The sequence below is a fragment of the Ranitomeya variabilis genome, chromosome 7 (assembly GCF_051348905.1).
Source record: "Ranitomeya variabilis isolate aRanVar5 chromosome 7, aRanVar5.hap1, whole genome shotgun sequence".
Taxonomy (NCBI): domain Eukaryota; kingdom Metazoa; phylum Chordata; class Amphibia; order Anura; family Dendrobatidae; genus Ranitomeya; species Ranitomeya variabilis.
Genome location: NC_135238.1, coordinates 206400409 through 206454107, shown reverse-complemented (window position 1 = coordinate 206454107; position 53699 = coordinate 206400409). Strand labels below are relative to the sequence as shown.

General features: G+C 44.5%; 1 protein-coding gene across 1 annotated transcript; it reads left to right on the top strand.

Moving 5' to 3' along the window:
* Window positions 1-212: 212 nt before the first annotated feature.
* BBS5 (Bardet-Biedl syndrome 5) lies at window positions 213-47242 on the top strand. The gene is made up of 12 exons (XM_077272767.1): window positions 213-369; window positions 13930-14012; window positions 14122-14187; window positions 18121-18170; window positions 18424-18551; window positions 20339-20474; window positions 23545-23640; window positions 31502-31564; window positions 32146-32280; window positions 37449-37532; window positions 46624-46647; window positions 46727-47242. The coding sequence occupies exons 1-12, from the start codon at window positions 308-310 to the stop codon at window positions 46826-46828; spliced, it is 1029 nt and encodes a 342-aa protein (XP_077128882.1). The 5' UTR covers window positions 213-307; the 3' UTR covers window positions 46829-47242.
* Window positions 47243-53699: the final 6457 nt, after the last annotated feature.

Genomic DNA, 53699 nt, shown 5'->3' with positions numbered 1-53699 from the left:
CCTTTTTAACTATCTTCAAAATATGTTGAATTCAATGCACTGTATCTACGGCCAGCTTTGGCATCTGATTTTTTTTGTAAGAAACCTAAATTTTGAGCCGCTACAAAACTCCCACATTTGTTGGAACTTGGAAGCAGACAACCTTCACTACGCATGCGCTTGAAAACTTCTATTCCGCATGCGTCAGACGCTATTAGGCTGAGCGCATGCGCTGTACGGAACTCGTCCCCTTTGCTCACGACTGTCTGGTTGCCTTGGTAACCGGAGGTGCTACACTGTGTTCAGTCCGTACAGGCCGGAGCGCAGCATGTTGTCCGTTCTGGACGCCCTGTGGGAGGACCGGGATGTCCGCTTTGATATATCACCGCAGTAAGTGGAGACCATGAAGTGATGTCATCCAGTGGAAAAGCCTTGGTTGTGTAGCACTAGAAGTCGCAGCATGCCTTAGGACAGAGGTCACGTGACTTGCCTGCATTCCTCATGTGATTATTTGTAGTACTCCTTGTCATGTTTACAGGGCCTGGCCCCCGGGGCCCCTCTCCTCGGCCTATAGAGCTGTATGGGGGCCATATGACTTTCTGGTTAATTTTTATTCCACTTTTTCGAAGAAGGAATAACGAAGCAAAACCAAACCCGAGGCCGCCATTATTATTTATTTTATTGCTTTACACACAGTGTGTGGGATAATTATTACACTGTTGTATTAGTTCTGAGCGTTACGCACACGCCGATACCAAATCCGCTACTTGTTTACGTTTTCATAGTGTTCCGCAGAAAGTGGGGTGATATTACTTTTAGAATAAATATGTTATTTGTATATAATATAATGCTCTAGTTTTTCTTACATTTTTTATTAGTCCTCCAAGGGGACTTGTATAATACGCTGCCATATTGTAGCGGTGCATGGTCATCTGATCTGGAGTTGGTAAGGCTGTTTGGGTTTTTTTCTGTGATTTTTTTTTTTTTTTTTTTTTTAATGTTCTGTCCTATGTGAGCCATATTGTAATGGTGTGCGAACATGGCAGACTCGGTGGCTTCAGCAGTAGGGCACTGGCTGGATGACAATATCATCAATACCCCATTTCCAACCTCTTAAAGAAATCTTGTCACCTGGTCAGAAGTTTCCAACTTCTCTTTTTTTGTTCCTTCTGCTCCCCTGAATATACTAGATTTTTTTTGTTCAGGAGAGCAGCAGGAATAAAATAAAAGAAAAACTCAGCCAGTTTTGACCAGGTGACAGGCCCTTTTTGGGTATGAGCAAACAACTTCTTTTTAGGCCTCCTTCACACTTACTGGAAAAACCAGGACTGGTGAGATCCGTGTACATCTGTGACATCAGTGTGCCGACCATGTGTTACATCCGTGTGACACGTACCAGCAGCTGGGAACAGCAGTACAGTTCACGCTGTTTCCAGGCATCGGCCGGCTTCTGAGGCAGCTCTCATGATTGTCTCGTGCTCGCGCTGAGATCAGCACGACCAGGAGATAATGATGGGAGTTGTATTCATCAGCATCTGTGTCCCTACAAAAATGGCATGGGCTGCCACGCAATTTTCATAACCAGCAGAGGGAAAGCCCACAGCTGTGGGCTGATGTTAATAACCTGGGACAAGTGGCAATACCCCATATGGTTCCAGGCTATTAATAACTGGTCACAGCTGTTTGATTAGCCTTTCCTGGTGAATTTATGTGGGACCCCAGAAAAAAAAATGATGTAGGGTCCCCCCAGAAATGAAAACCAGCAAAGGCTAAACGGACAACTGTGTGGTGATATTAGTAGTCTGGGAAGGAGTCAGAGATATTGCATCCCCCGTACTCCCACACTCCCAACATCAACCCTCAGCCACCTCAGAAATGGCGCATCCATAAGAGGGGCCAAATTTGGCTCTTAGCCTCGCCCTTCCCACTTGCCCTGGTGAGGTAACAAATGGGGTAATAGGGTTGGGGATGATGTCAGCTTTGTCTTATCAGGTGACATCAAGCCCAGGGGTTAGTGATGGAGAAGTGTCTATAAGACGCCCCCATTACTAACCCCATTGTCATATTGCAAAAAAAGACACAGCCAGAATGTAGTCCTTTTTATTTGCAATGAAAATCAACCCCTTGTTTTAGACATTTATTTAAAAATAAAAAGCACAGTTATATTCACCTTACGCCTAAGGATACTTTCACACTGGCGTTAACTGCATTACGTCGCAATGCGTCGTTTTGCCGAAAAAACGCATCCTGCAAAAGTGCTTGCAGGATGCGTTTTTTCTGCATTGACTAACATTAGCGACGCATTTGCGACGCAATGACACACGTCGCAACTGTCGTGCGACGGTTGCGCCGTGCTGTGGCAGACCGTCGGGAGCAAAAAATGTTACATGTAACGTTTTTTGCTCCCGACGGTCCGCTTTTTCCGACCGCGCATGTGCGGCCGGAACTCCGCCCCCACCTCCCCGCACTTCCCTGCACCTCACAATGGGGCAGCGGATGCGCTGGAAAAATGCATCCGCTGCCCCCGTTGTGCGGCGGAGACAACGCTAGCTTCGGGAACCTCGGCCTGACGCACCGCGATGGGCCAAGCCCGACGCTAGTGTGAAAGTAGCCTTATCCACCGATGCCCATGTCCCCTGTAAAAATAAAAAAATAAATAACCATATATTTCACCTGTCCGAAGTGCAGATAAGACATACTGTCCCACACCGTAATCCATCTGTGCGATATGTGGTTTTCAGCCTGGATGGTGCCATGATGCCACCTTCCACGCTGAAAACCAAGGGAGAATGAGCAGCGTCAGTGATGTCATCCATGTGTCTTCAGTGCATGTATGCAGCACTCATTTTGTCAGTGCCACGCAAAAAACTGACACACGGCCCGTGTGAAAAACCTGACATGTGCACCACCATTGAATACAATGGGTGTGTGCATGTCCGTATTTGTGACCCTTAAAAAAAACAAACAAAAACGGACCGCAGACAGACATAAAGAACAGACGTGTGAAGAAGAAGGCCTCAGGCAGATTATGTCTGGAGCGTTCCTGAGAAAGCAGTGAGAAATAGGAACATTGTGCATGGCAGTGTAAAAAACCACTTGCCTTGCACGTGTTCCGTCTTTTATCTCTTCTTTTAACCGCTTCGGGCTTTTGAAAGCTGTGAAGTGCTAAAAGAATTGACCGGTCCATTCTTCCGGCACCCAATTGGCAGCTGCCACTATGTTATATATGAAATATAAAAAGAAAATGCACCACAACAGACGTTAAAAAAATCCCTCATTTTCTTGAAGCGTCTGCTTATTGCAAAAACGACACAGTTTAAAAGACATTGTGTGCACATGTCCTTTAAGTGGGGTCATCACAGCTGACAGCAGCAATGCTAGCTTCAGCCGCAGCAGTTACATTTGGGAGGCAGCTGTATAACACAGCGAGCAGCACAAGAGTCAGGCGGCCGTACAACTCGGATGAGGATCGCAATTCAATGCTTGGACTGACCGGCGGCTCTCCTGACTTGAGTGTGACAGCTGCATAGAAACACATGCTGCCACATGCTGGGTGAGGAGAGCTGACAGCCAGTCCGATCTTTGTGTTGCGATCCTCATCTGAGTTATGCGGCCGTCTGATTCTGCCTTCATGTATACAACAAGCTTTCCATATACATGGAGGGTGCTCCATCAGAGGCCATATAATTGGGCTATTGCTGCAATATAAGCGAGAGTGTTTTCATTCACTGACAGCAAATATCTTGAAAGTGGTGAAGAATTAAAGGAGTTTTCCAGTTTTGGAAAACCTATTGCCCCCGGCTGCATTTCTTTAAAAAAAGCAAACATCTCACGCTTTCCGCACCCTTCCTCGATCATCGCTGAGTCTCCGCTCCTGCTCTGTGTCTGTTATTGTCTACAGCGCTGATGTCACGTCAACAGGGCTACAATCAGTGAGTCTGAGCAGCTCGCGGCGTCAACTTGGGCAGAGCCGCTGAGATCCGTTATTTCCTGTTGATGTGACATCAGTGCTGCGTGAAATAACGCACATCAGGAGTAGCGGTGTCAGTGCTGGACCCGGGGAGGGCAAGGCAACCACAGCTTATTTAAATCACACTGCAGCCGCTTGCAGCTATCTATAAAGACATCCTGGCCGCATCGGGAATGGCGTCTTGGTTAGCATATACTAGGAGGAGAAAGCGCATCATTTCTGGGCATAGCTGCAATGTTATAATACATTGGTATTTCCAAACCAGCAGCCACTGTCCTTGTAGATAATCTTATTAGGAGTCTAGGAAATAAGAAGCTTCAAATAGCCGGTGAAATCCGCTGACGTGGAGATAAGTGCTTGTACACTAATATGATAAACCAGTGCAGTGTCAGACAATAAGTTTATGCTTTTTTCGTTAAACAGTACCTGTCTGGTTGGTTTTGGACCAGAAACCACCCCATGCCTTATTGCATGAACTTCAAAATTCACCGCACTCTCTGTTGATTAATTACGCCAAAATTGTATCATTTTATTAGTATAAACTAGGAGCGTAACAGAATATTGCAGTATATGCTATTAACGTTTCGGCTCAGCCAGAGCCTTTGTCACGTATTCGCTGTGAAAAAAAGAAAATACGTGAAAAAACAAAATAAAGTAAATAACATAAATAAAATAACATAATAAATTGTGAAAACAAATTTGGGTCGTCCTAAAAGTCAAAAAGAAGGAAAAAAACATGTCGACCAACAGAAACATACAAGGACGTCTGTAGAAGTGACGAATCGGGGATCGAGTGTCAGAGTAGAGCACAAAAGATCCAGCGTATCCTGCGGATAGGGATGGTATAGTGAGTACCAATAAAATATAGGGTATGGACATTGCCAGAGAGAAAGGAGGTGATCAAAACAAATTGCAGGTACCATACATGCAGATCATTATACATTAGCATTAACATAATAATCATCAAGACCTATTGTCTGAGACAGTCGCATAAGTAGTTACCTTGTTCCAGTTAGGAAATAGTGTGCAGAGAGGGAAAAGTCCCAGCGGTGAGAAATAAGCTCTGCAGAAGATAGTGAACAAGGGTTAGCTAGTATAACCAAGTGGAAATGTGCCCATAGAAGCTGATAAAATACCTTCTGTGACCTTCTGATTATTATGTTAATGCTAATGTATAATGATCTGCATGTATGGTACCTGCAATTTGTTTTGATCACCTCCTTTCTCTCCGGCAATGTCCATACCCTATATTTTATTGGTACTCACTATACCATCCCTATCCGCAGGATACGCTGGATCTTTTGTGCTCTGCTCTGACACTCGATCCCTGATTCGTCAGTTCTACAGACGTCCTTGTATGTTTCTGTTGGTCGACATGTTTTTTTCCTTCTTTTTGACTTTTAGGACGACCCAATTTTGTTTTCACAATTTATTATGTTATTTTATTTATGTTATTTACTTTATTTAGTTTTTTTGCGTATTTTCTTTTTTTCACAGCAAATACGTGACAAAGGCTCTGGTTGAGCCGAAACGTTGTTAATCGCATATACTGCAATATTCTGTTACGCTCCTAGTTTATACTAATAAAATGATACAATTTTGGCATAATTAATCAACAGAGAGTGCGGTGAATTTTGAAGTTCTATTGTATCAGGGCCATAGATCCATTACACCTGCACCTCACCTTATTATAGGCTGAGTGCACGCCAAATAACCCTTTCCTTATTGCATGAACTGACAGTGTTTCTTATTGGCCCAGTATGCCAAATCTGATACAATCAAGACACCAAAATCAAGTTTTAAAATGATCAAGTCTGTATGCAGATGAACATTGAGGAGGCATATGGGCGGTGACAATATCCAGAAGAGTCACATAGTCCAAGCTCCAACCCCTCCCTTCCTGGTCTGATCATCATCTGCTCTGCCTCACTACCTGCCTCCTCTCGCTTCTGCTATTGCCTTGTATCCCCTGAGCATGCACAGATTGTCTTTAGAAGGGGCGTCCCATAAACAACATTCATCAGCTAGTCTCAATTCTTGAGGAAATCTGTAATGTAGCCGAAACGTTGCTTCTTGGATTATAATATCACATTGGAAAATATGTAGTGCTGCATCCCTTCTCTTCCCTTATCCTGTAAATTTTTTTTATTATGAGACACCTTTTAAGGAAATACACTGCTCAAAAAAATAAAGCGAACACTTAAACAACAGAATCTAACTCCAAGTAAATCAAACTTCTGTGAAATCAAACTGTCCATTTAGGAAGCAACACTGTTTGACAATCAATTTCACATGCTGATGTGCAAATGGAATAGACAACAGATGGAAATTGTTGGCAATTATCAAGACACCCTCAATAAAGGAGTGATTCTGCAGGTGGGGACCCCAGACCACATCTCAGTACCAATGCTTTCTGGCTGATGTTTTGGTCACTTTTGAATGTTGGTTGTGCTTTCACACTCGTGGTAGCATGAGACGGACTCTACAACCCACACAAGTGGCTCAGGTAGTGCAGCTCATCCAGGATGGCACATCAATGCGAGCTGTGGCAAAAAGGTTTGCTGTGTCTGTCAGCCTAGTGTCCAGAGGCTGGAGGCTCTACCAGGAGACAGGTCAGTACACTAGGAGACGTGGAGGGGGCCGTAGGAGGGCAACACCCCAACAGCAGGACCACTACCTCCACCTTTGTGCAAGGAGAAACAGGAGGAGCACTGCCAGAGTCCTGCAAAATGACCTCCAGCAGGCCACAAATGGGCATGTGTCTGCACAAACAGTTAGAACCCGACTCCATGAGGATGGTCTGAATGCCCGACGACCACAGATGGGGGTTGTGCTCACAGCCCAACACCATGCAGGATGCTTGGCATTTGCCACAGAACACCAGGACAGGCGCCCTGTGCTCTTCACAGATGAAAGCAGGTTCACACTGAGCACATTTGACAGACGTGACAGAGTCTGGAGATGCCATGGAGAGCGATTTGCTGCCTGCAACATCCTTCAGCTTGACCGGTTTGGCAGTGGGTCAGTAATGGTGTGGGGTGGCATTTCTTTGGAGGACCGCACAGCCCTCCATGTGCTTGCCAGAGGTAGCCTGACTGCCATTAGGTACCGAGATGAGATCCTCAGACCCCTTGTGAGACCATATGCTGGTGCGGTTGGCCCTGGGTTCCTCCTAATGCAGGACAATGCCAGACCTCATGTGGCTGGAGTGTGTCAGCAGTTCCTTTAAGATGAAAGCATTGAAGCTATGGACTGGTCCGCCCGTTCACAGACCTGAATCCGATTGAGCACATCTGGTTCATTATGTCTCTTTCCATCCACCAACGTCACATTGCACCACAGAATGTCCAGGAGTTGGCGGATGCTTTAGTCCAGGCAAGGGAGGGGATCTCTCAGGAGACCATCTGCTGCCTGTTATGATCTGGTGGCCTAGGAGCAGCATGGACGAGCTCTGGAGTAGGTGGCCTCTATACTGACCGCAGACCCTGAACTTAACACCGCAACTATAAGTAGCCGTGGGATGTTCTTGTCACTCCCTCGACACCTCGTCACAGCCGGACTAGTTACCCGTAAAGAAAGAAACAGGAAAACTATCTTGCCTCAGAGAAAATCCCCAAAGGAAAGACAGCCCCCCACAAATATTGACTGTGAGAGGAGAGGGAAATTACAAACGCAGACTGAAAACAGAATTTAGCAAAGGAGGCCACGCTACCTAGAAAGAAAAGACAGGACAGAGTACTGTGCGGTCAGTATTAAAATACTACAAAAATCCTCCACAGAGAATACAAAAATCTCCACACCTAACTAAAGGCATGGAGGGTAACTCTGCGACTCCAGAGCTTCCAGCTTGGCTGAATAAATCCTTACACAGACAAAGCTGGACAAGAAAAAACATAGCAATTCACTGAACTATAAAGTCCACCGCATGTAGACTGCAAAAACAAAGCCAGGACTTATCTTTGATGATTTGGACAATCCAGCAGGAGAAACCAAGCAGAGATGTGAATCCTCCATAAAAACAGTGGACAACTGGCACTCACTAAAGGGTGAAGCCAGACTAAATAGCCCCGTCCAAAGTGGAAGCACCTGATGACTGCTGTGAAGGACAAACAGCAGCACTACCACTTATAACCACCGGAGGGAGCCCAAGAGCAGAACCCACAACAGAATTCACAACAGTACCCCCCCTTGAGGAGGGGTCACCGAACCCTCACCAGAGCCCCCAGGCCGATCCGGACGAGCCAAATGGAAGGCACGAACCAAATCGTCAGCATGAACATCGGAGGCAACAACCCAAGAATTATCCTCCTGGCCATAACCCTTCCACTTGACAAGATACTGAAGCCTCCGTCTTGAAAAACGAGAATCCAAGATCTTCTCCACAACATACTCCAACTCCTCATCAATCAACACCGGGGCAGGAGGATCAACAGAGGGAACCACGGGCACCACATATTTCCGCAACAAAGATCTATGAAAAACATTATGGATGGAAAAAGAGGCTGGAAGGGCCAAACGAAAAGACACTGGATTGATAATCTCAGAAATCCTATAAGGACCAATAAACCGAGGCTTGAACTTCGGGGAAGAAACCTTCATAGGAACATGACGAGAAGACAACCAGACCAAATCCCCAACCCGAAGCCGGGAACCCACACGCCGACGACGGTTGGAAAAACGCTGAGCCTCCTCCTGAGACAACACCAAATTGTCCACAACATGAGCCCAAATCTGCTGCAACCTGTCAACCACAGAGTCCACCCCAGGACAATCAGAAGACTCAACCTGCCCTGAAGAAAAACGAGGATGAAACCCAGAATTACAAAAGAATGGTGAAACCAAGGTAGCCGAACTAGCCCGATTACTAAGGGCAAACTCGGCCAATGGCAAGAAAGCCACCCAATCATCCTGATCGGCAGACACAAAGCATCTCAAATAACTTTCCAAAGTCTGGTTAGTTCGCTCGGTTTGGCCATTTGTCTGAGGATGAAATGTGGAAGAAAAAGACAAATCAATGCCCAGCTTAGCACAAAAGGACCGCCAAAACCTAGAAACAAACTGGGAACCTCTATCGGACACAATATTCTCCGGAATGCCATGCAAACGAACCACATGCTGAAAAAACAACGGAACCAACTCAGAAGAGGAAGGCAATTTAGGCAAAGGTACCAAATGAACCATCTTAGAAAACCGGTCACAGACCACCCAGATAACAGACATCCTCTGGGAAACAGGAAGATCCGAAATAAAATCCATAGAAATATGCGTCCAAGGCCTCTCAGGGACCGGCAAAGGCAAAAGCAACTCACTGGCGCGGGAGCAGCAAGGTTTGGCCCGCGCACAAGTCCCACAGGACTGCACAAAAGAACGCACATCCCGTGACAAAGAAGGCCACCAAAAGGACCTACTAACCAAATCTCTGGTACCAAAAATCCCAGGATGGCCAGCCAACACAGAACAGTGAACCTCAGAAATCACTTTACTAGTCCACCTGTCAAGAACAAACAGTTTCCCTGCTGGACAGCGATCAGGTTTATCAGCCTGAAACTCCTGAAGAACCCGTCGCAAATCAGGGGAGATGGCAGAAAGAATCACCCCCTCCTTCAAAGAAGGCACACGGTTTCATCAAGGAACCATCAGAATTCCTCTGAGACAAAACGGCCCCTGCCCCAATCTCAGAAGCGTCAACCTCAACCTGAAAAGGAAGAGAAACATCCGGCTGACGCAACACAGGGGCAGAAGTAAATCGGCGCTTAAGCTCCTGAAAGGCAGAAACAGCCTCAGAGGACCAATTAGCTACATCAGCGCCCTTCCTCGTCAAATCGGTCAGGGGTTTAACCACACTGGAGAAGTTGGCAATGAAACGGCGATAAAAATTAGCAAAGACCAAAAATTTCTGAAGGCTCTTCACGGATGTGGGCTGGATCCAATCATGAATGGCCTGAACCTTAACTGGATCCATTTCTATAGATGATGGAGAAAAAATGAAGCCCAAAAAAGAAACCTTCTGTACTCCAAAGAGGCACTTAGACCTCTTCACAAACAAGGCATTATCATGAAGGACCTGAAATACCATCCTGACTTGTTTCACATGAGACTTCCAATCATCTGAAAAAATCAAAATATCATCCAAATATACAATCATGAATTTATCAAGATAATTCCGAAAAATATCATGCATGAAGGACTGAAACACAGATGGGGCATTAGAGAGTCCGAATGGCATCACAAGATATTCAAAATGGCCCTCGGGCGTATTAAACGCAGTTTTCCATTCGTCACCCTGCTTAATACGAACAAGATTATATGCCCCTCGAAGGTCAATCTTAGTAAACCAACTAGCCCCCTTAATCCTGGCAAACAAATCAGAAAGCAAAGGCAAAGGGTATTGGAATTTGACCGTGATCTTATTCAAGAGGCGATAATCGATACAGGGTCTCAAGGAGCCATCCTTCTTGGCAACAAAAAAAAAACCTGCTCCCAATGGAGAAGAAGATGGCCGAATATGCCCCTTCTCCAAAGACTCCTTTACATAGCTCCGCATGGCGGCATGTTCAGGCACAGACAGGTTGAAAAGTCGGCCCTTAGGAAACTTAGAGCCTGGAATCAAGTCAATAGCACAATCACAGTCCCTATGCGGTGGAAGGGAACTGGACTTGGGCTCATCGAAAACATTCTGGAAATCTGACAGAAACTCAGGAATTTCAGAAGAGGGGGAGGAGGAAATTGACATCAGAGGAACGTCACCATGAACCCCCTGACAACCCCAACTAGTCACAGACATAGATTTCCAATCCAACACCGGATTATGTACCTGTAACCATGGAAACCCCAGCACAATAGCATCATGCAAATTATGCAACACCAGGAAACGACAATCTTCCTGATGGGCTGGCGCCATGCACATGGTTAACTGTGTCCAAAACTGAGGTTTATTTTTAGCCAATGGTGTAGCATCAATGCCCCTCAAAGGGATAGGACTCCGCAAAGGCTGTAAGGGAAAACCACAACGTCTGGCAAATTCTAAGTCCATCAAATTTAAAGCGGCGCCCGAATCCACAAATGCCATGACAGAAAATGACGATAATGAGCAGATCAGGGTCACAGATAACAGAAATTTAGGTTGTACAGTACTGATGGTAACGGAATTAGCGATTCTCTTGGCACGCTTAGAGCAATCAGAAATAACATGAGCAGAATCGCCGCAGTAAAAGCACAACCTATTCTGACGTCTGAATCCTTGTCGTTCAGCTCTAGACACAATCACACTGCATAGGCTCAGGACTCCGCTCGCAAGACAATGCCATAGTGTGCACAACTCTGCGCTCGCGCAAGCGCCGATCAATTTGAATGGCCAGAGACATAGAATCACTCAGACCTGCAGGCGTGGGGAAGCCCACCATAACATCTTTAACAGATTCAGAAAGACCCTTTCTGAAAATTGCCGCCAAAGCATCCTCATTCCACTTAGTAAGCACAGACCATTTTCTAAATTTCTGGCAATATGATTCTGACACTTCTTGACCCTGACACAGGGCCAACAAGGTTTTCTCAGCATGATCCACAGAATTAGGTTCATCATACAATAACCCAAGCGCCTGAAAAAAGGTGTCTACATTAAGCAAGGCCGGATTCCCAGATTCCAGGGAAAATGCCCAATCCTACGGGTCGCCACGCAACAGAGAAATGACAATTTTTACCTGCTGGATGGGATCACCAGAGGAACGGGGCTTCAGAGCAAAAAACAGTTTACAGTTATTTTTAAAGCTCAAAAATTTGGACCTGTCCCCAAAAAACAGATCGGGGGTAGGAATTCTAGGCTCTAAAACAGGAGTCTGCACGATATAATCAGAAATACCCTGTACTCTAGCAGCAAGTTGATCCACCCGAGAAGCAAGTCCCTGAACATCCATGTCAGCGCCTAACTCTTGAGCCACCCAGAGGTGAAGAGGGAAAAAAAACACAACAGAGTACAGAAAAAAAATGGCTCAGCACTTTCTTTCCCTTCTTTTGAGATGCGGTTAACTCATTGTTGGCCAGTTGTACTGTTATGATCTGGTGGCCTAGGAGCAGCATGGACGAGCTCTGGAGTAGGTGGCCTCTATACTGACCGCAGACCCTGAACTTAACACCGCAACTATAAGTAGCCGTGGGATGTTCCTGTCACTCCCTCGACACCTCGTCACAGCCGGAGGACTAATTACCCCTAAAGAAAGAAACAGGAAAACTATCTTGCCTCAGAGAAAATCCCCAAAGGAAAGACAGCCCCCCACAAATATTGACTGTGAGAGGAGAGGGAAATTACAAACGCAGACTGAAAACAGAATTTAGCAAAGGAGGCCACGCTACCTAGAAAGAAAAGACAGGACAGAGTACTGTGCGGTCAGTATTAAAATACTACAAAAATCCACCACAGAGAATACAAAAATCTCCACACCTAACTAAAGGCATGGAGGGTAACTCTGCGACTCCAGAGCTTCCAGCTTGGCTGAATAAATCCTTACACAGACAAAGCTGGACAAGAAAAAACATAGCAATTCACTGAACTATAAAGTCCACCGCATGTGGACTGCAAAAACAAAGCCAGGACTTATCTTTGATGATTTGGACAATCCAGCAGGAGAAACCAAGCAGAGATGTGAATCCTCCAGAAAAACAATGGACAACTGGCACTCACTAAAGGGTGAAGCCAGACTAGCCCCGTCCAAAGTGGAAGCACCTGATGACTGCTGTGAAGGACAAACAGCAGCACTACCACTTATAACCACCGGAGGGAGCCCAAGAGCAGAACCCACAACAGAATTCACACCAGCTGCCTCATCAGGAACATGCCCAGGCGTTGTACAGTAGGGAGGTCATACAGGCACGTGGAGGCCACACATGGAGGCCACACACAATACTGAGCATCTTTTCCATGTCATGAGGCATTTCCACTGAAGTTGGATGAGCCTGTAAATTGATTTTCCACTTTGATTTTGAGTATCATTCCAAATGCAGACCTCCATGGGATATTCATTTTGATTTACATTGATACTTGTTATGTTTTATTGTTCTGAACACATTCCACTATGTAATGAATAAAAATTTGCAACTGGAATATTTTATTCAGAGATGTCTAGGATGTGGTATTTTAGTGTTCCCTTTATTTTTTTGAGCAGTGTACATACGTGATAAGTCCATAATGTCACTAGATGTTGGTAGTTAATGGTGGACATGTGAAGTTGGGCAGGCTCCACAGAACATAATCAAGGAACACCTTGTGCACCTAGAACAAGGGATCTAAGGGGTAATGTTTCTCCTTATGGAGAGTGGCATGTCAGAGTGAGGAGACTTATAGGCCATGCATGTTCCTCTGACAAAATAAATCTGAAAATTGTCTCTTCAAAGAAGAGGACTAGAACTCTAGCCCCACCTCTTAAAAGTAGTGATCCTAAAAATCAATATAAAAAATGTAATGAGCCTTGCCATATAACTTAGGATAAAAGTCAAACCAGAATTTTAATTTGCAGACAAGGTGTTTCGATGTGTTGCCCCTCATCAGTGCAAAGTATGAGATCTAATTTTGCTGAGTGAGAAGCATAAGACTGGGATCTAAGGGGTTAAGGTTTCTTCTTGTGGAGCGTGATAATCCAGGCCTGGCAAGTCAGAGTGAGGAGACTTAAAGGGGTTTTACCACAAACAAAATAATCAATCGATCTTGGAATAATAATAATTTCCACAATTGGATGTGTATAAATAAAATGTTCCTGTGCTGAGATAATCTTATAAATGTGCCCCTGCTGTGTACTGTGTAATGTCTGTGTCTGACTGTACAGGAACATGGTCTGATCATACTCCTCAGCTCCTGGACGCTGAACAATTTGCCCTGTATGAGAAGTAATTTTCATATAGGAATATGTCCTATCTAGCATGATTATGATATCCTGATCACTTTTATATCCTTTATCTGTGTATAGTAATCATTGGGCTCTGTATTTCAGACAGATGAAGATGAGACCAGGAGAAGCGCTGATAGACTGCTTAGACTCTATTGAAGACACCAAGGGGAACAATGGAGACAGAGGTATCTTTTGTTCTTAATTAAAATTTAAGAAATATTTTTTTCCTTTTTTCTTATTGGTGTATTATTAATTTACTTACTCTGATAACTATGTGTTGTTGCTTTTTTGCAGGGAGGCTTCTGGTGTCCAATCTGAGAATCATTTGGCATTCAATAGCCCTGCCCAGAGTTAACCTGGGTACGTATTCTTACTGTCAATGCATTTGGACAGTTCATACAAAAACTGCATTTAATCCCTTCCTAACTATTCGATTTTTTTTTTCTTCTTTTTCTTCAACATAGCCGTTCAGGGGCTTGTTTTTGTTTTTGTTTTTTTTTCTTTTCAGGATAAATTGTAGTTTTGAATGACACCATTCATTTTATCATTCAGTATACTGGAAATGGAATCAAAATTCCAAGTGCGGTGAAATTTGTGCAAAGAAAGCAATTCCTCAATTGTGCAATGTTCAGTGTCCAGTAAAACAGATCTGGCAATAGGATTAAGGTCAACACAATGACAATGACTTATATGGTTTCTATTTTATTTAAGTGTCAAAAAAAATTTGTAAAAACTAAACATAAATTCATTTGTATTTCCATTTTCTGAGACATGTAACATTTTTATTTTTACATCAATAGAGCTGTGTGAGGTCTCATTTTATGTGTGGTGAAACCAATTTGATATAAATACAACATTTTGGCGTTTCGATTACATTTCTCATTATGATGTTAGTTAATTTAATATTTTATTACACCAGATTTCTACAGACACAGCAATACCACCCGTTTTTTTTTTTGTTTTTTTTTTTACTTTTCTTAATTTCTGTATTTTTTATGAAAGAAAAGGGGGCGATCTGAAAATTTACATTTGTTTGATTTTTCTTTCAAAATTTTCAAAAATTTATTTTTATTGACCTTAATTTTTATTCCCCTTAGAGAACTTGATCCTAATATTGCGATAATGTGAAATCGTGCAATATGTTGTAATAATCACTATGAATGCCAGCCACTGGCTAGTCTTCATAGGAGCACCTTCATCAGGTCCCCTTGACAACTGTCATTTGCTTCATGGGGTGGCCCCTGGGAGCATAAAACGGCGTGCTTCCAGACCATATACTTTAACAGATTGACAGCAGCATTTAAGGGGTCAACAGCAGCGGGAAAAACACAGCTCCACTTACTACTGTATGACGCACTTTCCCTGAGATAAAGCGACACGCGAAACGCGCGTCGGGGTGCCGCCACCACATAAAGGTAATGTCCCAACATTATACTTACATCTAAGTGATTTTGGTTACAGTACTGCTAAAACCTTTATGTTCTACTAGATGGTGGCCCGATTCTAACGCATCGGATATTCTAGAATATGTATGTCCACGTAGTATATTGCCCAGTCACGTAGTATATTGCCCAGTCACGTAGTATACAGCACAGAGCCACATAGTATATTGCCCAGCCACGTAGTATATTGCCCAGTGACGTAGTAGATTGCCCAGTCCCGTAGTAGATTGCCCAGTCCCGTAGTAGATTGCCCAGTGACGTAGTATATTGCCCAGTGACGTAGTATATTGCCCAGTGACGTAGTATACAGCACAGAGCCACGTAGTATATTGCACAGCCCATGTAGTATATTGCCCAGCCACGTATGACACAGGTTAAAAAAATAAAAAATAAACATATACTCACCTTGTCGTGCAGGACCTGTCATGACGTCGCGGTCACATGACCGTGTAGCGGTCACATGACAGTGACATCACGGCAGGTCCTTTCCGCGCAGGCGCGCAGGACTTGTGATGACGTCGCGGTCACATGACCGTGACGTCATGGCAGGTCCTTCTGCCAGACCACCCGTGCGACCAGAACGTGCCGGTTGCATCGCGAGGAGCGGGAAAGGCAGCGTAGGTGAGTATATAATCATTTTTTATTATTATTTTTAACATTAGATGTTTTTACTATTGGCGCTGCATAGGCTGCGTCAATAGTAAAAAACGTGGTCACACAGGGTTAATAGCGGTAACGGAGTGCGTTACCCGCGGCATAACGCGGTCCATTACCGCCGGCATTAACTCTGTGTGAGCGGTGACCGGAGGGGTGTATGCGGGCGCTGGGCAGTGAGTGCGGGGAGTAAGGGGACTGTGCACGTCGCTGATTGGTCGCGGCAGCCATGACAGGCAGCTGCCGAGACCAATCAGCGAACGAATAACCGTGACAGAAAGATGGAAGTGACCCTTAGACAATTATATAGTAGAGTAGATGGTGGCCCGATGCAAATGCATCGGGTATTGTAGAGTATGTATGTCCACGTAGTATATTGCCCTGCCACGTAGTATATTGCCCTGCCACGTAGTATATTGCCCAGCTACATAGTATACAGCACAGCGACGTAGGATATTGCACAGAGCCACATAGTATATTGCACAGCTTTGTAGTATATTGTCCAGCCACGTAGTATATTGCCCAGCCTTGTAGTATACAGCAGAGCCACGTAGGATATTGCCCAGCCTTGTAGTATACAGCAGAGCCACGTAGGATATTGCCCAGTGACGTAGTATATTACCGAGGCACGTATGTCACAGGTCCAAAAAATAAAAAATAAACATACTCACCTAACGATCCGAGGGCCCCTTGTAGTGTATCATACTCACCATTCTTGTCGCTGCTCCTCCGCTTCCCGCCTCTCCTCTTCCTGGGATCCTGTGCAGATGGTAGTGCTCGGCTTCAGGAAAATGGCCGCGGGATGCCGCGCATGCGCAGATCGAGATCGCGGCGGCCATTTTCCTGAAGCCGAGTTCCATTGCAAGTGCCAGGGCTGGTGGGAGCAGGACCTATGAAGACGTCCCAGTCACATGACCGTGACGTCACGGCAGATCCTTGCCGCACACCAGCCCTGGGACGGGACCTCACCGCAAGCTGACGCTTGTAATGGAGCGGTCCGGGGAGCGTGGCGAGGAGCGAGAAAGGCGGCGGAGGGTAAGTATAGCAGGTTTTTTTTTTTATTATTATTTTTTAATATGCATATTTTTACTATTGATGCTGCATAGGCAGCATCAATAGTAAATAGTTGGGGGACATACAGGGTTAATAGCAGCGGTAACGGAGCCCGTTACACCGCGGGCCGTTACCGCTGCCATTAACCCTGTGTGAGGGAGATTACGGAGCGGGCGCCGGGCAGTGAGTGCAGGGAAGTAGGGGAGGGACTAATCGGACTGTGGCCGTCGCTGATTGGTCGCGGCAGCCATGACAGGCAGCTGCCGAGACCAATCAGCGAACGAATAACGGTGACAGAAGGACAGAAAGACAGAAGTACCCCTTAGACAATTATATATATAGATAAAGCCCACGTGGTTCTTTATAAACAAATCTCATTGGGGTTAGCAACCCCTTTAAAAGACAAAGTTCATATATACCTTCTTCAAAAACCTGTTTTTCCCTTTTTTTTACTGCAGCTTGGTATGAGCTATTTATTACATACACCCTGGAAGCATGATGAGACCATTGCATATGTTAGGTGGTCATTTTTCCTTGGGTTCTAAATACTGCTGGGAAGCTTTGATTTTGGCTCCCTTTATACTTTTGTTGCATCCATAGACCCTTGATGCTACTTTGTTAATTGAAACACCTTTTTCAATGATTTTTTTTTCACGCTTTTTTTCATTAATATTATTTTTCCTTTATTTGGTGGCTTTTCTTTTTGCATAATATCATCCCCACTGTGTACTAAAATACATTTAGAACTTTTAAAAAATATACATTTTTTTAAAAATATTTGTTTCAATAAAAATTATGTAATTTTAGGGCTTGTTGCTTTCCTGCCCTATTATTTGATGTTGTTTTGATTTTGGAAGATTCGCCGCTGGTCAAGGCTGTATTTTTCTTTGATGTGCTTTACTACTGTATGAGTAATGCTATGCTTTGTAACAGCCATCATTAGCTGAGAACGATGCAGGATCAGCTTCTGAGCCTGCATCAAAGACGTAGACCTAACATGGGAGATGCCAGTATATCCAGTGTCAGGAGATAAGTAATAAAACAAGAACCCAGAACATTTCGGCTGCTATCTTTCCCCCATAATGGATATGAGAAATGTTAATTTCATTTTTTCCAAATGTATATATTTTTTCTTTTTTTCCAGCGGTTGGCTACAATTGCATAATAAACATTACCACAAGAACGGCGAACTCAGTAAGTGTGGCCAATTTTATATGATTTAGGACTAAAGACGCCTGTATTAGGAAATGATGCATATCTAAGCTGTTTTCATGCAAGTTTCCAAAATAGGGATGAAAAATGCAATATGGCTGAAATCTGTGAATGCGGCATTTTCATCTTCAATTTCTTCTGATTTTCGTAACAAGTCATGATAGTTGTGGTTTATTAGTTCTGTAGTTGGTCTATGTATTTGTATGTTTATGATATTTTTCCTGTTCATCATTAGAAATTAAGAGGCCAGACGGAAGCCCTGTACATACTGACTAAGTGCAACAACACTCGCTTTGAGTTTATATTCACAAATGTGGTACCCGGGAGCCCCAGGCTCTTCACTTCTGTTATTGCTGTACATAGGTAGGTGGATTTTTTGTTTTTTACATTTTGCTAAATTTATAACATGTGAAATGGTGCAATCCTAAATAAATCTCTGCTGGTCTAGACCTGGAATACACAGCAGATTTTGCAGAGAGAATTGGTGGCGTATCTGTCCCGTGTGCTCACACCTTAAGGCTATCATTCAGCTCTGATGTTTAGGTGGTTGCTTACCGTATTTTTTGGTCTATACATCGCACTGGACCATAAGACGCACCTAGTTTTTAGAAGTGGGAAATAGGAAAAACAAGTTTGAAGGAGTAAATGGGGGTAAAATATTTAATAACATGTCTGCTGACACTGTTATGGGGAAGATCTGCTGCTGGAGGGCCTCAGGTTGTACAACACTCTTGTATGGGGACACAACCTGTGTGACTCTGCAGCTGTTGCCAAAGTACAGCTCCCATCATCCCAACCTGTCCAAGCACGATGGGAGTTGTAGTTTTGCAGCAGCTATAGGGCCACATTGACAGGTGGTCCTGCAGTGGAATAAAACAAGAGGCTCTTACAAATCGTGATGACAGAACCTGTATCGTGACAACAGAACCTGTCATCACAATTTGTTTGAGCATACTTTTTTAAATTTAGTGCTAGTGCCGCCCTTACTGTGGTCTGTGCTTGTACATATTCATGTCCTGTCCGGCCCTGCGCTTAGTTACCCGATGTTTACCCTTTTTACAAGCGAACACATCGCTGGATCGGTGTCACACACAACGATCCAGCGATGTCAGCGGGTGATCAAGCGACGAAAGAAAGTTCCAAACGATCTGCTACGACGTACGATTCTCAGCTTGATGTCTGATCGCAGTAGCGTGTCAGACACAACGATATCGTAACGATATCGCTAGAACGTCACGAATCGTGCCGTCGTAGCGATGAAAATGGCACTGTGTGACGGTACCCTAACAAGAAAAAGCCTACTGCCAAGGTATGCACACCAATAATACTACATGAGGTTATAAAAATACAAAGCTAGTTTTATTGAACAATCCAAAAACATCACAAACAATTAAAACATAATTAAAAAATACACACCATCCATAATACACAGGAATAGAGATCAAATAACAATATATAATACAGCCCCCCCATACAAAATGCCCCAACCCCAAACTAATGGCTCATGGGGAAATAAAGGTACATATAGAAACGGGCAACATATGATGCAATTGGTAAACACACGCCAACAGGCTGTGTAAAGCATGTATGAGACCGTTACCCAAGATTTCATGTGCAAAGTAAGCCAAGAAAGGGGAAGGGAGGGGGGAGAAAGACAAAGGGTTAATAGTAACCCATGAGTGAAAGTACCAAGCTAGATCTCAAAGCTATATAAGGAGGAAACCCTCCATAGAATACAACCTGGTATAATGGAGCGATGCCCACGCGTATCGCCTGACAAGCAGGCTTCGTCAGGGAAGATCAGATTGGGCTCTTGGCTCATGATGAGCCGAGATTTCTATCCGTGGATGAGCCTCCATTTTGCTGCAGACCGCCGTTGGCTTCCTGCAGCGGCGACCTTGCTCCTGCCTCCTTTGACCCCACTCCACCACCAACACCGCCACCACAGCAAGCCATGTATGCAAAATTCAGACTATAAGACGCACCCCCATTTTCCTCTCTAACTGGGGAAAAAAATTATTTTTATAGTCTGAAAAATACAGTATGTGTCCTACTTAGCATCATTTTTTCCAGGTTGTCTATGTTCTTTTTTGATCCCTTTTATGATTCCATTGTTCATTTTTAACAATGTTCCTTTTGTATTTTCGTAGAGCTTATGAAACATCTAAAATGTATCGAGATCTCAAGTTAAGAGGGGCACTGATCCAAAATAAACAACTCCGACTCCTACCACGGGAACAAGTTTATGACAAAATCAATGGAGTCTGGAACTTATCCAGTGATCAGGTAATAAGGGTATACGACCTATTAAATTACACTTTATTCACAAAAATAAATCCTCGAAAAACAGAAGACACAGCTTTTATGACCAATCCCAGCTCCCATGATTTGTCATGGCGAGGGGGTTATTGTTTAGCGTGTGGGACGTTTGCAGATATTTTCGTCTAGAGACTATTATTTAGCGGAGGACAATTCTGAATTATACTGAACTGTTACAACGTTATCAAACGTCTTGGATGCTGTAGTTTATATGAGATCAGAGAAAAATTACAGTAGCGCCTCATTGCACATTGTGGCCATGTATCTTTTTTAGCTGCGGTTTTGTGAAATGGTGGTATAACTAAATTGTTTTTGCTTCATTTTTGGAAAATAGCAACAAAAACAATGAAGTTTTGCAACAATTTTAGAAAACTGCAACCAGTATTGCACTGCAGCTATAATGTGCTGTCGATATGTGAACTAAGCTCATGAATTATTGATGATTCTGGTTGACTTGTTGACTAAAGTGTGACCCCCTTCCCGATATCCTCCGTACATGTATTGTGCTGTCAGGAACATGATATATTTGATTGTCTATGATCATGCACACTGAGCTCTGCTACGTCCATTAAAGCTGAGACACACGCTGCGGGCTTTCTGACCCCTTTCCTCCCAGCCCTTGCTCCCTGCTGACAATACAGCTGTAACTTGAAACTCCAGTGTGGGACTCTGTCCCCCGTCCCTCTCGAATGCAGTAGTGTGCAGAAAACCAGTCCTTTGTCTGAAAACCATGTGCTCTTCTGTTCATGTACAAACTTTAGTAAGGCATAACTTGACCCCAATTAGTGACAGAGATATGAAAGTTATATATTTGGTATCTGCATCGGCCGGGCCATAGCCCAGTGTGTTTTCCATTTTCCTGTACCCTTGGTATCCGAGAAACGAAATACTGCAAACCAGCGGTGCATAGCCAGGCCATGTTTGGTCTTAATAAAATGCTAGTCACAAAACAAGATCAATGGTGATTCCGTCATCGTTATACGAGGTTGCATCCTGGAACTACGGTGGAAATGAATGTTCCATAACTCTGAGTCCCTCTGAGAAAGTAGGCGTGCATTCCATAGCCCCGCCTACTCAGTGATGTCACGACCAAGGGGTATAAGACCCTGAGAGCTCAGTTTTCACTGGCCTTTGACCAGGAAGCTAGCTGAGAGACGCTCTGTAATGCATCTTGATGTATCGCCCCTCCCCCAAGCAACATGGTCTGCCATGAGCTGAAATTACATAAGGAACTGTAAGTGTTTTTTCAACTTTAATCCTTTTTTATTTGTAATTGTCTGTACATACTATATTTGTCTTCTTTTATAATATCCTTTTACCATTTTGTAAACACTACCTACCTTTTTGGAGTAAAATATATCAAATTACTAGCTTCTTTTCTCCTTGCTCTATAATGTACTGTCACGTCCTCTGAAGTGAATTACGCTACTAATTTGGGTTGGCTCCGGACCCATTGTTAGTTAAGAAATCGGAGCTGGTGGCATCGGATTTGTCCTGTGAGTTTGGAAGACCTTGTAGCGACGGATGGCGTTGATAATTATTGTTCCCGCCTGAGTGGTAGTAGTTAAATCGCCCTCGCTGCAGTGTTCCCATTAGCCAGTACAAAGTAAGGCAGCCTTTCTGGCAACTAATTATCCTAGGTGCAGTACCCTGTCTGACATGAGGGTAAGGGGGGCGCCAGAGAGCTGCAAGTTCCAAAATGGAACTGGGACGTGGGATATAGATAAATCCCCTTCAGAAAGAACCAGGGGCAACCAAACAACCCCGGTTCATGACATTAGTGTAAGCGGTGGGGATGATAAATATATCCTCCCTGTGATCCCTGACAGGTGCAAGTTTACGACTCGGGTTCCGTACTTGGTTGGGATCTGCCAGGTAAAATCAGCATTTGGAGCTGAATACGGCTGTCAGTCTCTTATAGCGGCATTTAATGTGCTCAGTCCCAGGGGTGTGCAATTCCAGTGGTTTGTCATGTTCCGTTTTTGCCGATGGGCTACCACGTTTGTACTCCTGTGAAGCTCAACTACAGGGTGGGCTTCATAGGTGACCATCATTTTAGTTGTATACTGCGATACAGTTGTATTGCAGAATAGAGAACAATCAATCGGGCGAGTGCAGCTTCTAAAGAAACACAAAAAAAGGAGGAAGAAAAATAAGTTTTTAAATATTTAGAAAAAAAATAAAAATCCAAATTGCCCCCTTTTTCCTCTTATTAAAAATAAATATCTAAAAAAAAATGTAACTGTCAATCTAAAATTATTTAACCCATACCGTAAATAAAAAAAAAAAAAAAACTGGAAAAGCTTGAATTGCCGTTTTGTGGTTGCCTCACCTCCGCAAAAAAATGCAATAAAAGTGATTAATAATTGTATGTAACCCAAAATTATATAAATACAAATGTGAGTTTGACAGAAAAAAAATCTCATAGGTCTATTGACGGAAACAATAAAAAATTACAGGTGGTACAAAACAAAATTTATTTTTTCACAAATTTTGCAACTAATGTAATAATTAAAAAAAACTTCAAGTTTTTCAACATCACAACGTCAGGCCGTTGCAGGTGGTATTGTGAGCAGCCTACATGCCCTAAACGTGTAACCATAGCCTGCAGCATCTCCTATCGAGCACATCTGGGACTTCATTGATCGGGAATTGCAAAAGGAGCTGCCAGCAGTGGATCTTGATGATTTCCACGCCCAAGTGTATTCAGCGCGGCAGAACATTCCTCAGACAACCATTTGTAACATGATTAATAGCCACCGAGGCTGTAAGTGCAGGGATTGTTGTATGTGGCGCTCATACTCCATGCTGAATAAATCGAGATGTTTAGAAAAATTGATTCTAGTTTTTATCACTTCTATATAATTAACAAGTCTACCGTTCCTGTGATTTACATTGGCTGTTTTCCTTTAAGGTTGCTTACCGTTTTGATGAAGAAGTCCTTCACATCAACACTCGGAAGCATTACATTTATAGTTATTAAGCCATTGTTTTCTCTTCACTCCATATCCTCACATCCTTTTTTCTTCTTTCACAGGGCAACTTAGGCACGTTCTTTATAACTAATGTCAGAATAGTTTGGCATGCCAACATGAATGACAGTTTTAATGTCAGCATCCCTTACCTTCAAATTGTAAGTTAATGATTTTTCTGGATTTTATTATTAGTAAATCTGATCACACGTCAATTTACTGTTTGTAAGTTGGTGACTTGATCACAATAGAAGACAGAATTAACCAGGCAGTGTAATTAAAGGGTTTTTCCACTACTTCGATATTGATGACCTATTCTTAGAATAGGTAATATCAGATTGGTGGGGGTCTGACACCCACCCGGCACAATGATCAGCTGTTATTGGCTCTGGTGATGGCTGGATGCAAGTAGTGTACAGAGCTGGAAAAGCATGTGCTGCTTGTATCCAGCCACCACAAGAACTGATAACAGCTGATCAGTGGGGGTGCTGGGTGTCGGACCCCCACCAATCTGATATCGATGACACACAGCATTTTTCTGCCCCAGCAAAGTGTATGAGACTTCTGAAGTCTCATGCACACGTTGCTTATTTTTTCCGTTCAGATTTGGAGCAGTTTATAATCTGCAGCGTGATAATTCTTTGAGCATTTACTCTGTCGCCTCATTGGGGGACACAGGACCATGGGTGTTATGCTGCTCTCCACTAGGAGGCGACACTGTGCATAATCTGAAAAAGATTAACTGGCTCCTTCTCTGCAGTATACACCCCTGGACGGCATCAGCCTTCTCCAGTTTTTGCTTAGTGTCGCATAGGAGGCACACCTAGATTTTTTTTTCTTTTACTCCGTTTTTTTCCGACGGATTACAGATGAAGAAAAGAGCGTCTCCTGTGAGATTCCCGGCATGGCTCCTTCTCGGCCCCCTATTACAGGGTGCCCGGTTGAAGTAGAGATGGCTATTCGCCATGTTGCTCCTTCCCCAGTCCCTCGGGTGCTGGTTCGAAGTCGAGACCCCCCCTCCTTCCCCAATTCCTTTTGGTTTCTGGGTTGAGGTCGAGGCGAGGATAAAGGCCCCTGAAGGTGACAGCAGCACCCTCCCTATCCCCCTCTGGGGGTATTAGGTTGAGACGCCTCAGGTAGGGCCTGTACAGGCAGCATCCTACAGCTCCCAGCAATGGGCCAGCACACTGCGCCTGCATCCAGGGACCCCAGCCCAGCTGCGGCCTCTTGTTGGGGCCGGGGGGAGTGCAGGCAGGCATGGCACAATACAGACACAGGGCTCCCTGCGCCCCTGTCTCTGCGGCAGCACCAGCTCTATACTGTCTCAGGGGGGCCCCTCACCGGGCCCCCCTTCGGATTACAGCCCCACCGCTATCCTGCCTTTAAATCCGGAGGGGTCCGGTTCAGATCCGACCCCCTCCCGGACTTTCGCGCCGGCCTGGAGCCCTTCTGGGCATCAGGCATCTAATTTAGGCCCCGGCTTCGGCCTAGCTGTAGCCGCAGCCTCCTCTCCGCCCCCCCGGCCCGCCCCCCGGATGACAAATATGACACTCTACAGTGTCATAAAGGGGGTGGATCAAGACAGAAAGGGCGCGTTTTTACACAGCTTTGCCGCCTTTTTTCTCAGCTCTCCGCCCCCTTCTCCCCCTGCATCTTCTCCTCGGCGGCCATTTCTACTGCAGCAAGGATTAACCCTGCATCTCCCGGTCAGCAGGACCAGGACTAGGCCAGCCAGTCTCCGGGGGGCACAGGACTGTGGATCTACGGCACTGGACCTAGGGGCAAAACTGGTGGGGTAAGATCACAGCTGGGTTGTTTTACTCGGCTGTGAATCCATATTCCCTATAAGGCTCCCCTACAGGGTTCTCTGCAGTAACGTCCTCTGCATAGCAGCCCTTCTGCACTCTGTGCACTATGCCGGGCTCAAGGTCCAAGAGAACCAGGCAGGACTGCTATTATGCATTCTGCACAGCCTGCAGGAACGCTCTCCCCAGTGGCAGTATCTACCCACACTGCCAGGACTGCACTCAGACTACTGTGTCAGAGCCCCAAGAGGCCCCTGCCAATGCTTTGGTGCCAAATGCCACGCCGGAATGGGTCTCTCAGATGTCGCAATCTATGACGCAGTCTATAGATAACCTAACCACCACATTGCTTCAGGATCTGCAGAGTCATGCCTCGGCTATGACTGTTACCCAGCAAAGGGAGAGCTTGGCTCAGGGACAGGACGACCCTGGCACATCCACGTCTAAGTCAGGACGCAAGCGGACCCACAGTCCATCTACATCATCCCATAGCACTCGGTCATCCCTTTCTAGGGAGAGACATCGTAGTTCCAGGTCAGCTAGACCGTCCCCTTCCAGGGACAGACAACGCAGATCTCCGCAATCCCCGACTAGAGAAGGCCTCCTCCCCACCTCACCCAGCAGGGGACGCCTCAGTGATACACAGGATTCAGAAGACATCTGTGACTCCAACTCAGACAAGGGAACGGAGGGGTCCCTGATCCCAATCCCCCTAGTAATACTGCTCTAGTTGAGGACTTAATCTCTTCCATCCATTGGGTGCTGGACATTTCTGATCCGCCACCAGTGACACCAGAACACAAGATTTCCTTTGAAGGACCTCTGAAGCCGCCTAAGGTTTTCTCTAACCACCCAGAGTTTAAGGCGATCCTTAAAAAGCAGTTCTCACAGCCTGAGAAAAAATTCGCTAATCGCAAATATCTAGAGGCGAGGTACCCCTTCCCGCAGAAGGATACCAAGGAGTGGACAGACCCACCTGAAGTGGACCCCCCAGTCTCTAGACTAGCAGCACAGACCCTCCTTTCACTGCCAGATAGCTCAACCCTCAGGGACGCAGCAGACCGGCAGGTAGAACACCAAGCGGTTCAAATAGCAGTCGTAGCAGATTACATGCTTCATGCAGCTCTGGATTCAGCAAGGGGTGTAGCGGGGATAGCCTCAAACGCCATCACAATTCGGCGTATCCTCTGGCTGCGGGAATGGAAAGCCGATGCAGCCTCAAAGAAGTCCCTCACGCACCTCCCCTACCTCAGTGGGCGTCTTTTGGTGAACAGTTGGACACAATGATATCCAACGCCACCAGGGGTAAGAGTACCTCTCTTCCCCAACTAAAACCTAAACACACTTACAAGAAACGTAACCAAACTCGATTCCGATCCTTTCGGAATTCTTCGGGCTGGTCCGTCTCGCGTCCAGCACAAAATCGTAACCGTTCCCCACGCAGGAACAACTCACGATCAACGCAAAGGTCGGACAAGACCTGGCAGTTCAAAGCAGCCCAGTCTAAACCTAGAGGAGGAAAATCTCAGACTTTCTCCTCAACATGACTCATGGACCCCGGAAGACACCACACCGGTAGGCGGCCGACTTTTGCTCTTTCATCAAGTCTGGCTGCCTATTACAGAAGACAGGTGGGTCAGGGAACTAGTGTCTTCCGGATACAAAATAGACTTCACCTCCAACCCACCGGACCGATTCTTCCTCTCTGTCCCCCCAAAACCACCGGTCAAGGCTCGTGCCTTCCGGAAAGCGATCTCCTCGCTTTTTCAAGCAGGAGTCATAGTACCGGTCCCCATGGCCGAGCGCTTCCAAGGGTTCTACTCCAATCTTTTCGTAGTTCCCAAGAAAGGAGGCAGCGTTCGGCCCATACTGGACCTAAAACAACTCAACAAATACGTACGGGTCCGTCACTTCCGCATGGAGTCCCTTCGGTCCATCATTGCGTCGATGGAGAAGGGAGAATATCTCGCCTCCATAGACATACAAGACGCATACCTGCTTATACCGATTGCACCTGCTCATCAAAGATTTATCAGGTTCGCAATCGACCAGGACCACTACCAGAGTGTTTACCAAAGTCATGGCAGCCACCATGGACGTCCTGCACTCCAGAGGCATAGTAGTCGTTCCATACTTGGACGATCTACTCATCAAGGCTCCCACCTTCAAGGTCTGCGAGCTCAGCGTCTCAATCACAATCGACACTCTGAGTCGCATGGGTTGGTTAGTCAACCTACAAAAGTCACCAACCCCGAGTCAGTCTCTGACCTTCCTGGGAATGCTATTCAACACCTCCAGGGGTCTAGTGCTCCTTCCCAAGGACAAGGTACTGGCTCTCCGTCTAGGAGTTCGCACTCTCCTCCGCAAACCCCCTCGATCCCTCCGGTTTGCCATGAGAGTCCTCGGCAGGTTGGGGGCAGCAATAGAAGCCGTCCCATTTGCCCAGTTTCATCTCAGGCCTCTCCAACTAGCCATCCTCAAGTCCTAGGTCAAGAACCCTTTCTCTCTCGACAGGGAGTTCCGGCTAAGGTCGTCAACCAAGAGGTCCCTGCACTGGTGGCTCAAGCCAGCCTCGCTAGCAAAGAAGAAATCCTTTCTCACAGGTCATTGGAAAGTTCTGACCACCGATGCGAGCCTGCAGGGTTGGGGTGCAGTGCACCTACACCACAGGGCAAGTGGACCCCAGTGGAAGCGACCATGCCCATCAACATCCTGGAAATTCGTGCCATCCTCTTGGCATTGAGGGCTTTCCATCACTTGCAGCCTCTCACATCAGAATACAGTCGGACAATGCCACGGCTGTGGCATATGTGAATCACCAAGGGGGGACCCGCAGTACCCAGGCGATGCGAGGAGTGTCCCATATCCTCCACTGGGTGGATGACACCGGGTCGGTTCTCTCGGCGGTCCACATTCCAGGTGTGGACAACTGGGAAGCAGACTTCCTCAGCCGACAAGAAATAGATTCGGGAGAGTGGTCTCTCCATCCCGAAATTTTTCGCCATATCTGCCATCGCTGGGGGACCCCGGATGTGGACCTAATGGCATCCCACTTCAATGCCAAGGTCTACAACTTCATGGCCAGAACACACGATCCGCTTTCTCTCGGAGCAGATGCTCTGGTTCAGGACTGGACCCAGTTCCAGCTTCTGTACATTTTTCCACCTCTCCCCCTGATATCCAGAGTGGTGAGGAAGATCAAACAAGAGGGAGTTCCAACCATCCTAATTGCACCGGACTGGTCCAGACGTACATGGTACGCCGACATCGAACAACTTACAGCAGACGCCCCCTGGCGTATCCCCGACCGCCACGATCTTCTATCACAAGGCCCGTTCTACCACCAGAACTCAGGGGCTCTCAATTTGATGGCGTGGCCCTTGAGACCTGGGTTCTAACCCAATCAGGGCTCTCGCCGGACGTCATTGGAACCATGATCAGGGCACGGAAGCCAGCCTCTGCCAAGATTTATTACCGTACCTGGAAAGCTTCCTTTACCTGGTGCGAATCTCGTGGCCAGACCCCACTCCCTTATTCCCTACCCAAAGTACTTGGTTTTCTCCAATCGGGTCTGGAGGCCAAGCTGTCATTAGGCTCGCTTAAGAGGCAGGTGTCAGCCCTCTCAGTGCTTTTTCAAAGGCGCATTGCTACCAAGCCGCAAGTAAGGACTTTTCTTCAGGGGGTTTCCCTATTGGTTCCCCCCTACAGACGACCACTAGAAACGTGGGACCTCAACCTGGTCCTGACAGCATTGCAGGAACCACCCTTCGAACCCCTTAAGGAGGTCCCGCTCCGCCTTCTCTCCAAGAAGGTGGTTTTCCTGGTGGCAATCACCTCACTACGCAGGGTGTCTGAACTGACAGCACTCTCCTGCAGACGGCCCTTCATGGCCTTTCACCAGGACAAGGTAGTTCTTCGTACGGTCCCATCCTTCCTTCCAAAGGTTGTGTCCAACTTCCACCTCAATGAGGAAATTTCACTACCATCCCTTTGTCTGGTCCCGGTTCATAGAGTGGAGAAGGCTCTGCATACGCTTGACCTCGTCAGGGCATTGCGTATATACGTGTATGGGACTGTGTCCTTCCGGAGGTCTGATTCTCTTTTCCTCCTTCCGGAAGGTGGCCACAAGGGTCTGCCAGCTTCCAAAGCTACCCTTGCCAGGTAGATCAACTCCAACATACAAGAGGCCTACCGCCTTAACAATTCTCCTCTTCCAGCCAGTATTACGGCACACTCTACACAGGCGGTAGGGGCCTCCTGGGCCATTCGGCACCAGGCTTCGGCACAACAAGTGTGTAAGGCGGCCACTTGGACTAGCCTACACACGTTTACTAAACACTACAGGGTTCATACCCAGTCCTCAGCGGACGCGAGCCTGGGTAGATGTGTTCTGCAGGCGGCGGTACCCTAAGTATAGGGGCCTGTCTGCACAATATTCGTCCATTGCTTCCCACCCAGGGACTGCTTTAGGACGTCCCATGGTCCTGTGTCCCCCAATGAGGCGACAGAGTAAAGGAGATTTTTGTGTACTCACCGTAAAATCTCTTTCTCTTAGCCTCTAATTGGACGACACAGCTCCCACCCTGTTGGCTTTTCCGGGCCGTTGTAACTGTTGAGTTCTCATATTGTTTTCTTGACTCGTACATAGTTGCCTTCTTACAGGCATAATTATGTTATTCATGTTACATAGTTGCCTTCTTACAGGCATAATTATGTTATTCATGTTACGTTCCTCCTACTGCTTTTGCACAAAACTGGAGAAGGCTGATGCCGTCCAGGGGTTTATACTGCAGAGGAGGAGCCACAGTTAATCTTTTTCAGATTATGCATAGTGTCGCCTCCTAGTGGACAGCAGCATAACACCCATGGTCCTGTGTCCCCCAATTAGAGGCTAAGAGAAAGAGATTTTACGTTGAGTACACAAAAATCTCCTTTTTGCAGTGTTTTTCACCCATCTTAAGGCTATGTTCACATGCAGTGTTTTTTATGCAGATTTTTTATGCAAATAAGTACCTGCTTTTTACCACACTAGCAAAATGTATGAGATTTCAGATATCTCATGCACGCTCTTGTTTTTTCTCCTGAGTGAAAGTGAGAACTGCAGCGATTTTCAAATCTGCAGCGTGTCCATTCTTTCAGCGTTTTTTTTTCTCCCATAGAACGCAATGGAAAACGTGCTTTGCTGTGTTTTAGCAACCTTTTTTTGTAGAGAAATCATACATGTAATCTGCAACAAAAAACATCCAGCAAATTCTGTGTTTTGAAAGTGGTGTTTTTGCTGCCAAGAGAGCAGTTTTGCTGCAGAAAAAAACACCACATGAATATAGCCTAATGAATGGGGAAACCGACGCCTAAAAAAAACTATCAAAAATGCATGTTTTTTATGCAGCTTTTTTGATGCAGAAAATTCTTAAAGGGAACCTGTCACCCCCAAAATCGAGGGTGAGGTAAGCCCACCGGCATCAGGGGCTTATCTACAGCATTCTGTAATGCTGTAGATAAGCCCCCGATGTATCCTGAAAGATGAGAAAAAGACGTTAGATTATGTTCACCCAGGGGCAGTCCCTGCTGCAGTCCGGTCCGATGGGTGTCGCAGTCCGGTCCGGGGCCTCCCATCTTCATAGGATGACATCCTCTTCTGGTCTTCACGCTGCGGCTCCAGAGCAGGTGTACTTTGTATGCCCTGTTGAGGGCAGAGCAAAGTACTGCAGTGCGCAGGCGCCGGGCCTCTCTGACCTTTCCCAGCACCTGCGCACTGCAGTACTTTGCTCTGCCCTCAACAGGGAAGACAAAGTACGCCTGTGCCGGAGCCGCAGTGTGAAGACCAGAAGAGGACGTCATCCTATGAAGATGGGAGGCCCCGGACCGGACCGCGACCCCCACAGGATCGGACCGCCGCCCAGGTGAGTATAATCTAACCTCTTTTTATCATCTTTTAGGATACATCGGGGGCTTATTTACAGCATTACAGAATGCTGTAGATAAGCCCCTGATGCCGGTGGCCTTAGCTCACCCTCGATTTTGGGGATGACAGGTTCCCTTTAATGTGTGCACATTCCCTTGGTTCAGAAGGCTTTAGTGTGTACAATGCATAGAAAGAACACACGGGTGCACAGCCTTCATCTTCACTACATATTAACTATTACATTTCATGTATTGCTTATGCATGTATTTAGGGATTAACACGTATTTTTTTTTTTATTTTTTTTTTAACCAGCGATCCATAAAAATACGAGACTCCAAGTTTGGTTTAGCGCTTGTGATTGAAAGCTCCCAGCAGGTAAAAGTTATTACTAAGTATTGTAGTATTTGGTTGTATGTTCAGGTGCAGTGCTGGGTGCATGTTGTTAAATGTCGTTCCCATCTTAAAAAGTGATGGCGTGTCTATAGGATATGTTAAGGAGATCCCAACCTCTGTGACCCCAACAGATCCTGAGAGTGAAGAGGCTGTGGCTCGGATTCAGCACTGCGGCCTCTTCAGTCTTTCCCTACTCAACGTCGCTCTGTCCTATGCAGGGAAACTGCAGCATAGCATAAGTGAATGGGGCCACCTGCAATGCCGGAGTTACTAAAGTACCTATTTATATAAGATATGTCAGTAGATCAACAGATTTTATTCACTTTCCGGCTATCTTACAGTAAAATGTAATAGACTGTGATTCCTTGTATCTTAGACTCATCATATGCTCACCAAATATTAATGTGATTTTGATAATGTATTAAGGTAAAATAAATACTGTATATTACGTTAAATAAGTAGATTAATAACCTTTCCTGAAATTTTCTTTTTCAACGTTTTGTTGATGTTTCTGTTGTTTTGAGTGTTGTATTCATTAGTCTTGCCCTTGTCTCGTGGTTTAGAGTGGCGGCTATGTGCTCGGCTTTAAAATCGACCCAGTAGAGAAGCTCCAGGATTCTGTGAAAGAGATTAATTCATTGCACCGAGTCTACTCCGCAAGCCCAATATTCGGAGTAGAGTATGAGATGGAAGAAAAGGTAACTTGTCACTTTTTCTTCTGAACCATTTTTCATGATTGACATAAATCTCAAAGCGGAAGTGAAAAGCAATGGCCTCAACGAAAAGTGCTGCAGGCCTTTGGGTTTGGGAACTTGTACAATTCGCATCTCGTGGACCCTATACTATGCCTTGTATAGCAGATGTTCAGTTAAAAGCTATCTCTCTTGACTTTCCCATACACATGAAAATTCGGCTTGGCTGAGTATTCATGAGTCATAGGGCTCATATTCCTTTGCAAGAAAAACAGACGAGTGCAATCCGATAAAAAAAATATATGTCCCTTCTCATCTGCAATTCAGCTCAGGCTGAGAAATCGCAGCGATTGTCCTCGTATCTCGGACGCGAGTCGCCAATGCAAGTCAATGGCTGTGAAATGTCCTTACTGCTGCGTGCAGTAAAATCACAGCGTGACACAACAAAATAAAATAGATATAAAGATGTCAGTTAAATATATAATTAGTACAGTGCTTGTGTAGCTTAATGTACATGTATTTAATTACTAAATAAGTTTAAAAAAAAATGGCGTGGGATCCCGCAAAATTTTATTAACCAGCAGAGGGAAAGCAGACAGCTGGGGGCTGGTGTTTATAGCCAGGGATGGGGGTAAAAGCCATGGAGCTTCCCAGGCTATTAACATCATCTCACAACTTTATACTAAGTCTTTACTGGTGATTAAAATGGGGGACCTCATAAAAAAATGACTTGGTGTCTCCTTATAATTATTAACCAGCAAAGGCTAGACAGACAGCTGTGGGCTGATATTAATAGTCTAGGAAGGGGTCATGGATATTGTCCCTGTCCCAGACTAAAAACATCATCTTTCAACCGCCCCAGAAAAGGCGCATCCATAAGATGTGCCAATTCTTGAGTTTATCCTTGCTCTTCCCACTTGTTCTGGTGTGGTGGCGTGATGTCAGTTTTGTTTTTTGTAGCTGACATCAATCCAAGTAGTTGGTAATGGAGAGGCATTTATAAGACGCCCCATTACCAACCATTGTGGTTGGTAATGGAGAGGCATTTATAAGACGCACCATTACCATAATCATCTAATATATAATTGTCTAAGGGTCACTTCTGTCTTTCTGTCTGTCCTTCTTTCTGTCTGTCACGGATATTCATTGGTCGCGGCCTCTGTCTGTCATGGAATCCAAGTCGCTGATTGGTTTTGCCAGCTGCCTGTCATGGCTGCCGCGACCAATCAGCGACGGCCACAGTCTGATTAGTCCCTCCCTACTCCCCGCCAGTCAGTGCCCGGCGCCCGCTCCATACTTCCCGCAGTCACAGCCCGCTCCATACTCCCCGCAGTCACCTCTCACACAGGGTTAATGCCAGCGGTAACGGACCGCGTTATGCCACGGGTAACTCACTCCGTTACTGCCGCTATTAACCCTGTGTGACCAAGTTTTTAATATTGATGCAGCCTATGCAGCATCAATAGTAAAAAGATCTAATGTTAAAAATAATAAAAAAAAATAAAAAAATCATTATATGCTCACCTTCTGCCGCCTTTCCCGCTCCTCGCGACGCTCCGGTGACCGCTCCATGCAAGCGGCAGGTTCCGGTGCCAAGGATGGTATGCGAGAAGGGCCTGCCATGACGTCACGGTCATGTGACCGCGACGTTATCACAGGTCCTGCGAGAAGGACCTTCCATGAAGTCACGGTCATGTGACCGCGACGTCATCACGGTCATGTGACCGCGATGTCATCACGGTCATGTGACCGCGACGTCATCACAGGTTCTGCGCTCATACCAACCCTGGGCCCGGAAGCTGCCGCGTGCACCGCACACAGGGCCAGGACTTCAACGGGCCTTCGGAAGGTGAGTATATGTTTATTTTTTATTTTAAGTCTGTATACTACGTGGCTCTGTGCTGTATACTCCGTCGCTGTGCAATATACTACGTGGCTGGGCAATATATTGCGTCGCTGGGCAATATACTACGTGACTGGGCAATATACTACGTGACTGGGCAATATACTACGTGGACATGCATATTCTAGAATACCCGATGCGTTAGAATCGGGCCACCATCTAGTATTGTAAATAAAATAAAAAAACACCCTGAATAATAATCCTTTATATCAAACAAAGACGATTGTTTTTATATAAAAAAGCAAATTTATAGTCACCTTACTGCCCAATCCACTGAAGCCAATGTCCCCTGTAAAAGAATTAAAATAACAACCATATGCCTCCCCTGTCCTCACCTGACACTCGTCCCACTTTTCTGGACCGATATCAGTCCGTTTTTGTCTTTGTTTTTTACTGTGATGGGTATGAGCCCTTAAACTAATGAAGGGACAGGAGTAAATGTGGTGCGTAACCCGCTGACTTGCCTTTTGGGCTGTATGGATGATGTTGCTACGGATGAGTGGAAGGTTGACTATTGCAAGATTGTTGTATGCTGCGATGAAGCTTATTGCGATACATTGGTTGGATGATAGACCACCAGGAAAAAAGGAATTTATAAACAAAATGCATTTTATTGTCCTCATGGAAAGGAATATATACATCAAGAGAGGTCAGAAAACATAATTTGAAAATGTGTGGGGCGGATGGATGGATTACCCAGGCATGGCAGTCTGTTGAGTTGATGTACAATAGAATGGGGGTCGTTTAGTTGCTTCTAGGGGGATTTCTACATGTACAGGTGGGCTTTTGTAAAGATTGGTACCATCTTGCAAGAGGTGATGTTAGATGGTTTTGATGGATATCGGGCAAGGGATTGAGGGGAGAGGGGGGTTGGTTACAGGGTAAGGGTGTTGTTTAGTAAAATGAAAATGTATTAATAGGTCTTGTATTCATTGTACCTGTCTGGAAATTGTGTCAGACTGTGTTACTGGCGTGTCATATGCTTTAATAAAAACTATGTGATTTAAAAGAACAAAAAATAATGAAGGGAGGAACAAAGGAATCAGGTTTTTACCCTTGGACTGCTCAATAAATGGGAGAGTTAGAAAGTCCTACATTTGACTGACAGCTGGACCCCCAAAATCAGCTTATTGTATAGGGGTACTTGTATACATTAATCACTGAGTAGATCACAGTGCATGCGGAGCAGAAGGACAGGTCTTTCCAGCTCTAATCTGTCACTTTTATTTATTATAGGTGACATGGCTTCTCCGTTTTGCATGTTATAAAACTTTAGTAGTTGCTTAAAAATATATTAGACCTCATTTATCACAAACATAGAAAGTTACTGGAAGGCTTATGTGTAGTCTACAAAACTGCTGGGACATAACTGCTCTGTGAGTCACGATAAAGGTCTTTTCAAGAATCTCTGTATAATGTCCTGGAGGAGATTAGCTGTACCATAAATAAAATGACAAGCTGCAGTGCTGTCATTTGTTCATGGAGACGTGCCTTCTACTCGGTGGACACTTCACTTACACAGTTCATGACTTGGCATGACTCCTGTATTTTGTGTGAGGGTTGAAATCCTTTTCTAGGATCCTTGACTATTAAACAAAGCGGCAGGTTGCCACAAAGAGCTTCTCTTTTTCTGTAGACGCACCAAATAGGTGAGGTAGATGGGTAGTCTATTGATTTTGGATCATTATACCTGTGGTTGTGCTTTCCAGTGTGATATTTTTTCTGGCAGTGGTGTAACTAGAGTCCGATAGGCCCCGGTGCAAGATTTGGACAGGGCCCCCTACCTTCACCGCATGTTGATTAGATGTATGGGCCCTTGTAGCGTTCTAAATCTTATTTCTTTTTCCCACCAGCTCATTTTCCTATTCTTTTGCATTTTTGTCACACTTAAATGTTTCAGATCACCAAATATTCAAATTGCCTCTTCTGAGAAAAAGAGGACTTAAACTCTATAGCGTCACCTGTTGGAAGTAGCGATCCTACAAGTCACAATCAACCCTTTAACGAGTCGTGCAACGTGACTTAGGATAAAAGCCAAATCAGTACCTCAATTCGCAGACACAGTGTTTCGGGCTGTCGGCCCTCGTCAGTGCGAAGCATGAGAACTGATTTGGCTAGGTGAGAGGCTCTGGAGTGGGGTCTAAGGGGTAGCGTTTAGGTCGAGATCGTTGCGCCCCTGTTTCATGGTGTTGGTGGAAGCGCAAAGCTGTTGATCTGGATGAGCAATTCTAATGCAGCACGGACAGGTGGTACTGGAGCACCAGGTCAATGTGGGGGGAACAAAATTGGCAGATGTGGCAGAGCAGGAACAATTACAACTGGATCAGCTGAACTTTAACAACCGCAGCAGAGCTGGTTCAGCGCATGCGGATTTCTTGCAGAAAATGTCCGGTTTTCTTCAGAAATCCTGACGTGTGCACATAGCCTTACTCTTACTAGTCGTTAGATAACTTTCCTGTATCCCAGCGCTGTAGGGCAGAACAATGCCTATCAGGGGTGTACATATTTCTTGTAGATATGCTGCTGTATGTTCAGCATGAAATCTCGTTTCTTTTCAATGTATGACTGATCGCTCGTTCAAATGTATATAGACGTTTTCCTGCTCTAGATAACTAGACTCCTGAGTGAAGGCGATGCTTACATGGTTTTCAACCTTGCTGACAGTACGAAGGGTGAAATCTGTGGCATGGCTGCAATGAAATTCTGCAGCTTTTCCATTGCAAAAAATCCATCTCATGTAGACACACACTAACTAGTTTCACACTAGCGTTTGGCATGGCTGCGGAGGGCTGCGGACTTCCTCCGTGAAGACCCGCCCACTGCCGCGCCTCTTCCTTCAGCTCCGCCTATGGCTGCATGCATCCTGCGTACCCTATCTTTAACAGTGGGTACGCAGGCCATGCGGATGTATGCGGATGCCTCCGCATGCGTAGTTTTCACGCTGCGCCGACCGCAACAAATTGCAACATGTTGCATTCGGCTCAGGTTGGCGCAGCGTGAAAACGACGCCTGCCGAGGCATCCACATACATCCGCATGGCCTGCGTACCCAATGTTAAAGATAGGGTACGCAGGACGCATGCAGCCGTAGGCGGAGCTGAATGAAGAGGCGCGGCAGTGGGCGGAGCTTCACGGAGGAAGTCTGCAGCCCTGCCAAACGCTAGTGTGAAACTAGCCTAAGACTTTTAACCGATACAGAAGGGTTTTTGGGAGGCATAAAACAAAGGTTTACAACAACAACAAAAACTATTCCTTTTTGTTTTATTTTTCAGCCCCAGGCACTGGAGGAGCTAACGGTTGAACAGGTTCAGGATGATGTGGAGATAGAAGCTGATGAGCACACTGATGCTTTCGTGGTAGGTGGTTAGAAGCATGTCCACCCTAGAGGCCCCCATGTATATTAGATGGTTATTGGCCAAACGATGCTTCACCTGATCATTCATCAGCCAGCTCCGCCATGTCTCATTTCTATTTCTGGGAGAACAAAACGATCGGCAGTCTGAAATCAGACATCTCCCCTGACAATCACTTGGCTCCCACCATACACATCAGAGTGTCAGCCGAATCTGACGCTAACATCTGCTGCTGTCAACATTAGTCTAATGTTTTTGGTAGACTTAAACTACTAATATTGAAATACAGGCTATAGAATGCTGACAAAAAGTCCTCCCTGTGTGTCTCATATCGGATGCCTTGTTGCTGAGAAATCATCTTATCACTTTACACTATGTTCCAAATTATTATGCAAATTACATTTTTCTCAGATTTTCCTAAAAGGTTGGGGCAAATGACAGTCAGTCTAATAAAAGTCATCACCCGTTAGAATATACATTGAATTTTATTGAGAAACCTCCCAATGATAACAGTATAATCTCCAAAATGAATAAAAACTCAAAATGCACCGTTCCAAATTATTAGGCACAGTATAATTTCTAGACATTTGATATGTTTTAAAGAACTGAAAATGCTCATTTGTGGAATTTGCGGCACTAGGAGGTCACATTCACTGAACAAAAAAGCTATTTAACTCCAAAACATCCTAACAGGCCAAGTTACATGTTAACATAGGACGCCTTCTTTGATATCACCTTCACAATTCTTGCATCCATTGAACTTGTGAGTTTTTGGAGAGTTTCTGCTTGTATTTCTTTGCGTGAAGTCAGAATTGCCTCCCAGAGCTGCTGTTTTGGTGTGAACTGCCTCCCACCCTCATAGATCTTTTGTTTGATGATACTCCAAAGGTTCTCTATAGGGTTGAGGACAGGGGAAGATGGTGGCCACACCATGAGTTTATCTCCTTTTATGCCCATAGCAGCCAATGACTCAGAGGTATTCTTTGCAGCATCAGATGGTGCGTTGTCATGCATGAAGAAGATTTTGCTCCTGAAGGCACGTTTCTCCTTTGTATACCATGGAAGAAAGTTGTCTGTCATGATCTCTGCAGGCAGAGATCATAGCAAGCCTATAGAGGGACAAGCTCTCGGAAGATGGAACTATACTGACCATGAACTAAGCCTGCCGCGCAACTAGAAATAGCCAGGTAGCATTTCCTATTTATCGCTAGATGCCCAGCTCTGGCCTAAGACCTAAATAGCTAGCAGAGGGAAATATAAGACCTGGCTCACCTCTAGAGAAATATTCCAAAGAAGACAGTAGCCCCCCACATATAATGACGGTGAGTTCAGATGAAACAACAAACGCAGCAGGAAAATAGTCTTAGCAAATTTGAGGTCCGCTTACTAGATAGCAGAAGACAGATAGTATACTTTCATGGTCAGCAGAAAAACACTAACAAAACACCATCCAGAGATTACCTTAAACTCTGGCATTAACTCATAACGCCAGAGTAGCAATCCCTGATCAACGAGAGCTTTCCAGACACAGTAACAAAACTTCAGCTGTGAACTGGAACAAATAGGCAAAACAAAACATGGACAAAAGTCCAACTTATCTAGTAGTAGTCTAGAAGCAGGAACAAGCACTGAGAGGCATCAGATAACATTGTTGACCGGCAAGAAACCACCAGAGAAATGAGCTTAAATAGCGACACCCACTACTGATGGAACCAGGTGAAACAGGAAAGAGGATGACAAGTCCAATTCCACAAGCGGCCACCGGGGGAGCCCAGAATCCAAACTCACAACAGTACCCCCCCCTCAAGGAGGGGGCACCGAACCCTCACCAGATCCACCAGGGCGACCAGGATGAGCCCTATGGAAGGCACGAACAAGATCAGAAGCATGAACATCAGATGCATTGACCCAAGAATTATCCTCCTGGCCGTAACCCTTCCAGTTGACCAGATACTGGAGTCTCCGTCTGGAAACACGAGAGTCCAAAATTTTCTCCACAACGTACTCCAACTCACCCTCAACCAACACCGGAGCAGGAGGCTCAACTGAAGGTACCACAGGTACCTCATACCTGCGCAATAACGACCGATGAAAAACGTTATGAATGGAAAAGGACGCAGGGAGGTCCAAACGGAAAGAAACAGGATTAAGAATCTCCAATATTCTATAAGGGCCGATGAACCGAGGTTTAAACTTAGGAGAAGAGACCCTCATAGGGACAAAACGAGAAGACAACCACACCAAATCTCCAACACAAAGCCGAGAACCAACACGACGATGACGGTTGGCAAAACGCTGAGTCTTCTCCTGGGACAACTTCAAATTGTCCATAACCTGCCCCCAGATGTGATGCAATCTCTCCACCACCGCATCCACTCCAGGACAATCCGAGGATTCCACCTGACCGGAGGAAAATCGAGGGTGAAACCCCGAATTACAGAAAAACGGGGACACCAAGGTGGAAGAGCTGGCCCGATTATTGAGGGCGAACTCTGCCAATGGCAAAAAAGCAACCCAATCATCCTGGTCAGCAGAGACAAAACACCTCAGATATGTCTCCAGGGTCTGATTAGTCCGCTCGGTCTGGCCATTAGTCTGAGGGTGAAAAGCAGATGAAAAAGACAAATCTATGCCCATCCTAGCACAGAATGCCCGCCAAAATCTAGACACAAATTGGGTACCTCTGTCAGAAACAATATTCTCAGGAATACCGTGCAATCGGACAACATTCTGAAAAAACAGAGGAACCAACTCAGAAGAAGAAGGCAACTTGGGCAGAGGAACCAAATGGACCATTTTAGAGAAACGGTCACAGACCACCCAGATGACAGACATCTTCTGGGAAACAGGCAGATCTGAAATAAAATCCATCGAGATGTGTGTCCAAGGCCTCTTAGGAATAGGCAAGGGCAACAGCAGTCCGCTAGCCCGAGAACTACAAGACTTGGCCCGAGCACAAACGTCACATGACTGCACAAAGACTCGCACATCTCGTGACAGGGAAGGCCACCAGAAGGATCTTGCCACCAAATCCCTGGTACCAAAAATTCCGGGATGACCTGCCAATGCAGAAGAATGTACCTCAGAGATGACTCTGCTGGTCCAATCATCCGGAACAAACAGTCTATCAGGCGGACAACGATCCGGTCTATCCGCCTGAAACTCTTGCAAGGACCGCCGCAGATCAGGAGAAACGGCCGACAAAATTACTCCCTCCCTAAGGATACCTGTGGGTTCAGAATTACCAGGAGAGTCCGGGTCAAAACTCCTAGAAAGGGCATCTGCCTTAACATTCTTAGAACCCGGTAGGTATGACACCACAAAATTAAAGCGAGAAAAAAATAAAGACCAGCGCGCCTGTCTAGGATTCAGGCGTCTGGCAGTCTCAAGATAAATCAAATTTTTGTGGTCAGTCAATACCACCACCTGATGCCTAGCCCCCTCGAGCCAATGGCGCCACTCCTCAAACGCCCACTTCATGGCCAAAAGCTCCCGATTCCCAACATCATAATTCCGCTCTGCGGGCGAAAATTTGCGAGAAAAGAAGGCACAAGGCCTAATGACGGAGCAGTCGGAACCTTTCTGCGACAACACTGCCCCAGCTCCGATCTCCGAAGCGTCAACCTCAACCTGAAAAGGCAGATTCACATCAGGCTGACGCAACACAGGGGCAGAGGCAAAACGGCGCTTAAGCTCCTGAAAGGCCTCTACAGCATGAGGGGACCAATTAGCAACATCAGCGCCTTGTCTGGTCAAATCAGTCAGTGGTTTAACGACATCCGAAAAACCAGCAATAAATCGGCGGTAAAAGTTGGCAAAGCCCAAAAATCTCTGAAGACCCTTAAGAGAGGAGGGCTGAGTCCAGTCACAAATAGCTTGCACCTTGACGGGATCCATCTCAATGGAAGAGGGAGAAAAAATATACCCCAAAAAGGAAATTTTCTGGACCCCAAAAACGCACTTAGACCCCTTCACACATAAAGAATTAGACCGCAGAACCTGAAAAACTCTCCTGACCTGCTGGACATGAGAGTCCCAGTCATCAGAAAAAATCAGAATATCATCCAGATATATTATCATAAATTTATCCAGAAAATCGCGGAAAATATCATGCATAAAAGACTGGAAAACTGAAGGGGCATTAGAAAGACCAAAAGGCATGACCAAATACTCAAAGTGGCCCTCGGGCGTATTAAATGCGGTCTTCCACTCATCCCCCTGCCTGATCCGCACCAAATTATACGCCCCACGAAGATCAATTTTAGAGAACCACTTAGCACCCTCTATACGAGCAAACAAATCAGTAAGCAATGGCAATGGGTATTGATACTTAACAGTGATCTTATTCAGAAGCCGATAATCAATACATGGTCTCAAAGAGCCGTCTTTTTTTGAGACAAAGAAAAACCCAGCTCCCAAGGGAGAAGAAGATGGACGAATATGTCCCTTTTCCAAAGACTCCTTTATATATTCCCGCATAGCAGCATGTTCCGGCACAGACAGATTAAACAAACGACCCTTGGGATATTTACAACCCGGTATCAAATCTATGGCACAATCGCACTCACGGTGCGGAGGTAACGACCCAAGCTTGGGTTCGTCAAAGACATCTTGATAATCAGAGAGGAACTCAGGGACTTCAGAGGGAATGGACGACGAAATAGAAACCAAAGGTAAGTCCCCATGAATACCCTTACATCCCCAGCTCAACACAGACATAGCTCTCCAGTCCAAGACTGGGTTGTGAGACTGCAACCATGGCAATCCCAGTACCAAATCGTCATGTAAATTATACAGCACCAGGAAACGAATAATCTCCTGGTGATCCGGATTGATACGCATGGTTACTTGTGTCCAGTATTGTGGTTTATTATTAGCCAATGGGGTGGAGTCAATCCCCTTCAGAGGAATAAGAGTCTCCAAAGGCTCTAAATCAAAACCACAACGATTGGCAAAGGACCAATCCATTAGACTCAGAGCGGCGCCAGAGTCAACATAGGCGTCCGTGGCAATGGATGACAAAGAGCAAATCAGGGTTACAGACAAAATAAACTTAGACTGAATGGTGCCAATGGAAACAGACTTATCAAGCTTCTTTGTACGCCTAGAGCATGCTGATATAACATGAGTAGAATCCCCACAATAGAAACACAATCCATTCTTCCGTCTAAAATTCTGTCGCTCGCTCCTGGACAGAATTCTATCACACTGCATACTTTCTGGCGTCTTTTCCATAGACACCGCCAGATGGTGCACCGGTTTGCGCTCCCGCAGACGCCTATCAATCTGAATAGCCATTGTCATGGACTCATTCAGACCTGCAGGCACAGGGAACCCCACCATAACATCCTTAACGGCATCAGAGAGACCTTCTCTGAAAGTTGCCGCCAAGGCGCACTCATTCCACTGAGTAAGCACAGACCATTTACGGAATTTTTGGCAGAAAACTTCAGCTTCGTCTTGCCCCTGAGATAGTGCCATCAAAGTTTTTTCTGCCTGAAGTTCCAAATGAGGTTCCTCATAAAGCAAGCCCAAGGCCAGAAAAAACGCATCCACATCGCGTAACGCAGGATCCCCTGCTGGCAATGAGAAGGCCCAATCTTGAGGGTCACCCCTGAGCAAGGAAATCACAATCCTAACCTGCTGAGCAGGGTCTCCAGCTGAACGAGACTTCAGGGACAAATAAAGCTTACAATTATTTCGGAAATTCTGGAAGCTAGCTCTATTCCCTGTGAAGAACTCCGGCAAAGGAATTCTCGGCTCAGATACCGGAGCATGTACCACAAAATCTTGTAAATTTTGTACTTTCGTGATGAGATTATTCAAACCCGCAGTTACACTCTGGAGATCCATTATTGTCAGGTGCACACAGAGCCATACAGAGATTAGGAGGAGAGAGAGAAAAAAGACTGCAGCAAGGCAGACTGGAGGAAAAAAAAAAAAAAAAAAATTCCAGCAGACTTCTTATAACTCTCCTTTCTCAACCTGGGTCTTTAACACTTTATTGGCCGGTCAAACTGTCATGATCTCTGCAGGCAGAGATCATAGCAAGCCTATAGAGGGACAAGCTCTCGGAAGATGGAACTATACTGACCATGAACTAAGCCTGCCGCGCAACTAGAAATAGCCAGGTAGCATTTCCTATTTATCGCTAGATGCCCAGCTCTGGCCTAAGACCTAAATAGCTAGCAGAGGGAAATATAAGACCTGGCTCACCTCTAGAGAAATATTCCAAAGAAGACAGTAGCCCCCCACATATAATGACGGTGAGTTCAGATGAAACAACAAACGCAGCAGGAAAATAGTCTTAGCAAATTTGAGGTCCGCTTACTAGATAGCAGAAGACAGATAGTATACTTTCATGGTCAGCAGAAAAACACTAACAAAACACCATCCAGAGATTACCTTAAACTCTGGCATTAACTCATAACGCCAGAGTAGCAATCCCTGATCAACGAGAGCTTTCCAGACACAGTAACAAAACTTCAGCTGTGAACTGGAACAAATAGGCAAAACAAAACATGGACAAAAGTCCAACTTATCTAGTAGTAGTCTAGAAGCAGGAACAAGCACTGAGAGGCATCAGATAACATTGTTGACCGGCAAGAAACCACCAGAGAAATGAGCTTAAATAGCGACACCCACTACTGATGGAACCAGGTGAAACAGGAAAGAGGATGACAAGTCCAATTCCACAAGCGGCCACCGGGGGAGCCCAGAATCCAAACTCACAACAGTTGTCAGTCCGAAACTTTATGTACTTTGCAGAGGTCATTTTCACACCTTTAGGAACCTTAAAGGGCCCTACCAGCTGTTTCCCCATGATTCCGGCCCAAAACATGACTCCTCCACTCCTTGCTGACGTCGCAGCCTTGTTGGGACATGGTGGCCATCCACTACTCCATCCATCTGGACCATCCACAGTTGCTCGACACTCATCACTAAACAAGAGTATTGGAAAATTAGTCTTCATGTATGTCTGGGCCCACTGCAACTGTTTCTGCTTGTGAACACTGTTTAGGGGTGGCCGAATAGTAGGTTTATGCACCACAGCAAGCCTTTGAAGGATCCTACACCTTGAAGTTCGAGGGACTCCAGAGGCACCAGCAGCTTCAAATATCTGTTTGCTGGTTTGTAATGGCTTTTTAACAGCTGCTCTCTTAATCCGATGAACTTGACTGGCAAAAACCTTCCTCATTCTGCCTTTATCAGCACGAACATGTCTGTGCTCAGATTCAGCCACAAATCTCTTCACAGTATGATGATCACGCTTAAGTTTTCGGGAAATATCTATTGTTTTCATTCCTTGACCAAGGCATTGCGCTATTTGATGCTTTTCAGCAACAGAGAGAACCTTTTTATTTCCCATATTGCTTGAAACCTGTGACCTGCTTAATAATGTGGAACATCATTTTTAAGTAGTTTTCCTTTATTTAGAACCACCTGGAAAACTAATTATCACATGTGTTTCAGGTTGATTTCAGTGATCCATTGAGCCCTGAGACACAATACCATCCACGAGTTTATTTGAAAAACAAAACAATTAAATCTTTACGACACTTAAATCCAATTTGCATAATAATTTAGAACACAGTGTATATAAATTACCTCTTCCAGGCTCTGGGGAGGGCGCTGCCTGAAAGATAACTGCCTCCAGAGCTTAATGGTTACCAGTGTCACCAGTGTGATGTTTAATGATTACTAGAGTTGAGTGAATATGTTCGAAAACAATCGCAGAATCCAAATTTGCCGTATTTGTGCCAAATTTATGTTTGATGTTCGTTTTCTGAACAGATTCGTTCTTTTCTACTCCCATTGACTACAATGTCATTCGGCTGTGTTCAGCGAATATTGCAAATACAATATTTGTCAGCAATCGTAATCCGAACCGAATATTGAAATACTTGCTCAGCTCTAATGGTTACCAGTGTGATGTTTAATGGTTACCAGTGTTATCAGTGTGATGTGTAATGGCCGCTCTCTGCTCCCCTGATCTCACTGCAGAGCTGTGTGTGATTATAACACATCTGTAGGTTCCTCTTAGCTTCCATCTCACAGGCAGAAAGGGTTGCAATATTAATACCTACTTGTATGTAGGAATATCAAAGGTATTCACAAACCACTCACACATATAAAAGAGGAAGGATCAAGTAGAGAGGAAGGTGGATCTGGTAAAGGGCCAAGTTCGCAGCTCACACATGTTAAAAATGTCTCCCTTATAGAAGTAAACTTATCCAATGCAATTGGCCAAAACAAAGGAGCATAAGTATACACGTCACAAAACACTGTTACTGCTTACCCATGTTTTAAATTAGAAACCACCTCAGCCTCCCCGACGCGCGTTTCACAAGAAATGCTTTTTCAATATATGGGAGCCATTTTTAACATGCGTGAGCTACGAACTTTGCCCTTTACCAGATCCTCCTTCCTCTTTAATTGATCCTTCCTCTTTTGAATATTAATTTTGTCATTTGTGTATAGTTTTAAATATGTGCAAGAAGATTTTTTTTTAGACATATATTTTATATATGTGTGAGTGGTTTGCAAATACCTTTTGGTATTCATATGTAGGTATTAATTTTGTAGGAATCCACTCCATTTATGGTTTTCTATAAATTGATGGTGAGACTGATATGAGTATGTCTCTAGCCAAAACTAGTATTTATTTAGAGAGGTGCAAAAAATGTGTTTGCAAGAAGACAAATTTCATTTCTCCTGTTCTGTGTTGCTTAATTAGAATTTTTCAATGTAGAAAAACAAGTATGATAATAATTAAAACAACATGCAATTTCACACTCTTCATTTACCACCTCTTTCCCATGGTGTCAGTATGGACAGTATGTCACCGTTGTGACCAGTGTTTTAACATACAGTGTTCATACTATCCTTGGGATTTCTTAGAACATTATACAACCATTTTAACACTGGAATCGGACATTATAGAAGAAGAAGTAAAGCTAGAAGGAGAAATATAAAGAATTTATTTGATTGCCAAATGTTGAACCTGTTTCTAGAAAAAACGCGTGTGTTCAGACATGGAATTTGTGGATCACAAATGTTCTACTGATGCAATATTTTTTTCCATTTTTTATAGGCTTATTTTGCAGATGGAAACAAGGTAAGTTTCAGTATTTGTAGCGTAAAGTGTTAGACTATCCTAGCAGATTTATTCAAGTTTTTTTTTCCTATCCTTCAAGCAACAAGATCGTGAGCCAGTCTTTTCTGAAGAACTTGGCCTCGCCATTGAGAAACTAAAGGACGGTTTCACTCTTCAAGGATTATGGGATGTCATGGTGTAATATTTTTTTTCCCAACAACCTGAAAAAAAAAAAAAGTAAAAAAAAAATCTAGAGATCATGAAATAACCAAACAACTTTGTATCTTGGGTTAAAATACATTTTGTAAGAGTCTTACTAGTTCACTCTTGAGTGGATCTACTACTACATCTGTTAAATATGTTACATACTAGTCCACCAGAATGACCTGTACATACCAGTATATCTATCATCATAGGAACTACATATGAGACGGTACACGTCAGGAAATTTCTATTTATATATTTATTTTGGATCTAGGAAATTATAATTTTTAAGTCCTGCTCCGTCTGTCATTTACATATTTTGATATTTTGTTTATTCCCATTATTTTTTTTAAACATTGTAAAATAAAGCAATGTTATGTAATGTAATAAAGCTTGAAAAATGAAATCTCAACATTTATTTCTGTTGGTGTTTTTTCTTTGTTGGGATGATATTAACATGTTGTTTAGTATTTTTTCTTTTTTGCATGCTCCTTTTTTTTTAGATGTTCCAGTGCCCCCATAATAGTGATCGCAGTAACAGTTAGCTACTATTGCGCTTGCTCCACAGTTATAGAGGTATTCCAATCTCCATAATCCTATCCCATTATGTAGTAGTTGTAATAATAATATTATTGGCAAATATCTCCAACTAGAAATGTAGTATAGTCCTTCTGATTCGCTATGTTGTTTACTTCATGGGAAGGTCATTGCAGTAGCTTAGATATCCATGGTTACAACCACTAACTGTCACTATATGAGTAGTTCTAACCATGGATACCTAAGCTACTGCAACGCCCTGCACATGGGTTAAGCAACATAGGGAATCAGAAGAACTATACCACATTTCTAATTGGAGGTATTTGCTAATATTATTATTATTGCATCTACTACATATTGGGATAGGATCTTGGAAGTGTGAATACCCCTTTTAAGGTATATTGTCTTTGTCTGTGACATACTGCTATTCCTATTCTCTACTTTGCTCAATGCTAAAGTGTGCAAGACCCCACCGACTGATGGCATTGATTGAAACATAACGCTTTATTTAATTCGACAATGTATGCTTGCGAGGAGGCAGTTTCCCACGCTAAGTCCACACCTTCAGTAGAACACTTTGGTGATTTGAGAACTGCTTGTCACCATCCTTACATGGTCACTGTCGTTTTAAAAACTGCTTAAATAAATAGAACAAGTGAATAAAAGAAAGTTTGTAATAAAAAAAATATATATATATATATATATATATATATATATATATATATATATATATATATATATATATATATATATACACATATACTTTAGTCCCTACTTTTGATCCTTCTTTTTTCTTCCCTTGCCTCTTGAACTTACTGAGGATGAGATTACTACTGCTTATTGAAGTCTGTAGAGATGAGAGATCCAGAGAGAAACTCTGATCATGTTGCTGCTTTGTAGTGGGTGCATTATCTAATCCCAGAGCAGGATGTACAGCTGTACTGCTCAATACTTATGTCCTCCATGCAGCTGCTGCTTCTAAAGTCAAACTGCATGGAGACAGAAGATGTTGTACTGGCAAAAATATTGCAGTATATCTTATCAGTAAAATATGCTTCTTTCCATACTGGTGAGCCACTTCTTCCCTGCATCTTGAAGTTACTGACAGATCAGATTACTACTGTTTACTGAAGTTATGAAGTGGGAAGAGCCGAGTGAGAGAAAGAGACAGAGATACATCAATCATATATCTGCTTTCTGGAATCACACTGTTTAGGACTGCTATATAATACACTGCTCAAAAAAATAAAGGGAACACTAAAATACCACATCCTAAATATCTCTGAAATATTCCAGTTGCAGATTTTTATTCATTGCATAGTGGAATGTGTTCAGAACAATAAAACATAACAATTATCAATATAAATCAAAATGAATATCCCATGGAGGTCTGGATTTGGAATGATACACAAAATGAAAGTGGAAAATCAAATTACAAGCTCATCCAACTTCAGTGGAAATGCCTCATGACAAGGAAAAAATGCTCAGTAGTGTGTGTGGCCTCCAGGTGCCTGTATGACCTTCCTACTGTGCAACACCTGATGAGGCGGCGGATGGTCTCCTGAGGGATCTCCTCCCAGACCTGGACTAAAGCATCTGCCAACTCCTGGACAGTCTGTGGTGCAATGTGATGTTGGTGGATGGAGCGAGACATGATGTCCCAGATGTGTTCAATCGGATTCAGGTCTGGGGAACGGGCGGCCAGTCCATAGCTTTAATGCCTTCATCTTGCAGGAACTGCTGACACACTCCAGCCACATGAGGTCTGGCATTGTCCTGCATTAGGAGGAACCCAGGGCCAACCGCACCAGCATATGGTCTCACAAGGGGTCTGAGGATCTCATCTCGGTACCTAATGGCAGTCAGGCTACCTCTCGCGAGCACATGGAGGGCTGTGCGGTCCTCCAAAGAAATGCCATCCCACACCATTACTGACCCACTGCCAAACCGGTCATGCTGAAGGATGTTGCAGGCAGCAGATCGCTCTCCACGGCGTCTCCAGACTCTGTCACGTCTGTCACATGTGCTCAGTGTGAACCTGCTTTCATCTGTGAAGAGCACAGGGCACCAGTGGCAAATTTGCCAATCCTGGTGTTTTGTGGCAAATGCCAAGCATCCTGCACGGTGTTGGGCTGTGAGCACAACCCCCATCTATGGACGTCGTGCAATCAGACCATCCTCATGGGGTCGGTTTCTAACCGTTTGTGCAGACACATGCACATTTGTGCCCTGCTGGAGGTCATTTTGCAGGTCTCTGGCAGTGCTCCTCCTGTTCCTCCTTGCACAAAGGCTGAGGTAGCTGTCCTGCTGAGGGGTTGTTGCCCTTCTACAGCCCCCTCCACATCTCCTGGTGTACTGGCCTGTCTCCTGGTAGTGCCTCCAGCCTCTGGACACTACACTGACAGACAGGAAACCTTCTTGCCACAGCTCGCATTGATGTGCCATCCTGGATGAGCTTCACTACCTGAGCCACTTGTGTGGGTTTCAGAGTCCGTCTCATGCTACCATGAGTGTGAAAGCACAACCAACATTCAAAAGTGACCAAAACATCAGTCAGAAAGCATTGGTACTGAGATGTGGTCTGTGGTCCCCACCTGCAGAACCACTCCTTTATTGAGGGTGTCTTGATAATTGCCAATAATTTCCATCTGTTGTCTTTTCCATTTGCACAACAGCATGTGAAATTGATTGTCAAACAATGTTGCTTCCTAAGTGGACAGTTTGATTTCACAGAGGTTTGATTTACTTGGAGTTATATTCTGTTGTTTAAGTGTTCCCTTTATTTTTTTGAGCAGTGTATAATCCATGCTGGTGTTGCTTCTAGAAATGTGATATAGTGACTGGAGAGTAGGAATACCTCATATCTGTGTGTGCTGTGTATGGGAGACATCATAACAGTTAATCTCCACCCACTAGCTCAGAAACAACTGAAAATTAGAGAGATCCTGCAAAGGAGAAAATGCAGGAAAGTCATATTATGGAAAGAAATAAATACAACAGATAATCCTAAAGCCATCTAAGTAGTCAGGATAATTTTTAAGTCTTCCAGTATATTACAATGTACTATTTGGCAACCACCTGTCTGGATTCTGATACTACCCCACAGTTTTGGCATCCAGAAAAAAAACTCTCCTTTAGAAATATGATAGAAAGGATCGATGATGAAGAAATCTGCCTGAAATTCGTACTTGGTTTATTTGAGTAATAAATAATCGGTGTAGCTGTATAATAATTTGTTATATGTTTCTGTAGCAGTCTCATAGTAACTAGGGATAAATGCAAACCAATTAAACTACTTGTAGATTGGTGGATGGCGTCAGGTCAGATGTTTCCTCCCCTGTAAGATGTTTAGCATTTTTTTTTCCTTCTAGTGTGGTGAGAATTAAGTTGTTGTCATTGTTGTAATCGGCGCACTACAGCTGCCGTTCTTATAGATCACCGGCCACCTTATAGCATATGCTCAGCTAAACATGGACGCATGAGTTCTTTCCTCAGCTGTTGTTTTAGCAGCTGACTGTCTCGGTGCGGTATAACGGGTGTGACAGTTCTGCGGCAGAATTAAGTGGGAAAACATTACTTATAGGTGAGTGAATTGTTTAAAAAAAAAGCATTAAAAGGGTTTCGCAGCATACACCCATGGTTACCTGTGTCCCCCAATGAAGCGAGAAAGAAAAGGGTTTTTACAGCTTTTCCTTAGAATAAGCCACCAATATCTGATCTTTTGGGTTTCACTCTCAGCTATGTCATTATTATTATGCTTTGCTTATACAGTGCCATCATATTCTGCAGCGCTTCACAAATATTAAAATCACTGTCCCCATTGGGGCTCACAATCTAAATTCCCTGTCTTTTGTAGTGTGGGAGGAAACCGGAGAACCCGGAGAAAATCCACATAAACATGGGGAGAACATACAAACTCCTTGTAGATGTTGTCTTTGGTGGGATTTAAACAGTGCTAACCACTGAGCCACCATGCTCCAGCTGACTACAGGGGCTGTGGCACTACCAAATGTACAGTGATGGTCCATTTTTCCTTCAGCTGCCTCTTTACCTGACAACAACAGTATGAAATGAATGCCCTATCCCAGCCGAGCCAAGGTTTCCCAGGAGTTATCAGTTTCCCTGACCAGGGATTCCCCAGCAAACAGTATCTGTCACTTGGATATCAGGTAAGGCAAACTGATTTCAGCCAGCTCCAAGATGCTTTGCAAAAAGTAGACATGTTCCAAAATAGAAGCAGTAATTTAGCTCCAAACTTTTTGGACGGGTTAAGTGTGCAAATTGTGGGTGTGAGTGACTCCTTGTGCAGCTCCATGCACTCGTCATAGAGGACAGGTCGCCCGCTGGTTACTTGCAGTAGTCGTTTTCAGACTAGAGCTTGCTGCAATTTTTTTTTTCAAGTGGACTAGAGGTCTGTGTGGAATATCACACGTATGACTATAATTACTCCCATGTTCTGTCTGTAGTACACATGGACCAAAAAAATGTTCAAATGTTTATCTGTTCCGACACCAAGCATTTTTGAGGCAGAAACAGCATTATGGTTTCCCCAGGAGTGGAAATATTTTCAGGTGTTCCTCTAGGTTAATAAATTTAGGGATCACTGGCATAGCCTAAAAGTGATTGTCGGAGCCTTGTTACTTCCATTGAAAAATACCAGAAAGTAAGTATTGCCAGTGTCTGATCAAGGAGAAAATACATTTGCCTGAAATCCTGTTACTGACCATCTCCAACATCAATCTCCAGTGTCTTGGATCAGAGAGGGACGTGGAAACAATTGCTACCATACCAGGCAATCCAAATCTGGAGGGTTGTCTGATCTCTTACTCATTGTGCGTATGACGCTGTCTGTTCAGATACATTAGTGATTTCACTTCTGCAGATCCTTTATTTAGAGGGAACTAAATTTAGAAACATTGTCAGCGACTTTTGCTGCCAACATACATGACATGGCTCTCTAGAGACCATTAGTATAGGGAAACATACCGAAAACAGATAAGTCTGACATGAGCTGTTGAACAACCGTAACTGATGAAAAAACTAATTTTAGGGACAATGTTCCATCTGCAAAACACTTCTTGGTACTTTCCACTATGGAAGACGTAAGTTGGTTTCATAATTACAACATGTACAGTCCAAGTACGGACCACAATTTCTAGAATGGCCTTTGGACTCCGGACCCAAACTCAACAGCCTCACTGCTGATTTGGGGTCAGATGTCCTGCTGATGTTCCGAACATCGTGGTCCATGTGAATGGTGAAAACTGGCACTGACTAAAGTAAAAAGAAAAACCCTGGTAGAGTAAGATGGGGCTAATTTATTAATGGACACACAATTCTTCATAAATGAAGCGCATTTCTGGCAGAAAATCAAAACTACCCTAGCCATGGGCTGGCAAAGATGTGGGCTATTATTGTGGGTTCTCCTGATGGAGAAGTGTCACTTAAAAATGCGTAGATCAATAAACCACATTTGTACGTATCTTGTCTCCTGTTCATTACTGAACCTTCAGATTTTAACCCGCTCTTCTCCAGCTTTATATGTTCTTCACATGATGAATCTGCTGCAATCCTTTTTCTAAGATTGTATAGGGGGTTGAGACTTCACAATCCAAACAGTTGAGCATAACTGCCCTTTGTCTCCCTGTTTTTCTGTTCGTTGCCTTTCCAGCTTCTCTTACTTGCTATTATTTTCTGGGTGTGAGAAGCTAGTCCTTATCCCACCAAGCTCTGCCCTCGTTTTTGGACCAAGGTATGAGTGGAGGAAAAAGGTAACAAATATGGTTAAAAAGGCAAACTCGGAAGTCTAAGTAATCCAAAGTTTCATATTTAGATTCTGCTTTGTTGAGTTCAATGGCTTCATCAAAGGAACATCAGAATACCATTTTTGAAACAGAAGACCCAACGTAGTGCTGTCCGGGAACCGGGACATGGATTAGACCCCGCCCAATTTGTTTGCAGATCTGTGCATATACAGTGGGGCAAAAAAGTATTTAGTCAGTCAGCAATAGTGCAAGTTCCACCACTTAAAAAGATGAGAGGCGTCTGTAATTTACATCATAGGTAGACCTCAACTATGGGAGACAAACTGAGAAAAAAAAATCCAGAAAATCACATTGTCTGTTTTTTTCACATTTTATTTGCATATTATGGTGGAAAATAAGTATTTGGTCAGAAACAAAATTTCATCTCAATACTTTGTAATATATCCTTTGTTGGCAATGACAGAGGTCAAACGTTTTCTGTAAGTCTTCACAAGGTTGCCACGCACTGTTGTTGGTAAGTTGGCCCATTCCTCCATGCAGATCTCCTCTAGAGCAGTGATGTTTTTG

Bases quoted from the DNA above. Each gene is read 5' to 3' on its own strand.
- BBS5 (XM_077272767.1), top strand. From the start codon at position 308: ATGTTGTCCGTTCTGGACGCCCTGTGGGAGGACCGGGATGTCCGCTTT. The intron at 370-13,929 runs GTAAGTGGAGAC...TCTGTATTTCAG, and splicing joins CGCTTTGATATATCACCGCA to ACAGATGAAGATGAGACCAG. The intron at 37,533-46,623 runs GTAGGTGGTTAG...CATTTTTTATAG, and splicing joins AGCACACTGATGCTTTCGTG to GCTTATTTTGCAGATGGAAA.